The sequence below is a fragment of the Pempheris klunzingeri genome, chromosome 11 (genome assembly GCF_042242105.1).
Source record: "Pempheris klunzingeri isolate RE-2024b chromosome 11, fPemKlu1.hap1, whole genome shotgun sequence".
Classification (NCBI taxonomy): Eukaryota; Metazoa; Chordata; class Actinopteri; order Acropomatiformes; family Pempheridae; genus Pempheris; species Pempheris klunzingeri.
Window position 1 is genome coordinate 6628678 of NC_092022.1, and position 72089 is coordinate 6700766.

General features: G+C 41.9%; 3 protein-coding genes across 4 annotated transcripts in view; all 3 read left to right on the top strand.

Annotated features, from left to right (window-relative positions):
* Positions 1-13022: 13022 nt before the first annotated feature.
* LOC139209499 (helicase ARIP4-like) lies at positions 13023-49160 on the top strand. 2 transcript variants are annotated; one of them, XM_070839232.1, is made up of 22 exons: positions 13023-13096; positions 30538-30781; positions 32288-32421; positions 32598-32762; positions 36022-36242; positions 36428-36610; positions 37022-37155; positions 38059-38255; positions 38443-38646; positions 38788-38926; positions 39088-39265; positions 39515-39733; positions 40259-40377; positions 40570-40694; positions 41518-41617; positions 41744-41949; positions 42510-42685; positions 43555-43751; positions 43965-44164; positions 44349-44438; positions 44791-44886; positions 45056-49160. In XM_070839232.1, the coding sequence occupies exons 1-22, from the start codon at positions 13093-13095 to the stop codon at positions 46144-46146; spliced, it is 4422 nt and encodes a 1473-aa protein (XP_070695333.1). In that variant the 5' UTR covers positions 13023-13092; the 3' UTR covers positions 46147-49160. The 2 variants fall into 2 exon arrangements, with proteins under 2 accessions (XP_070695333.1, XP_070695332.1); XM_070839231.1 differs by lacking the exon at positions 13023-13096 and adding an exon at positions 14645-14928.
* A 2370-nt stretch (positions 49161-51530) lies between these two features.
* Positions 51531-57204, top strand: tmem115 (transmembrane protein 115). Its single transcript, XM_070839378.1, has 3 exons — positions 51531-52913; positions 54195-54559; positions 56446-57204. Exons 1-3 carry the CDS (start codon positions 52422-52424, stop codon positions 56750-56752), a joined length of 1164 nt encoding a protein of 387 aa, XP_070695479.1. The 5' UTR covers positions 51531-52421; the 3' UTR covers positions 56753-57204.
* Positions 57205-63355: 6151 nt separating this feature from the next.
* Positions 63356-72089, top strand: part of rhoab (ras homolog gene family, member Ab) — a 12279-nt gene continuing 3545 nt past the window's right edge. The window contains exons 1-2 of the mRNA XM_070839078.1: positions 63356-63448; positions 71626-71783. Of these exons, the coding sequence (XP_070695179.1) occupies positions 71628-71783 (156 nt within the window). The 5' untranslated portion in view covers positions 63356-63448; positions 71626-71627. The remainder of the gene's footprint in view (positions 63449-71625; positions 71784-72089) is intronic.

Here is a 72089-nt window from a genome sequence, read left to right on the forward strand (position 1 = left end):
TTACCATAATTACTTAACAGTTTGCTCTATCTGGAAAAATTCCAACGGTTTCTGAAAGCTGCGACATTGCACTTTACAGTCAATATGGTGTCATTACGGTAATTCCACTCGGAAGCCCGCAAAAAGCCCCTTTGTTTCTGGGGAAGACAGACAGAGCGGTGGAGAAATACAGAGAGCAGGGCGGTGAAAGACAACATTTACAAGAGCAAGAAAAGAAGAAAAATGTCAGCAAGACGACCCTCCCGTGTGATAAAACCTCCATGGAGGTTTTAAGCAAAAAAGTCCAGGCGGACATTTTGAGGCTTAGGTGTTAAAGGGTTAACCAATGTACAAGAAATAGAGCCAGAAAGCAGTAAGACTGATGGCCACTGAGTTATGATCATTCTAAATAAATTCTGCTGCTGTAACGCAACATGCAAAATGCCGCCAGGTTTTGCTGGATCAAGTTCAGCTTTAACTTTATGGTCCCCAAATGGAGAGTTGTCTTGGAGCCAACAGAGCAGAATATAAACACACATAAAACACATAGTATACATGTAAAACATACACTCAAAGCCACTGTATAAACTACAGTGTACATCAGACTTAATGTAAAACCTGCCGTGCATTCAGCCATCACAGGCTAGTCCACTCATCATGAGGTAAAAACATTATCATCATCACCCTCATCATCAACACGCATCACCTGGAAGGCGATCGAGCATATAACAGGATATTTTGAAATAGAGTAAAGTCATAGGGAATTATATTACAATAGCAAAGTATAGAAAAACGGTTGGTCAGATCAGACTGATCAAACCTAATTTTTCAGAGCTCATGTAAATATTTTCCCAGTATGGTGAGAAGAAAGGAAAAAACCTGTTTTTACACAAAAATCGACGAATAAGTGAAAATGGGTTTGACCCAGAATAACCTTGAACCAAGGAATTCATTGGGAGCAAAAAAGAATTGAACTTCTTTGCCTCACAGTTCAAGATGTACAAGTTAAGAGTGAATTCATAAACATCCTGCAAATCAACAAAATGGACAATTTCTTAATATATGTGCATTTGTTATGCGTTTACTGCTTCGGTTTGAATTAATTGGGGACAGTCCCATTATTGATCCCAGTATTGATCAGGAGAGAGGACATAATGCAAACACAAAGGTTTATGGGTAAGGAAACCGGTGTTGAGCATGATTAAAAGATAAAGCGAGGACTCTAGCCATAGCTTGGCTACAACTTTCCTTTTTCATTGTTTAAATCTACTTCAAACTGAAGCTTCTAATTTCTCATCTGCCTGACAAATGAAATTGCGTTAACAGACTATTTATTTCAAAAAAAAAAAAAAAAAAGAGTTGTTAGAACAAAGTGAACTAGTGGCTCTACTGTCCACATGTGTGACTAGACGAGCTCTCCACATCAGCCTTTGGCCCTCTGTTCCCCCAAAGGAAAGAAACTCCTCTAAACTCTCGTCTCCTCCTCTCCTCTCCTTTCATTTCTTCTGTTGCCAGTATGTGTTACATAACCCAATGAATCATCTATTAGTGCTATTAGATGCTGAGTTTAGTGTGTGTGTGTGTGTGTGTGTGTGTGTGTGTGTGTGTGTCTCTAGCAGTGAGTTTTCGTGTGTAGGAGGTAAGATTTAAACTTTGGTTGGATAACTTAAATGGCGTCAGTCTCTGGAAGACTTTGACCTCATTACAGAGAGAGAACAGGCTGCGGTTTGTAGGATTTACAGTTTTTAAGATTTGAATTGAAAGATGGAAAAAGGAGGGTCACTGGGATCAGAAGGCGTCTTGTTAACTTGTCATCTTACATGTCAGAAATGTAATGTACCTCCCACGGGCTTTTTCAGTTTATTTGCAATAATGTAAAGGTATTTTAACTGTCAACAAAATGACAGAGACAGTGAAAGATCAACTGCAGGAAAAACAATTGTCCTTGAATTTTGAATCTGCCTCCTCCCTTTGTTAAGACTGTTTGAAGGTTTAGGTTAGATTTAGGTTATGTCATATGATTATCATGTAAATTAGGGTGTTCACAACTATTGAAGTTCAAATGTGTGTCATTTACTCTGTTCCAGACTGTTTTTCTGTTTTCTGCCCTTTTAGTCTGAAGTCCTAACATACAGTGCTGTAACTAACTAACCTGTTTAAAAACAGCAATCGTGTCCCTTTTTTCGGACTTCTTTTTTCCTTTTTGTTTTAAAAAGGTGCACCAGTATTTTGGAAAATCCACTTATCTGTTCTGGGTGTGGGCAACATTGACAGAATCTTCTATCACAGTGTATGTAGTCTTATGTCATGGCACCAGTGTGTGTGTTTTTTATATACATATTTTATATATGTACACAGTAATTCTGCTGTAAATTCAATTAAGAAACGGTGTAAAATAGCTATACCATACTTCATAGCATTTGATTATATTCTTTTTTTAGTTGAACTTCCACACAAATCAAAACAACTGCCTCACGCAAGACAACACAGTTAAAAACAAAAGACTCCATACAATCAAACTAAAATGTTCAAACTTATCTTAAAATTGGTAGGACATTAGATAAAATACTTAAATACTTGGGTGGAATTTGCACCCAAGACTTGTTTGTTACATCCTAGAAAAATGAAGCTGGTGCTGTGACCTTGGCCATTACGCTGCGATCACTCTGAATGCCTTGAAGAAATAAGTTTATTCATTTTCTTTATGAGAAGAAGGAGGAGGAGGAGAGGCAGGGGAAGACCAGGAGGCGTTAGCCCAGCGTAGCATGAAGACTGGAAGCAGGGTAAACGTCTAATTAAGTTAAAAATAAGCCCATCAACACCTCTAAAGCTCATTAATTGATGCAGTGCCAATCACATGTGTGTTGTTAAAATAAACATAACTGTCAACAGCTGCTACTTTCAGCTGGTCAAAAGCACAGTGATAACAAAAAAGGCTAGGCTCAAGGTGGCCCAGTAATGCTTTTCCAAGCGTGGTGTGTTTTGTTTATTAATGAGTTGCCCGAAGTATAACATGCATGATTTAATGTAGCCTATAGAGACCTGTAGGCTCTCCATCACTGTGAGTCAGTGTTATAACCCTTTAATGTGGCAGATTGCATGTTATGTTGGTGCCTGGGCAGCAGAAACCTGTGAACCCGTGAAGAACTCATAACACACACATACTCATGCGCGCACTTGCCGTCTATCTCCTCCGTTAAGCAAGAAGCAAGTAAGAACACCACCACCTCCTCCTCTTCCTCGCTCTCCTCTCTCACACACACAGACTGTGCATGTTGTCCTAATTACAGCAGTGCGACGCAGTTTGATGTCACGTAGCTTTAATGCTAACTTTTATGTAGGCTCTCAAAGTGAGAGAGAGGAAGGGGGAGAGGGATGACGCTGACGATGAACCATTAATCATCCTACAAAAGTGGGTTCAGATCCTGGTGCCTTCCTGCTTACTGCGCAGGCTTATAAAACCTTTTTACCACAACAGTTGTGCAACACTTTGTATAACTGACCCAGCGTTGCAGCAGAGGAGGCAGAAGCCTAAACGCTTCATACAGATCTGGCTCTGGGGCTGTGAGGTTGCTGGTGCGATTCCCTTAATTGGGAAATAGATGATACATAGTCTGTATAGTTGGTTAAAGATATGTTATTGTGTCATGGTATTGCAGCTGTGAGCAGATATTGCTCAAACACTGTGGATTCCAACAAGACCCAAAGATCTGTTGTTGAGCCCAGAGGATAAACAACGTGTAAGCAGTGAAAAAATAACACTAGTTTGGCAGTTTGTTTGATAAGTTTGCTGTCTGGCAGCCAAATTTTAAACCTTGAATGCACCAATTAAAATGCAGTAGTAGGGAGGGAATTTTAAAGTGGCTCTTTTTTGCTTGGATATTATATTTTTATTTATTTATATTTTGACAAAAACTGAATATTCACTGTTCTGCCATGTGGTACAGAAGAGATGCAAAGCAATTTAAAGTAGGAAATATTAAGACTCCTGGCGTGCTTTTGAAAATTACTGGCAATGTTGTTTTGTTCTTACTTTAGAGTACATTATCAGCCTTATTTAGTATCATTAACCTTAAGCAGCATTGTCCTGTAATTGAATGTAGTTGTATTTTTAAGCAGAGGTTTGTTCTGTTTAGGGCCTCAGAGCCCAAACTGTCTCCGCACATACACTCCCCTCCAAAAGTATTGGAACAGTGAGGCCAGTTCCTTTATTTTTGCTGTAGACTGAAAACATTTGGGTTTGACATCAAAAGATGAATATGAGACAAGAGATCAACATTTCAGCTTTTATTTCCAGGTATTTACATCTGGATCTGATACACAACTTAGAAGTTAGCACCTTTTGTTTGAACCCACCCTTTTTTCATGTGAGCAAAAGTATTGGAACATGTGACTGACAGGTGTGTTTTGTTGCCCTTCTGTGTCCTGTTACATTGATTATTCAAACAATAAATAGCGCTGAATGTCTAACTATAAATGCAGTCGGCACAGGCAAAACCTAAATCTGAAACTGAACGTAGAGGCGTAACCAACAAGAAAACCAGAGAGCTGTCCATGGGTGAAAAACAAAGCAATTGTGAAGCTGAGAGAAGATGGAACATCAATCAGAGTCATTGCACAAACATTGGCCATAGCCAGTACAACCATTTGGAATGTCCTGGAGAAGAAAGAAACCACTGGTGTACTAAGTAACAGACGTCGAACGGGTAGACCAAGGAAAACAGCAGCAGTTGATGACAGAAACTTTGTGAGAGCTGTAAAGAAAGACCCTAAAACAACTGTTGACATCAGCATCAACCTCCAGAGAGCAGGAGAGAAGGTGTCACAGTCTACTGTTCGCAGAAGACTTCATGAACAAAAGTACAGAGGCCACACCAGAAGATGCAAACCACTCATTAGCAAGAAGAATAGGAAGGCCAGGCTGGAATTTGCCAAAAAGTCCAGAGACAAGCCTAAAAATTCTGGGACAAAGTTTTATGGACTGATGAGACAAAGATGAACCTTTACCAAAGTGATGGAAAGGCTAAAGTTTGGAGAAAGAGAGGATCTGCTCATGATCCCAAACATACAAGCTCATCTGTGAAACACAGTGGAGGTCATGTCATGGCTTGGGCTTGCATGGCTTCTTCTGGGATGGGCTCATTCATCTTCATTGATGATGTAACACATGATGGCAGCAGCAAAATGAACTCAGAAGTCTACAGAAACATTTTGTCTGCCAATTTAAAGAAAGATGCAACCAAACTGATTGGGAGATCCTTCATGGTGCAGCAAGATAATGATTCAAAACACACTGCCAAAACAACAAAGGAGTTCATCAGGGGCAAGAAGTGGGAGGTTTTAGACTGGCCAAGTCAATCTCCAGACTTCAACCCTATAGAGCATGCATTTTACCTGCTAAAGAGCAGACTGAAGGGAGAAACCCCCCAAAACAAACCACAACTGAAAGAGGCTGCGGTGAAAGCCTGGAAAAGCATCACAAAAGCAGAATGCAAAAGTTTGGTGATGTCAATGGGTCACAGGCTTGATGCAGTTATTGCAAGCAAAGGATTTGCAACTAAATATTAAGTCTTTTCACGTTAATCTATTTTAAGTCTATCTGTTCCAATACTTTTGCTCGCCTAAAAATTTGGTGTTCCGTTACAAATAATGCTATCTTCTAAGTTGTGTATCAGATCCAGATGTAAATACCTGGAAATAAAAGCTGAAATCTCTTGTCTCATATTGATCTTTTGATGTCAAACCCAAATGTTTTCAGTCTACAGCAAAAATAAAGGAACTGGCCTCACTGTTCCAATACTTTTGGAGGGGAGTGTACTGCAGTAAATAGGCTTAAACAATATATTTTGAGCCACAGAGTCAGCTTTTGAGTGACATGTTGTACATTGGGTTGGTTTACAGCAGAGCTCAGGAGGAAGAAGTCGTACTTTTGAGATCACAAAGAGTCGAATCTCTCAGCGTCTTGGCAGGTGGTGAAAGGTGTGATGGAGGAGAAACACATTTGCATGTTTATCTTACTCACGTAGCTTGTCTATTTTGCTCTTGTGACATCATCACCCCCTGTCGTCTCCTGCGTCTGTCCCACGGTTGCCATAACAACAGGCAGCAGGACGCCTCTCTGAGATGTGATAGGTTCCTGCTTCAGGATAGTCATCCCCTTTTCTTTCACTTTCTCCCCATTTTCTTTTCTCCCATTCTTTTTCTTCTTCTCTGTACGCCTCTCTCCTCCTCAGACCTCCGTTAGTTTACTTTCATCTCTCTCAAATCATTACTTTCTTTCTGTGCCAACATTTTTACCAGTTCTTCTTCAAACTACTTAATCTTCTTATGTCATTTTATGTCTTTGCATATGTCAGTATTCTTGATTTTAATTATTTCCTCAAAGATACTTCAGTGGGCATGCTTTTGACAGACTACTGTAAAGGTACCTAACAGCTGTCTTCCTCTACTCTGTTTTATTTGTCTTTTTAAAGCATTTACAAATTATCTCCCCCATGTTCTCTTCCTCCTCTTTAAACAACAAAGTCTGGTATTACCAACTCATAAATACATTTTAAGTCAGCATATAGAATAAAGGAGAACATGTAAAGTAATAATAAAGTTAGTAGGAGTTTAATGTGATCTTGTCACATGAATAAACAGAAAATGAATAAATGGAAATGCGTAGAAGTATGGATTGAAGGTTTATCAGAATTTACAAAAATATCAATAGCTGTCAAATTTACTGTCACATAAGAAAATGTTTGATCTTTTGTTATGTTTGGTTTGCTTCTCCTAAATTCCAGTAAGTCAGGTTAGTTCCTAAAAAGTTTAATATCTGGTTCACTTGACTGTGTTAGTTTTCTCTCTGGTGGGAGTTTGGGGTTGTCATGGTGATCATTGGCATCACACCCTTGCGTACATAACACACACATACATGTGGGCAATGAATCTGTGGGGGAAAAAAAACTCACGAGTATTTCCAAGCATGTATAAAATGCTGGTTTCTGATTAGGGTTGTATTTATGTGCTGATGTTGGGAGCCCTGTGTGGTTTTATGTTACTGTTTCCCTTCTGCCGTTTCTCGTTTTTCCCTCATTTAGAGGGGAAAAATTGCACAAGTAAGATGATGCAATGGAAATGTACTACTCGACTGAGATGGAAGGTCAATTGTAGAAGGACCTCTTCCATAATAAACTCAAGAGAGACAGATGGGCAGGGTGAGACAGGGAGACAAGCTGGTAAACAGACAGGTATAGAGGGATTTTTGTCTCCTTGTAAGTGGAAGACTCAAAGTCAGAAACACTGCATTAAAGCTTTGTTGGCTGTGTCCTTCATGTGACAAAAAAGATTACTATATACAGGGTTTGTACATAATCTTAAATTTGAAAACATAAAATTAAGCATTTTCTTTAAAAAAATATAATGAATATATTTGTTATCTCCTGGTGTTTCACACCAGATAAGAATTCTGATCAAAACGTACAATCAAACCAAATATGAGCAGCTGGTAAAATGAAGAATGCGTCGATGTACATCGACTGCTGTGGGTGTAAATGAAATGTAGGTGGATGCACCATGTTTGCATCTGATGTAACTGAAATAAAAAAAAAAAAAAAGAATTGAGCCCCGGGCACGCCACATGTCAATGGGGTTAAAGAAGAGACACTGTCACTGATTGAAACAACAAAGCTACAGTCCCACAAATGGGATGACAACCACTGTAAGGCTGTATTAGATATCAACCCAGTGACAAAATCTAGATATACCATTAATTATTATTAATGGGTGGATATAAAATTAAGTGTATTTTGATAGATTTATCCATATCATCTACCCCTATTCTGAGTTGTTCTTGTCACTAGAAGATGCTGCGTTTACATCAGTGAGCAGTTTTTAGAGAACACATAAAATCTTTAATGCAGGAGCCATAAAATCTTTAAAAATATCGTAGGGAATTTACAGTAAAAAAGTGGTTCAACAAGGATGAGCTGTAAGCGCTTGGAAAGCACCTTTTAATGGAAAACACAAATAGACCCAGAAAAATACAGCGAATGTGCACACGCTCAACCTAGAAAAACCAGGAAGTGTGTATGTGGGGTATGTATGTATGTATGTGTGCATGGAAGCAAGTGCATTTGTCAAAAAGTGACATTGAGAAATGGACTTGGGGAGGTGGGACCAGTCTCCTAAAATAAAATCATCCTTCTCAGCAACACGGTGCTGCTGGGATGTCTGTTCTGGGTCAGGTGTGTGTGTGCGCGTGTGTGTGTGTGTGTGTGTGTGTGTGACAGATTGAGGGGTGTGTGCACTGAATGTTATTGGCTCTCTGCAGCTCAAATGAGGCTGTCATGAGGTTTAGTCACATCTTTCATAAGATGCACACACACTCACACACACATATTAATACAGTGTGCATACACTCACACACACACTGACTCCAGAGAGTAGGAGAGTAATAGTCTGTTAATTAGCCTGTTGCTCCCCTGCCTGTGTGTAGGCGTTGGTAAGCAGAGTACACTCAAACTGAAGAAAAACAACCAAACATGTTTCCTCCCACGAATGTTACAAACACCTGGTGGTTTCATCAGCGACAAGATGCATCACCTTGTCAACTTGTGACAAAACTAGATTGGTGGAGCACCATGTTGTCCCTTTTTGAAAGGGAGATGTTAGAAGTCGGGCGTGAAAATTACAACATCAATAAAGGCAGTGAAGAATAAACAGCGTAAGAACAAAGTGGAGGAGCATCATGGTCCTCTCAGTTCATGATGTGTTATTTGAGGAAGACAGGATGTCGGCTTTGATTAAAAACTTGAATCAAACACATAACGTGAAAAGGGGGTTGCTGGTAGTGAGGAAGGGGGAGAATTGAACACCCAATCTGCACCACTTTTTTTTAAGCACGTTTTATCTCATGGTTTTGTTTTTATGGCACTTTTTTTTTTTTGTGATATGTGCACAGCTAATCTCATCAACTTTCCAGCAGCAGCAGGAAGTTGTTTTCAGCACACGAGCTCTAGTAAACCCACTGTACGCTGCGTGCTCAGCACCAAACTGCAGACAGGCAAAGCTACAGTAGCAACCAGCTGTGAAACATCAGGGAACATTCAGCAGCTTAAATGCACAGAAATGTTTTTGACTAAACCAGAGCTGAAGGCACATTCATCAAGTAAAAGACAAAGCAAAAAGCACAAAATAAATTGGCACCATTTTGCTAACAAGTAACTTTTACAAGGCACTAAAAAAATGGGGTGCTGTGTAAATAGTTTAAATGCTCTTGATGGATTGTTGAAATGAACACGCCATCCACATGATCATATATCTCCATTGTCTTTCTCAACTGTTCGTCGTGTGCGTGTGCGAGTGCGTTGGCGACTTGATTGAGGGCTGCACAGAGTGAAGTGTAGGAGGTGATACAGTAACACCAGCTGGTCCACATACTGACACACCAGGCTGTGTGTGTGTGTGTGAGAGAGAGAGAGCAGACTTCAGATCAGGTAACGCTCTGGCTCGATGTCAAACTGATTATGATCTAGAATAATAATAACTCATCAGCAAAACCCACCTGCCCTCTTTGTTTTGAATCGTGTGTGTGAGCTGCGAACTCTTCATTTTCACATTGCTCATACTGTGGAGTCCTACTGCTGGAATTGATTTATTTATAATCAGATGGTGATGGGCCATTTTTAGCAACAGTCAGAAGATAAGAACCCTTGATTGAAGGTCTAGTGGTCTGAAAGGCTCTGATGAACCCTCAGACTCAACACATTTGACGTTTGTTCTATTAAACAGCTTAAATCCAACAGTGATCACGAGTGAATGATAGATGGACGTTTACATTGATCTACAATTTTATAATTCTCAAAACACCCGATCATTTTGATAATTAGTTCAGTGAAACAACTGAACTAGTCATGTAGTTTCACCAGTTGGTGATCATCAAAATCCAGAATATTAGTATAATAAACACAACTGGCTGGCTCTGGTCATTCAAGGTTCACTCTTGACCTTGAAAACAGCAGTGGAGAAAGAAATCTCAGCACAAGGTCCATTTAGTCTGTGTTCTGGAGCTTTTGATCATATCACATGATCTTTTTCAGGAGGCGGACTTTGAACCTGGCACTGTTTTTACGCCAACGTGTGTGAGAAGTCCTCGAGGTGCTTGGAAGAAAAACCTATAATTTAATTTATTAGCCACAGAACAGCTGCTAAACTAATGTTTGCTCAACGATATGAGTCTAATAATTCATTAACACTGTGATATTTCTGTTATCTTGGTGTTAAGGACATCACTGGTAAATGTGAAGCAGAGCTCCAGTGTGTCCTCTCACTGCTCTAAACTAGGCCAGAGATCTTGTCATGGTTAAACTAGTTAAACAACTTGAGCTAAAAATGAAAACTGAGCACACTGGTGTTGCACTAGAGCACCATTTGTGCTGTATGTATGGCATACTGGTCTTTGTGAGTTGTTACTGGTGTGGCTCGTTACGAATAGAGGGGCAACATAATAGTTGTTCACCTAGAGCGACAGAAGTGGATGTGCCGGTCCTGGTGGTGTTTCATGCCTTTATTGACACAGGTTTTTGGCTGAGCATTGTGCTTTGTGTCTGTAGCCTGTTTTTGACTTAAACTACTACTGCAGGAGCTCTGTAGATTTAAGATTGTTGTGGTTACTGTGGCTGGTGGGCTGTTATTGAGCCCTCATCTCATCTCATCTGTAAAACTTTCTGACTTTTGATACAAAACGTTTGGTGACCAACCCCAGATAACCAACCCTGCTGAGCCTGCTTTTGTTTTAATAGATTATTACTAAAACTAATGTAAAGCATATGAATTCTTCTTCCACCCCTTGGCAAAGTGCTGCTCTCTGTCTCTCTCCCTCTCTCTCTCTATTGGTCAATCTGGGTTATGTAAACAGTGAAATGTGAGCTTTCCTTCCTCACAGGAGGAGGCGTGGCTGGATACCAGAACTGTGGTAGTGTGGCAAAGGTGAATGTGTGTTTGTGTGTGTGTGTGTGTGTGTGTGTGTGTGTGTGAGTGTGTGTTCATATGTTGCCAGGCAGTCCTCCGGCTTCACATTGCTGCTGTCACTGCCTCCTATTCCCCGTATCTCCTCCCCCACTTCACTATTCCTCACTCTTGTTGCCCCACCCCCAGTCTCCATATGTGGGTTAGTGTGTGTAGCCATATGAGACTTACCTTCCACACTGTGTGTGTGTGTGTGTGTGTGTGTATGTAAAGTGATCTGTGAAGGATAATCCCACACCATCGATGTTGGTTTAAAAGGGTCCTGGGGTTCACAGGATTGTTTTGAAGAAAAAAAAAAACCCTCCCCTTGTTGCCACAGATTTCTCTCTCTCTCTCTCCTGCTTCTTTTTTACTCATATTCTTCTTCTCTTATTCTTCTCTTATTATTTTTTACCTTGGTCTACTTTTTTTCTCTCATCAGTCTTCCATTTCGTGTTCTCCAAGCTTATTGCTCCTCTTTTTCTGTGCCCTCCTCTCATCTTTAATGTATTTCTTCCTTCCTTACGGGTTCTCTGTGCCTCCCAACTGTCATCTCAATTCTCTTTTCCTTAATGTTATTATCTCCTCCTACAGTTTCTCACCTTGGTCGGCTCCATTATTCTCCATAATTCCTCCTGCCGTCCTCACCATTGATGGTTTTTCTGCATTTGCATGTTGGTGAAATTTACTGTCTGTGGTAGCTGTAGTGTTAATGGCGTGTTTAATGGTGTTTACGATGTGCGATACCGTCCCATGAAGCCAAACGAGAATTTACCAACGAGTGCGCTGACCAGAAAGTAGTAGCACATGACGTTATTCATCTGTGCTCCATTTTCCCCTCTTTTTTTTTTTATCTCCCTCTGCCTCTATTTTTCTTTTTATTGATTTTCTCCTCCCTTCCTTTGTGCAGGTGCAGTTTTCCGCCCTCTCCTCCCTTTCTGTCCATTTGATCACCTGACTCCTCTATAAGCACAATCCTAGAAAGGCCTAAATGGTAATCGCATGGTTTGTAATCACATATTACCATTTTAGTTTCTCAGATCTACAATCGCAAGGAAACAGTCGCATAATTACAGCAAAGACGTATCAGTCAGTGTGTATGTCGAATGGAAAGTGTCCCCTTTTTTCTCCCCAAATGGTGACAAAGTTGATTTTAATCGATTTGATTTCGCTCTGTGTGCTCAGGAACAAGAAGAAACAAGAAAATGTTATCTTATAGAAGACCTTTACACATCACAGTAGCACAAACTAAGACTTAACAGTTGAGTTGAATCTGTTCTCTGACTTAGACTCAACAGTAATGATTTAACATTAAAAGCTTCCCATGAATGTAGTTTAATTGGCTTTTACTGAAGATCTCCGTCAACATAACTTTTTGTATTTAAAATTGCCAAGACTTTATGAGAGATGTATGCTTCAGTAAGTTTTCTCTTTGCCTTCTTCTCATTCCCTCACAGTTTCATCTTCATATGCTCATATTTCTAACTGTCTCAAAGGATTTAAATTAATTTTGAGTTATTTTTCAATAGAGTCACAATCCCCATAAGAGTCCAGTGAAACGACCTCTAACGAACAAAAACACAAGTTACAGTAAACACTCGGGACTGTCATTATACATCCCTGCACTCCTCCCCGTCCTCGTCTCCCTTCTCTCATCGTCTTTTCCTGGTTGAACCCCATTACCCCTGTTACCTAAGGCAGCCTCTGTGGAGGGGGCGTGGCCTGCTGACATCACACTCACTCCTCTGTCAGTTGGCTGGGGGAGGGGAGAGAGAGAGAGAGGGAGAGAGGGAGGGAGGAGGAGGAGGAGGAGGAGGAGGAAGACAGGAAAAGCAGCACACATGGGGGGGTTCCCTACACACGGCAGGCCGGGGCAGCTTTTAAGCGACTCATTGTTTTGTAATTGTCCCAATGGCCTTCTGTCCCCACTGGAGCGCCGGTAATGCTGCGCGACGACGCTGGGGCTTGGACACACTCGGTTTAGAGAGGGCACTGAGGAAGTGTGTTAGCAGTATGAAGGAGGAGCACATAACAGCTGCAGAAAGTTTGCAAGAGTGAAGGTGTAGAGGAGGCATGGATCTTTCACCAGAGTAGGAGACAAAAAAACACTTCCAACCACATGACATGGGTGAGTAACTGAACATTTTTTGACTAACTGGTTCACTGTATATCTGCTTTTCTGATGAGTTGGCACACAACCGTGTCTGTTTCTTCACATCTCTCTGTTAGTCCTCATGTCTCCTCTGCTGTATGTCACCTCGCCACTGTATGTATGGCACAGGGGAGGTTTCTACCATGCTGACCTACATGTGGTGCAGTGCCAAGTCTGTGGCCGGGCCAGCCGGGCAGAGCAGAGCTCAGAGGTTTCATAAGGCATGTTATGAAATAGATCCAGGAGTTGTCCTTGTTCCAAAAAAACCTATCCTTGTCCCGATTCAGAAGGACTTAAATGTCAGTTAATTTGGGTAAAACTACAGGTTTTATGCAAATTTCTGGTTTAAAAGTGGACAACTTGCCCACAGAACTAAGTTTCTGTCTCTAGAAGAAGCCTGAATTTAGTTCTCTATCTCTCTTCTCTCATAGAGAATCAGTCTCTGTAAATAAAAGTAGCTTCCAGTGTTGATGAGTAATTAGCCATCTAATCCAATGGGAAGTCTGTCCTCTAAATCCTCATAAGTTTTCCCTACAGGTCTGTAAGAACATGTAACACATTGGATTAACTGTAAAAATCAGACAAAAGTTTGTACACATCATACTCTTTTTATTAACAAGACATAAAACACATGTTTATGTGGGACTTTTACAAACAAGGATTTCAGAACATTAGAACTTTCAGATGTAGATTTACATATTTTTGAATGTAGTCCTGATGTAGCTGTGAATGTGGTTGAGATTGAGAGTTATTCCCAAATTGTACATATTGGTTGTATATGTACGGAGGCTGTTCAATTCAAATTCAAAGATTTGTTGTTTTTTTTGTGAAATTTCACACAAAGTAAGATTAATGGTTTAGTGAGGTTGAACTCGTAGCCGTAGTTTTCAGTGTCACAAAGGATACGCTCTTTTATGGTTACTTAGTCCTCATAGCTCACACGATCGTGTGATTTTGTGCTTAAGTTGACTCAAATGAGGTGACAAACATCACCTTATTAGTGGAACACCCAGAGAGCCTTGTGAAGAAAACCTGGGTTAACACAGACGGTTGATAACCTCCATCGTTTTATCTGTTATATCCGATTGGAGTCTTTAGTTTTGAACAGCCAGCTCACGCAAAGAAAGCTGGGCTGTGTCGAGGATGAATCACATATACTTTCAAATGTAGTTTTGTGCGTGTGTGCATGCATGCATGTGCTTTTTATATATGTCTATGTCCCTTGGCTTTTATCAAACAGTTTTCAGTCAAACATTGTTGAGATGTTTTGATCATTTTGGTGACCGATAAACACACATACAAGCAGTATGAGTGTGTGGGCGGCTGCTTCCGTGCATGCTCTGTAGTCCTGAGCGTGTTATGGAGGACTTTTTTGGAAAGAGGAGGGGCAATGAGGGATGATCAGCCGTAGGAGTCCCCCCTCAGCGGGCCCCAGCTCCAGCATGAAGGGTTATGTAAGTTTTTCAGCTGCCAGCCCTCCTGCCTGCCCCTGCCTCGCATTCACATTGCAATTGACCATAGAGTGGTACACAGAGCGGTCGGCCAGTAGTCAGTGAGTCAGTCAGTCACTGAGGCAGTAGATTAAAGGCCAGCTGAGTGTAAAACAAGGTTAAGAGGAGAAATACACCTCACGTTTGCAACTTTTTAAAGTATTTTTTACCCCTGAAAGAGGAGGCGGTTTTTAGAGTTTGTCAGGGAGTTGGAGGGCAAGAGATAAGAGAGGAGAGGAGCACGGAAAGCAGAGAAGACCAGCTCTTCTCTTTACTCGATAACCATGCTGCTGCTGGACGAATCCGAGTCATTCACAGGTAGGTGACATCATCACCCCGACCCTTGAGGCAGGGTGGGCGAAGGGATGAATCCCTGACCTCGTGGAAAGGGGTAGAACTCTAGCAGGAAATGGAGAGATGGGGGAAAAATTAAGAAGTAGCTAGGAGAGGAAATACAGGGGGGTTTGAGCAGGTCTTAGATGGAGCGATGCTTTGAAAACAGGAGGCAATGCTGCACAGGTTATGATTACTGCTCCTGGGCTGCAGCATAAATGAAATAACGGAGATAAAAAGGGTAAAAAGAGGGCTTGCTAAAGCATAAATAGCAGAAACCATCTCTGAAGAGTCTGGGATGTGCAGCAGCAGTTGATTGACGCTTGTGAAGTTACTTAACATTGTTGTGTAACACCAGATCCATACCCAATTATACATGCACAGTCTGTCTGTCTTCTCTCCTCACTGTTTTGTCTCTCTGCACTTCTATCCCTTCATATTTTCCCTCCTTCCAGTGTCACTCGTCCATTCCCCCTCCCTCTGTCCGATTCATCCTATTTTTTCCCCTTTTCGGTCAATCCTGCCTCCATCTTTCAGCCGGTCTCTCCCACGCGTGCCCGGCTGCCTCTCTCTTGTGTTGTTGACTCCCATTGGCTGTTTCTACGGTTACCTAAACCAATGCCAGTGTGTGATTGGTGGATCCGGCTAGGATTGGGCCATGCTGGAAGTGTGAGCATGTAGTGGCAGGAAAGCATATGGTTCATCAGACCAGTGGGTTAGGGGGGTAAACGCGTGATGTGACAGGCAGGGGCAGAGCGCCGCCGCAGTTTGATTCAAATGGTTTTTTGTTTGCTTTTTTTTGTTTGTTTTTTTAACCTCATCTTTTAATTAAATAGACCATATTAAATGTCTTTGTACAGAAAGTTAATTTCCTGAGATCACTCTTTAGATGTCTTCAAAATGAAGACCATGCAGCCAATAAACAAAGAATTTTGACTTACTTTTAAAGAGTCCCATATGTTCTACGCATCTTTTTGTGCGTCACTGCAGGTTTCATCTACTGAGCTTTCCTCATTGCCAAGGACAGTCTGTCAGTGGCAGGACAGAGATATATTTTGTAATGTCTCTGTACATAAGTGTTAAGATTAAACAGATTCTGATGTTTCAGACCACTGCGTCTGCCTCTCACTGTGTTTCCATGCATTTAGAAAAGCATTCACAGGGATCTTTTATAGACAAACAAACGTCTACATGCTCATAATTCTTTGGATTGCCCTGGGTGTTTAGCTCGCTGTGTGAAGACACTAGATGCCTTGTCACTGATGCAAACTTGGCATGTGGAATTGTGATAAAGGCTAAAAGAACACACTGTTCTCCCTCAAATCCATGTCCGTGTGCGTGTGTGTGTTTTTTTGCACATCTTCCTGTGAGTATTGTCTGTTCGTCAGTGACAAACTGCTTATTGTGAAAAGAATTAAAGTGAGTCATTTATGGGCAGCAGGAAAGAGCTCGTACGGATTCTTTTTTTCCTCCCTGTGCTGTACTGCACGCTCTGTTCGGTTGTAACTGGCCTCAGCACACCGGACAGGAACAGCCTGTCCAGTACAGACCAGCGCCAGGGTCAAAGCCAAATGCTAGGAGCACGTGTAGGGTGGGCGAAATGATCTCAATCAATATCATGGTATTTTGGTGGTGATGATGGTATCATATCATATAGTTTTTGGAGGAGTTGTCTGTCCCGTTTCTCTTTTTTATGTAACTGAAGTTGATACTTTGATAATAAAATATGTAAATAGTATGTATCCTTATCAAACAGAGACATGGGAGAGCACGTCAGAAAACCCTTAATCTATAAACAAATGAGTCAAATGAAATTGAGATGATCAGCTGAGGAGAAACTGAACAATGAACCCCTTACCTCCCTTCGGAGGAGAGAGGACAGTTGGGTAGCTGGAGACGCACAGAGGACGAGCAGGGCGAGGCTGTGTTACACTTACGTTTAATGTTTCGAATGGCAGACCAGGCCTGGTGGCACTCAGCAGACCCTCCAATCCATCAGACCCTCTGTGCAGGCTGAGGGGCACGAAGCTCAGGTGGAAGACAGAGGCGCCCGGTTGGGACGATGCCTGGAGTCGGTTTAAGAGAAGCAAGTAGGAAGAGAGAGAGAGGCCCTGATGAGGCAGCAGTAAGATGTACACTGTAACGACAAGTATTCAGACCAAAAGTGAACTTTTGTACAATTATTCATCTATCACAGTCATGTGTAACGTGACTAATGCAAAATCCATGTCGTGGCACAACATCACACAGGTGATGACCATACCGCCTGTGCACCGCTCACCCACACATGTAGTCTGGCTGCTTTCATAACACCACAGCACAGAGGACGTAGGCTTGGCCCGGTCGGCCACATGGCTCTCACTTCCTTAATGTCGTCTTTGTTAAGCGTCAAGGTTTTTTGATCTCTCCACTTCCCCCTGTCAGATCATAAGGCCAGTTTCTTTGTTCTCCTTCAATGTAAATTTCCTCCATTTAAGTTCTCTTTGGGGGTTTTTCAACTCGCAGCTGCACTAATCCATTCACCTTGTTCCCCCCTCCCTTGTCTGCTTCTCCTTTTTGTCACTCTGCCTGCCTTTCAGTCTCATAGATAATAGGTTTATCACACAGAAGTGCAGATTTCATCCCTGACTCTGTTGTCTCTGCCACGCTGGTCTCGAATAAACTCCTGTCAGAGGGAGCCTATCAAGCTCTCTTTCTCTCTCGTTAAATGGCTGCAGTGCAGTATTGTGTTACATTACAGCAGTCTTATGATCACAGAGTGAACATCTTGAGGGCAGCGTCTGTCCTCCACTGGAACCAGTCACATAATTTCACATCCCTACCTGATAACAGCCAGTACCTTTCGTTCTCTCTTCCTGTTCAACAAAAACACACAAAAAGCTGTGTGTTTGTTCTGGTTTGAACAGTCTTGATCTGCATTGTCACTAAAAGACAGCAAGTACAGGTGAAAAACTAACAACTAACTGCATACTGGTGATGGGCCGACAGACCCACATGGTAAAATGCCTGTTTTCAGTATGATGTAATATTTATATTTAGTGGAGGTTGACCAGCACAGTAATAATGTGTGACAGCATCCAGACGTCTACGTGTGCGTGTCTCCTCTCCTCCTCCTCCTCCTCTTCCTCCCTCCTCTTCCTCCTCCCCCTCAGCAGCAGTGACACACTGGCCTACAAACGTTCCACCTCGCTTCACCCCTCTGCTGTTCTCTCTCTATCATCACAGTCATTGTATCTCTGCAATCTCTTTCTTTCTGTCTCTTCAGTCTTTGTCGTGTTTCTCACCCACTTTTCGTTGCTCTGACACACACACACACACACACACAGAGCCTGTGGGAGGGTTTCATAACTCACCTGCTTCGCTCTAATAAAGCAGCCTTAATAACTCATTCAGGGCAGACTGTTATATAAGAGAGGTGTGTGTGTGTGTGTGTGTCTGCTGCCATGTTCAGAGCTGCACTAGTCTTTTAATTTATATATATATTTTTGTATTTCTCAAGGCAAGTTGTGTAACCCACTTAAGTCTTTGTCTGTCTCGGGAGCCACAACTATTTTTCCACGTGTTTTTTCTTTGGTTTTGGCTTTTTTTTATCTGATGTGTTGTAATATTTGTTTTCTCAGTCCACCTCCGCAGATGACCCTGTGATGAGTTCAAATTTAAAAAGTAGCAGGAGTGTAATTAGCAGTCTGTTTTCTTTTTCTTTTTGTGCATCTCTTCAATTTCTCCAAGTTGTAATCCTCAGGTTTGTCATTGTGAACTCTGCCAAGGCCATGTTTTTTTTTTTAGTCTCGTATGTAAAGGGCTGTGCTTTTTGATTATGATCTCAACTAAAAGCTTCTAAAATATCGGTTTTATATCAGCAACGAGATACAATTTGGCCTACTTAGTTCTCACTGCTCTGTCCTGTTTGTTTGTCTGTTAGCTGGCTGGATATCTCCGATATCTTTATACAGATTTCATGAAATTAGGTGGAAAGTACGGCCACAAATTCATTAGATTTTGGTGTGAATCCAGAATTTAAAAAAACGATTTCTATGAGGACACCTTTCGAGCATTTTTCTGTTATCTCATGAACTGCCCTACTTACTGATTAATGCTGATGCTACTGATTCCAAGCACTGCTGAAATGGTTACTGAATCAATGGCTAAGTTGATTATCAGGATACCGAGAACAATCTTGGTCATTGATTAATCTAAAATGTTAGAATATGCTGCTTTTCTCTGTTAAATGACATTGTCTATTGAATTTCAGTTTAAAGTGACAAAAAGTGACATTCATTAAGAAGTTCTATTGCTATCGGCTGCTTAGACTAATGCTTATTCAAATATTAGATATTAGAAGTATCATGGCTTCTCAGCTGAGTTATAGATCTTTTATCTGCCGCTTTGTGTTCTTTTTCATCTCATGATCAGCCCGACGATCCTGTCCAACTCGTCCTCCTCAAATCATCTCAAATTGGAAGTCGTTAAAGTAAGAGAACAGTGTGAACTCTGTTAAACAGCACTCACACACTGCTGCACACCCATGCTCGTACGCTATCGTGGCACATACAGTATGCCATGATGTCTGAGCACGAGTGTCTAGAAGATGTTCTTTAAATGTCACCGTGGTCGTTCGGGTCTGCCAGCTTCTGCGAGCGCGTTCTGTGTGTGTTACAGTACATCTTTGTGTGTGTGTGTGTGTGTGTGTGTGTGTGTGTGTGTGCGCGTACAGGACATGAGGTTCTTGTGAACATGCTGGTTGTGTAACAGCCAGAGGCAGCGGTTACATAAGCGTCCCCCCTCCTCCGACCAGCCTCAGCGTCGGTGGCCTGTCTGTCTATTAGAGAGCAACTTTCTGTCTGAGTAAGACTGAGACTGTGTGTGTGTGTGTGTGTGTGTGTGTGTGTGTGGACACACACACCAGACCAGACCAGTCGACTGGGGGATGGCATGTACAATATGGGACAAAAGTGTCCCCAAGTGGTAAAAGGCTGAGTTTGGGGTCAGTGGTTAAGAGCTTAGGTTTTGGCAGGAACTGGTTATGGTTAATGTAAATCTCCAGGAAATGTATGTAAATACCCGAAAAGTGACTGAAGTAAATTGGATTCTTAAGCAGGTCATCTTGTTGTGTGGAGGCGCCTCTAGGCGGAAATAAAAGAGAGAAGTTTTGCGTGTTGCATCTTGACCGTGAGCGTTAACACAACCCACTGACCTTGTTAACACCTTCCTGTTCATCCGTGACCCATCTACATTTTTGTCATGTTGACATTTTGACCCCCATCTGACATTTGAACTCAAACACCTTGTTAGATTGGATCCAGCTGTTTACTGTCAGATAAAATCAGGCTACCTGTTTCGTGTTTTTCCATAATTTCTCAGTTTCCAGGGAAATGTTGCCTTCTTGCCTTTATGCCCAACAAACTCAAGTTGTTTTCGCTTGTTTGCTTGTTTGTCTGTTATTCTGTTGGGTTTCTCAAGAAGGAGGAAGGAAGGAGGAAGTCCAGACTTGATTAGATTTTACTGGGATGTTTGCAGGGAGCTACAGAAATCAGTGAATCTTGAAGTTAAAGGGAACGATGTGTCTTCTTGTTACAGCAAGTTGGAAAATGTATTATCTTTTGCCGTGAGTGCCTTGTTGTTCTGGTAGGTTACATCTAATATGAATAAAGTGAAACTCTCACAACAGAAATGGGGTTTATTGGGATTTTTCTCACATTTGAAAAGGAGAGGGAGTGTGGCAGTATGATGCACCTTCATCTATAGAAGTTACATTATTTTAGAAGTCCACTAAAGTGTGACTCATTGCCTCCTATGTGGCTTTTCTCCTGTCTGTTTGTCTGTACTGTAATTAGCTGGATATCTTAAAATCATATCAATTTTCTCAACGAAATTTGGTGGAAAATGAGGTCATGGATGGGGAAACGAGAGAAAAGACTAATTTATTAGTCGTGCTGTGTTTTGTCTTAATGAAACAGAGAATTATCTTGTAATATTAATCTCATTAGAATTCAGATGCATATTCATATATTTCTATGCATTTTCTACTAAGAGGCAAAGTGCATTCCCAATAGATGACATTTTTCAGCCCATCTTTCCATTATTTTCAATTCCTTAAACGCAGCCTTTGCAGTATGGACGTATGATAATCCAAATGTAATTACACCTTGTAATGACGGCAGCACACCGAATGTCTCAAGGTCTTCCTGCCTGTGAGGCATTATTCTGTGTTTTATAACCGAACGTCAGTGGGAGGAGATTATGTAACAATGAGGACACGAGGGCCCAATGAGCACGCTCGAACATGTACCTGGACAAGAGGAATGGGTAAAAAGAGGTAAAGAGGTAGACGAGAGGGAGAGAAAAATGAGGAGAAAGGAGTAATATGACACGAGGAGAAGAGTGAGAAGACGGGCAGAAGTTAAAAGAGAAGAACAGAGAAGAGAGGTGTGAAGGAGAAATGAAGGTGGAGGAGGAGGGAGTTCATATTCGGAAATGTTGGTAGGTATGATGAGAGACAGATGAAGGAATAAAGGAAGTGATGGATAAGTAAGAGACGAGAAAATGAGAAACGGAGAGGAGAGGACAGGTCCGTCAAAAACTGCCACATTTGATTGACTGGTATAATTGGAGCAGAGTTACACAACTATGATTGGCAGACATACAGTATGCACCCGAATACGCTCATATACAATAGAGAGGCAATGGATTCCTAAAACTTGAGAAACAAATGAAGAAACAATTGCTTAAAGGTGCAATATGTATATATTGGCTATTGCATAGCAGTGGTTTATTATTTTTTACCAACTTTCACCCATAGCAAGCAAAACCTGTCATTTTGCCTCAGACGCAGCAAAAGCTGTCCTCGCTGGCATTTCATAAGTCAGCCCTTACACAATTCACGTCTAAGTTCTCCAGAACATGTTGAATAACTATGGAAAAAATTGATTTATTTACAATTCCTAGTAAAAAAGGGACAGAATTGATTCATTTTTCCTCAGAAACATCATGCTATAATTTTGGAGCTCAGTTGCAATAAATTTTGTGTCCCTCCTTTCCCAGTCTACTTCGTGGTATTCCTTGTGTGTGTGTGTGTGTGTGAGAGATGTGTAGGATTTTCTGCCACGTTATAGTAAATGTCTGCCGTCTTCTGTAATCTGCTTACGTAGACGGCAAACGGAGGACCGGAGGGCGAGACACAGACAGATTGTCTACCTCTGTCATTCCACTTATTTATTGATTTCCAGCGTGTGGGCCAGTGACTCACAGGGAAGAGGCGGCGAGGCAGGAGAGCGTAGACACTGAGAGATGGGCTAGTTTGTGAAGTAAGCCACCGTGCTCACACACAGACGCACAGCTGAAAACAGTGGATCCTTAGTCCAGTCCTTTGGCATGTCTCATCACCGCTGTGTGTTTGTCAGCCTGGGTAAATGGACCCTGCTATGTAGGTCAAGCAGTCACGCACAACCCAATCTGACAAGTCACTGATATAAATCTACGTCACAAGCAACCCCTGGTTTCCCAGATTCTAGCTCACTGATTGGCTAGCCCGATGAGCCCAACTCTGGCTCATTTGTGATTCAAGTATACCAACTGGCTGCTTGACATGTCACTCAAACAGTTGTCTATAAGCAGAACACCAGACCGATGAAATTTTGGTGCACCTCAGTTTTTTCCATATTGAATGTGTGATGTTAACACATCAGTCAAAATTGTATTTAAAGTTTGGACGAAAGTCTTAAATCACGCTGCAGTCGGACAAAAATTGCTTTATTCAGAGTTTTTTAAGAAACCAGATTGCAGATGGGAGGTCACAGCCTGCTCTGTCGCAGCCTGTAGTAATTATTAATGAAGCAGCGCAGGAAAATGTTTTTCTAATCTTTACTTGTGTTTTGAGCTCGAGGGCAGACGTTTACCCATCTGTTTCAGAGAAGTTTTTTTTCTCTGAAAAGCACGACTTGCTGAAAACCTTATTCAGTGCAGTCTGAAGCTGTTTTCATCACTGTTGGCTGGGTGAAAACTTTATATCACTAATTTGTCACTTTTTTCAAAGCCAAGAAAACAGCCTTTGCAGTGTTTATTTCATCCTGTGAGGGTGAATGGGTTTCACAAATAAAAGTAACAAGTTTGTCAGACCAAAGAGGAGTTGATGGGAAAACACACTTTTCATACATGTTACATTGGCGCCTTTTATATGCTTTATACACAGAGATCTGATTTCCTGTAATTGGCATTATGTAATCAGATTACACAAAATAGACCACTATAATCAAACCAGATTGCATTTGAAATGGTTTACAAATAGAATAAGCATTTAATTATGTCTTTAAAATATGCCAATTTTAAATATTGTAATAACCAGTGATATTAACTTGTGAAAAAGTGCAGAAGATATGAGGTTGTAGAATACACACAGTACACCTGTGGTTTGTGCCAGTTTGTGACCACCTGTAAATGCTGAATGTGTAAGTGCTTTTCATTTGAAGAGTTTGAAGAGAAAAAGAATATTTTTGGAACTCAAATTTATATGACTGTCCGCTCTCTTTCAGAATAAAGTGCAATTTCAGTATTTGATTTTGAAGTAATACGAAAGTATTCAGACAGAATCCCTTTTGTTGTAATCAAGTTGATTATGTTACCAATTACAAAAAGGTTAATTTGTATTCAGTAACTGTCGACATGAGTGATCTGACCCAACCCTGTGTGTCATTCTGGGGATGCAGTTTTTTACAGGGGGGTTCAATGTTTGATTCATCTTTCTCTTCCGGCAGTTTGTGTCTTTAATCCTTCGTATGGTCTCTTTCTTCTCTTTCCTTAGACACACTTGAGGGAGTGTCACTCACTTGAAGCACACAAATACATAAACACACACACACACACACACACACACGCGTGCTTAGTGCTGATGAACACAACACCGCAACCATGCAACAGCACTGTGAGTGAGCAGTTATATAAACACTTAACATATACGTAGATGTGGTTACATAACCTTGTGGTTGCAGAAGACATTTCTCCACTGCAACCCCCCTCTGAGACACACACACACACACACACACACACACACAAATACACACTAACCATGAGTTTGTTGCCGATGGCCTCACATTCTTTGGGGCCACATTTCTCTCAAGTACACGTTGTGTTGTTTTTTGTGAGGAGCAGCAAGTCTTCAACCCACAGGGAGTGTCCAACAGAACAAATTAATGGCTTAGAAAATTTGCTGTGGATGCTATTTACTCTGACACTCGCTGACTGCTGGTGATTCAGCATTTCATCAAGACACATTCTCACTTTCTCTGCCCAGTGTGTGTCTGTCGTGATGGATGCCGAGGCTTTAACTACATTCGCACCTCGTGCCACCCCATGCTGCCCACGTACCGTCACGATTGTTTTTGCTTTCGCTTTTCGCTTGCACCTTCTCCTCACCCCTCGCAGCCTATTATTTGAGCTTAGCTCGGTCACCTAGCAACAATCAGCTCTTCAACCCTAATTTTCACCTTAAGATAACACCTCCATTTGACTCGAGGAGTGTTTTTTTTTAATGAAGTGTACTCAGAAACTGAATTTAGACCAGAAATTAAACCGTGCTGTTCTGCAGCAGCTCATCCTGATCCGATCCGTGAGTTTTGAAGCTCTTACAAAGCAAAGTTTTGTTGAACCAACTAAGTTTCTGTCACAGAAAGTGACAGGAGTCTGATACTGTATTGTGGCTGCAGATTAGCAGCCAAATGTCTCGCAAAAGGCTTCATTTTAAGTCTGTGTGTTTGCAGAGAACACATGAAGTCACCATAGCTAACCTAACCTAACTATCTATCTCTGGACTATTCAACACTCGACAATTATGGTGAGCGGAAAGTGTCAAAACATCAACTAAAACTTCTCAAACCACTCCAGCAGTGTAATAAACTTCTTTTCTTCTTGTATGTGATTTTAACACTTTTCAAATTATCCTGTTTTTGTTTGTAGAAATCCCATTGATAAGTGGATCATGGTACCACTGGGATTTGCTTAAGTCTGAATTCCTTAAAACCAACACCTTGTGGATTTTACCCCGTTTGTACCTCCAACTTTGCCTTCCCGATAGATATGTAAATGCCACCAGCCTCACTCCTTCCTTGTAAGAGGTTGTGATGACTAGTAATATGCGTTTGTTTGTGTGTGTCTAAAAGTCAATGACTGGCCTTTTATCTGAGTGGCTATTTTGTTTGGAGGGTTGCCATTCTTGTGTCGCAGTCTCATTTCCACAGCACCCAAAATATGTGTGTGTGTATTTGTTGAGCACAATTCAAGAGAGACTTTCAGTTCCCCTGCTCCGCAGTTGGAGGTATGGAATGATTCATTGGTTATGTAATGCATTTTGTTTGTTGTATAACCTGTCCCCACTGTCTGGTCATGATGCCGTAAGACTCTCCCCAAGGTGTGTGTTTGCAAGTGTGCGTGTGCGTGTTTGTGTGGCACTTCACCTCGACAGCCTCCAAACGCGTCTATGAAAACGAAGTCACAGCTGCTCGGTTATGAATGTGACGTCTCCTCCAATTTTTCGTAATTGAGTTCAGTCCCGTGAGCACCTGGGACGACGACACTTAACCATAACAGAGGCAGGATGAGAGGTTAGATAGCCGACGGCACACATGTATCCTGGATGTTATGACACTTGTTTTTCTGCATGAACCCCTGCACGATTTCTCTTGAAATGTAGTTCTTTTAAAAGTTTTTTTTTTTTTTTTTTTTAATGCCATAGAACAATACAAGCTTGGCGTTCAGCCAAAGTGACAAATGTTACATAAGTGGCTGAGACTGACGCCAGAGTGTCCACGCTTTGATAGAAAAATCCAACCTCAAAAGAAAGGACACTGCTTTAGTTTCCAGCCTAATCAGCTTAGCGGTCACACACATAACAATTATTTTCATTATCAATTAATCCCTTTATTCCTTTCTTGATTAATTGGCTTGTCTTGTAATGCCAGAAAATACTGAAAAATGCTCCACTGCAATTCTCCCAGCTCAGGGTGGTGTCTTCATTTTCGTTTTTTTTTTGCTTAATTTCTTTTTCTATGGTCTGTGACTATGATGCTGCCACAGTTTGATAGATCGCTCCATGACAATTTACAGATATATCAGGTTCTTCAGTTGACCTTGCTTTACACAATAAACAGGGCAGTGAAGGAGGGAATTTTCACTTAATTAACTATTAATGTTTGTAATTAATCCTCGTACCACCATAGGCACATATATGATTACAGCTAACAACATATTGATACTGAGTCCTTATCTTTTTCTAAAATACATGAATTTCTTTGGTAAAACCATGAAAGTGGTTGTTATGTTGGACAGTGTGTCAGTAACTTCTGTCTGCTAATGGCCTGTTACACAGCATCCCACTCTCATTTCCCATTAATCTTCACTGGAAACTGAAATCCTGTACAGAATTATTACTTGATGTAACAGGAAACTGCTTTTTCTCGGTGCAATATTATCTTTACAATTTTTTCTCTCATTTCTTTCAGTTTGTTAATCTCTTATTCCATGATGCGTCCTTAGAAACGTAACTATTTTTCATATCTGCTCAGATTAAACCATCGGGCTAAAACAGAAGTCTGCAGATTTGTCTGCACCAAAAATGATGGAGACATTAGGTGATTCTTTTCCTTTTTCCTCTGCTGTAGGGAAAACAAACTATATTTGAAATACTTAAAACATCTTGGATATACTAAATCTGCTTGAAAGCAAGTGTTGCATGTGTGGACAAGGTGTGTTTAACAACCTATAAAATCACATTTCGTAACATATTTCATAGTCCAGTGTCAGTCAGTGTATATACCCCCTCCACCACCCCCCATGGTGAATAATTCCTGGACTTGTTGTCCTTTTGACCCAAGTAGGAAACAGATCGGTTTCCCAGAATCTACGTCTGTGTGTGTGTGTGTGTGTGTGTGTGTGTGTGTGTGTGTGTGTGTGTGTGTGTGTGTGTGTGTGTGTGTGTGTCCACCTCCATCTCACTCTGAAGTACATTTCTCTTTCTCTTTGAATGATGACCTCGCTTTCATCTCTCCCCTCTCTTCTCTCCCTTCCTTTCTGCCCCCTCAGTGTCTCTTTTAAGTGCTCATCGTGTGCGTGTGCGTGTGTGTGTGTGTGTGTGTGATGTTGAGGCTCTGTGCATTTCAGGAATCGTTATATAACTGTTCTGTAAGGTAGAGTTGGAGGGAGGCAGGGGTAAAACAGGGAGAGGATGGGGTGATTAAGTGAATGAGTAATTTTAAATCTGGGACATCTTCATGTTAAAAACTTCTTGTTGTGCTTCTCTACTCCCTAATTGATATAATAAGCATTAAACCTCTGTCCAGCCTCATGAAAGCTTTTTACCTTTACTGTTCCAGACAAACAATGTCTGGTAACTAGTTCCTGGAAAAAATATATCATGTGGTCATGTGCACAGAAAATTGTGTTTTATGTTTCCTGTTTTTTTTTTAATTGAAATAAATGGAAGGAGGACAGGGGTATTAGCATGAGCAATAAACTCTGAACCGAGGAAATACGTCACAGCACTGCACACACTTGACAAGAAATCATGGTCTATTTTTGTTTTCTTATCATTTGGAATTAATTTCATATTTAAACCCTTTAAATCAACAAACTTACCTTATTAGCCACAGAGAACCTTTGCTCTTAAGAAACATAGGCTACAGATAAAATTGAACCAGATATATATAGATTCTTATCTCAGCACAGATTGAAGAGGTCTAACCGATTCTTTAAGATCATTAACATAACAAAATATGAGGCTTTTGCAGCCTGGGTGGATTCTAAATGTTTTCTCGTACAGTTGTGATTTAAGTCGCTTTTAAGTCGTTTACTCCTTTATCTGCTTGGGCAGCAACTCATTTAATATCACAATGATTGCAATTACTTTGAAATCCTTCTAGATAAATAAACATAGCACACACACACACATGTGCCCATACACAAACACATATTTACTTAAGTCACTTTTGGGGTATTTACATAGACATGCATTCATTTCCTGCAGACTTATCTGAACCCAAACCACTAGCGGCCTAAAACATAACCTAACCCTAATCTTAACCACTGACCCAAAAATCAATGTTTTACCAACAGGGTACAGGGCTTTTGTGCCCAGTAGCACAAGCTGTGCCCAATTAGCTGGCCTTTAGTCTGGTGTGTGCGCGTGTGTCCCTGAAAGTGATTCAAGTCACACACACACACACACACACTAACAGCTGAGACAGGCTGGTGTCATTAGCAGCCACATCAAGAAGTTTGTTATCACATAGATAGACTGAAGGGGCGTTTTATGTAAGTTGTTTTTCAACTCGCTGTGAGCTCATCACCAGCCTCCATGCTCAATTATGTTAAGGGGTGTGTGTGTGTGTGTGTGTGTGTGTATTCTCATAATACAAGGGTTTGCCAGACGTCATGCTGTGAACATGTATGTCTTTTATGTATTGCTTTCGTTGTGCAAGTATGTTTGTATGTGTGTGTGTGTGTGCTGAAACTGAAAATCATGTGTGTTTTGGCAGCGAATCCTTGTTTGTCCAGTCATCCCAGGCTGATTCTTGGCCGGACTGGCCTACACATTTTTATGCATGCGTGCGCGTGCCTGTGTGTTGATTTACATTCTTATGTGAACACTTGTCCTCTGGAATGTGTGTGTGTGTGTGTGTTTGTGTGGTTTTTGCGTGTGTATGTGTGTCAGTGTTTGTGTCCTGTCTTGTGTTTCATAAGCCGTCCATATTTATGATCCAGCTCTTACATAAGCCTCAGATCTGGTTCAGTGTGTCTCTGCCAGAACAAATGAGAGAGGAGGAGGAGGAGGAGAGAAGACGAAGAAAGGTGAAAGTGAAATGCGGGCAGATTGAGGGTAGAAGACACAGAGAGAACTAAAAACGAAGACAAGTTCAGAAAAAGATAGAGGGATAGAAATAAAACAAACAGGACAGAGTTAAAGGTGCCATATGGTGCACTTTTCATGTTTTTGTATTGAAGTATGCTTTGGCTCAGGATGAGAGGAATGTTCTTTATGGCGTTTTCCAAATGTGATGTAGTTAAATGCTTATTTGAAGAAGTTTATAATCCTCACAGGCTCTGTCTGGCTCGACAATAGCAGCTCGAATGAGTCAAACCAGTTTGATGGAAGTTTCCATTTCAAAGACAGTAAACAGGCATGATTGGAAAGATGTCATCAGCCTGGAAAAACAAGTTGTAATAAACATAGGAAACACTGAGAAGATTTATGAATAAAATGAAATTTAGCCATCTGATTTAGTATTTGTCAAATCTGTGATCTAATATACACCGCTTGCCCATCCGGTAATAATTGCTCTGATAATTACTAGATACCGGATGGGAATGAAGTGTGTTTGTGCCTCAATATTGGACCAAAATATAATATGTAATTTTTTAATAGTGGTGGCCAGAGGTTGTTTCATTTGGTGTCTTAAGCCCTCTTTTTACAAAGGAGGTCAGTAGACCTTCATTAATAGAAGAATAAAAATCTAAATATTTGGTTGCACATTGCTACTGTTGGTCCAGCTGTTGAACTACACATGCTTTCATTGCCCCGTGTTGCCTTCATGGCCTCCCAACATGGACAGATGAACATTTAACACACCATAGCGGAAAAGTAATGCCTACAGCGCTGATGTAATAAATCTGTCTGTGTACTTAATGGGAGGATCTACGCATTTGACCTGGGATGGTTCAGGTCACATAATGATTTGTCTTCCTGTTTACTGACAGTTGTAATAAATTGACGTGATTTTCAGTGTTATCAGTGCTGAGAGCAGTTATAGGAGGTGAGCTGAGGTTGTTCTTATGACACAACCAGACACCCGCTGAGCCTTGGAGAGAGGGCTGGCCTAGATGTGGCAGTTGGGTATATTTTTAAGTTGTGAAGCTGTATCAGTATCAAGCTGTTTCATGCTATTTCCCCTGAGTCACCAACTATTATAAAACACTCTGTTATACAAGCCATTCAGCCTTTGTGACTCTGCTGACAGAATTTTTCCAAAATCAACTCTGACTCTGTCCTCCATGAGCAGACATGCTGCTCATTTGTAAAGCCTAGAGACTTTTCACTTGAGGAAGGGGAAGCAGAGGGAAATTAATTGCAAAATGGTGGATTTTCAGCGAAAAACCTCAACATACTTCACAGACATCAGTTGATAATACAACATACGTACACATACTGTACCTACATACAGTAGGATAATGAAAGGACTAGAGGGGGCATCTTTGAGAATTCAATTCAGAATTCATTCTTGAATCTAGGTTGTTTTGTTTTGTTTTTGAAATTTGACTGTTTTTCTCAGGGCAGCGTTGTGCTTTTCTCAACGCTTTTAGCAATATGTTTCAAATGTTTCCTCAAACTACACAAACCCACACAACCACCACACACGTTTTTCATTACAATCCGCTAGCTTCCACTGATGGTTGGGCTGTGCAATTGCGTAACGGTTATATCTTTTCAATTCTGTTTGAATAGCATATTAAGTGAACAGAACTCATGAAGTTTAATGGGACAAGTATGAGTCATGGGGGGTTGTAAAAAAGGAAAAAAATGACCTTTATTCTCTTCCTGTCTTCCTCATACAGACCAGTCCCACAGCGCCCCCTTCAGCTCCGAGAATGAGGCGCAGGGAGGTGATTCAGCCGCATGGCAGTGCAACCCTCCCCCATCTACCTCACCTTCAGGGGGGACGCCGGACCACCCTCCACCCTCCCAGCCTGCCTCTAGACCCCGGTCCAGGCCGGCCAGCCAAAGCCCCTCCCCTCCCTCCGCCCTGTCAGGAACCAAGAAGAGGAGCTCCAAACCGGCACACATGAGACGAAACATCAGGTGCTGAACCCTCACCTCAACCTCAACCATTGTCTCAGTGGAAAAGTTCAGACAGATGCTCTCTTGTTTGTCCTGTAGGGATCCGTTAGGAACTGCGGTATAAACCACAACAATTAACCTGCCATCATTTCTTCTTAAAGCTTTAGATGAACTTACTATATGAGAGAAACTGATTCCCATACTTAGAAAATGATTGTTGCTGTGACATTATTACAAAGCAAAGAAAATCAAAGTGCACTACAAGCTTCTCTCAGCCATTTTTTTTTTTTAAACTAAATTGTGCTTGGCAAGCGGTAACCAGCGAACCTTGAGATGAAAGGGATTACTACACCTTCCCCGGAGTATTTTTCTGCTGAGGTCCAGAGTAAACTAACACTCACTAAGCTTTTTCAACACTTACTGTATTACTAATAACACTCATTGTTGGCTAGATAGTAGGATTTATCATCCCTCTGCTGTATCTCGTTTTGCCCTCCTCTTCCCTCTCCTCATTATGAGATTTCACTTTCTTATGGAAGAACTAAAGCACGAGCCAGTTTACAGTATGCTCTTGCGTTTACATCGCGGCGTCTTTACAATGACAGCAAACATGTGGGACTTCAAGTATAAATAAGGAGTGGAGTAATGTAGAAGATGCTTGTCTGTTACATTACAAGCACTGATTAGTCACCTTCTCATCTAAATGTGTAGCACTAATTTGTGTGATTTCCCCAGAATTTCAACAATGGATAGTTTGTCTAATTCTTTTGCCATCAAATAATGAAATTATGCAACTGTCAAAACTGTGGCAATTTTCTTTTGCTGCAAAAACTTCTTAAGGGAGTTTAATCGTAATGATAATAATGATCCAGTGCTTGTGCCACTGTTGACACATGAACTAGAGACTACAAACACGCAATGTATCGTCCACCATCTTTGCCTTTTATTGAAGTAGACTAAATACTCAATAGGCTACATTTTATTTCTCAAATGTAAACCTTGACCATTAAGGAGCCGAAGAACTCAAAGTCAAGCTAATAGACACAGAACCTGACATGGCCCTTATGGCTTAACGCATTAGCGAACACATCCAGCATACACTTAATGACATTAGCATTCATTTGGTTGTCATGTTTCTCATTCATTAGCTAATTGCTTATTTTTTCCATCTGTTGTTTGCTGTGCATGTAGAGTTAAGTGGGTTTATTCATGTATTAAAGAGCTGATAATGCCACTGGCACCAGCTTGTCATCCTGGGGTCCAAAAGCCATTTCATCATATTCATCATCTCCATATACAACATCACATTTGTGTTGCGTTACTTCTTTCACATGAACACCTCTAATTGCGTTAGATTATGAAAGTGGTTGTTCAGATTTTCTCAAGCATGCTAAACTTTTGCACTGAGACTGAGCCAAGCAGTAAATGTGCCTTTAAACCAAAACAATTATCTAAAAGAGGCTCAAAAGCTCCTCAGAGCTGCAGAATGGGGTGATAATGGACTTATTTTTCTCTCTGTCTGTGTAGGAAGTTACTGAGGGAGCATCAGTTGGAGTCAGTGACCAAAGCCGCCCAGCAGGATGAGTTGGAGAGGAGGCGCCGTCTGGAGCAGCAGAGAAAACAGGATTTCCCCGTACCGCTGCTGCCTGAATACACAACTGGTGAGAGCACGTACCCCCCCCCCCCCAAAAATGACGGTCCCCTTTCCTTGAAATCGCCCCTCTGTCCCTCCATTTCTTCCCAGTCTCCTGCCTACTTTTGTCTTTCCCCTCCTTCCCTCTCCTCTTTCTTTCCTCTCTTGATCTGCGGCATCATTCCCATTCCTCCCTCTCTCCAGGCGACGTGACAAAGCACGTGTCGGCATCAACGGCGTCACAGCAGCAAGCGAAGTCGGTCAGACAGGAAGTGATCTGCCTGGACTCCGGCAGCACCGGCATCAGCGAGGACGACAGGAAGACAGACGTACCCTCCTCCACTACTAGAGAGCGCACACACAAAACAGGTGAGACACACAATCACACACACACACCTACTGTTAATCAAATATTAGCTAAAGCACTCTGCATTTAATCATAATTTTCTGAAAGGTGTACTTGAAATTGGATTTTGAAGATCTAAAAACAAGTACAAAAAAAAGCAAATTAGAAGGATGTTTTCCACAGGTTTTATGGCTCGAGTGTCATTAGCTTACAATGAATGAAGTGTTTTATTTTGTGTTGCTGCTTCATGTTTTAAGTGAGTCCTTGACCATGTTACTGTCAGTGCTTTATTTCCAGTGCTGTTTTTAAGATAGGTGAAAACAATGATCTCATTAAAGTTTGTTGAGGTAGCTCGTTCAAAAAATAGAAAAGGTAGAAATAATGGAAAAGTTTCCATCCTGTCCCTTGTGTTTAAAACTTTCTGGTGAATATCAGGATCAGGATGAGCTTCTGGACAAACATTATTGTGCTTGTTTAGCCCATTTTAGACAGAAGAATCCTGAATCTGAAGGTCAGGTTTATAAGGAAAGATTTATAAGGAAAATAAGGATGTGGAAAGAAAACAGCAGATCATAATAAGAGACCCTGAAGACTGTAGATTTCAAATAAAGCACAGATGGATCAGACTGTGGTTACATCGGAGTGAAATACTGAAGGTCTCTGGCCCAGATTGCCCCTTTGACCTCAGATTGTGTAAGTGGGCCAGTAGGTCAGTTCCTGAAAGCAGATAGGGACACAGCTCTGCGTCCCCATCTTTATATAACTTTCCTGACGGATGGATGATATATTAACAGTGAGATAATTCAATACCCATCATTGCAGTTGCACATTCTGAGCTAAGGCTTAAATAAGCCATAACAGCACTGTCTGAGCTTTGGTAAGATGTGTTAAGATTCAATTCAAATCAAAAAACAATTTCTTCATGGTCCAGTTTTAGAAATTTTTCAGCCCAGGCACAATTATAATCTAGTTTCTTACTGTTTTTATATTATAGATACTGTTATAGATTTTAGTTAGGGGACTGAGCTGCAAATGTGATACACAAAAGGTGAAATTTAAACTGTAAACAGATGGCATGAATGACATTAAAAATGTTCATCATTTAAAGTGGAGAATTTTCTCAGCAGCTTCAATGGAAAAATTGTTGAATTAAATCAATTTATTACAAAACTGCATTAACGATAGTAGTCCTAGCCGGGTTGCTGTCATGACTTGTAAGGAAAAGTCAGCGGTTTATTCAGAGATGAAACAGTCAAACGTCACATTTATGAAGAGAAGTGTTTGAAAGGCTCTTAATCCTGGTCTTTGAAGGTGAGCTCAGTTGTTGGCACTGTGCTTTGTCCCAGTGAGAGCTGCAGCTGATTATCAAAGATCTCAGTACTGAAGCTGTTAAAGTAGTTACTACAGTTTGAGAAATAGAGTGCAACTCTTAATTTTTCTGTCACAACAAAGTCTTTAAGTTAAACTCCCCCGGAGTGAATCTGTCTGTCACTTTTTAAGACATGTTTTATCTCTGAATGGTTTTCAGGATACAGCTGCTTTTCACCTCAGTTAACATTCATTATAGCTCCATACATTCAGACCTGTCAGCTGAAAACCGATCCATTGGTGTAATTTGACATTCACAGCTCCGGTAGTTTGTCGGTGTGCAGTGGAAACCTCACATCTCTAAAGCATCAGTCTCTCTGAGATTAAGCAAAGCAGCCTTAATAGCCTTATGACAGCCATGCGTTTATTAAATTACACACTCTGTTTCAAATTGCTTTCTGGGCCCAGGGGTCTGGAAAGTTGGCGCATTAAAAGGCCACATCATCTTGAATTTCCAGGAAAAAAATAGGAGGATTTAAAAACAACCCAAATTTGTTTTTACTCAAAAGCCACAACACGGTAGATATCTGAGCCGACATTCATCTGAATTCTTCTCAGAACCGTAGACACAAGGAACGCAGGAACAACGCAGCGATCACATGTTCAATTAGCATAGAATTCTGTCAAGGGTGAACAGACTGCCTTTTTAGAAACAACCCAATTAATGAAAATCTCCCTGCAATTTAAACAACTGCAGTCAAAAATCCCCTCAGTTCCTGTGTGTGTGTGTGTGTGTGTGTGTGTGTGTGTGTGTGTGTGTGTGTGTGTGTGTGTGTGTGTGTGTGTGTGTGTGTGTGTGTGTGTGTGTGTGTGTGTGTGTGTGTGTGTGTGTGTGTGTGTGTGTGTGTGTGTGTGTAAAAGTGGAGGGACATTTTGTAGATTAGCTCCCATGTGCATCAGAATATTTAAAACCTCCACAGGGTACATCATGTACCGTTCCCTTATTGCCCGAGTGCACACACACACAGGATCCAAGGATAAACACACACTTCAACACACACTCAGTTGGGGATAAACACGCGTATGTTCTGCACTGAAAGAGAAGACCGAGTCAAACTGCAGGCACACACACCTGTAACACACACACAGACACACACAAATGAGGGAGAGAGAAGGTGGTAGGCCGACGGGACGAACAAATAGAGGCAGACGATATGAAGATTGATATGTAGATTTGGGCGATAAGAAAGACAAAAGCGAAGGAGAGAACAAAACGAATGGAGGGATGAGAGGGGAGGAAGAGAGATGAAAGGGAGAGAGTGTCTGTGGGGCAGATCAGAGCGGGGCTGTAGAGCAATAAAGCTGGCTAATCCTAGTTATGAGCCAGAACACACACATAACAAACACACACACACACACACACTCACAGTGGCACAGTGACATTTCTAGTTGGGGTTGTGTAACCAGTCTCCCCCTCCACTCTAATCCTACTTGTATAACCAGCCATTCACTGCAGTTATATAAGCTCTCTCCCTCTCTCTCCCTCTCTCTTTTTCTCACATACTAACATACTGACACACACACACACCCCCCCCCTTCCTGTCGTGCCCTCACAGACTGCCAGCTTGTGTAACTTGCACCACTTGATGCCATTGACATTGAAGGCCTTTTTATCAGATATGGATTTGTGTCTTTCTGCTCACACACACACACTCACACACGCATTTGTGACGTCCATGTTTGATGTAACATTACACAAGTTGTGCTAATGACAGAGCCTCCGTCCACCACATTACTTGTGATAAATCTATCAAGGCCAATAAAAATGTTGCAGTAACTGTTTCCCTGGGTAAAAGTGCAACCCAGCTGCTGTTCACTGGCTTCCTTGTTCACTTTTTGTTATCCACTGATAAGATTTACAAGATTCTTCATCTCTTTTGAAAACAACTGACTGAGATAAAAATGTCCTCGCAGATGTGATCGATCTGAGCTCAAGCGAGGACGACGCCATCATCCACGTCAGCAGCGAGTCCACCAACGAGGAAGAAGAGAGCGAGTCGAGCGGGGTGCACGCCAACGACACCCTCAACCAACCAGACGCCCAGGGCCGGGTGCTGGTCAACGTGAACCATCCAGCTGCAGAGGAGGACATTTTCCTGTCGTCTCAGCTGGCGCGGGCAGTCAAACCTCACCAGGTAATTCTTACTGCTGCACTCAAAGCCAACAAGTTTGGTCCATCTGTCTGCTGTTCCTGCACCGTTAAAGGTGCATACAAGGAAAAAAATCAGAATCTTATCAAAGCACGAAAATAATTGAGAGGTTAAATCAAAAAATAAATAAATATTCCCCCCCGTCCCTCCGCTCTCCATCACTTCCTCAGATCGGCGGAATTCGCTTCCTGTACGACAACCTGGTGGAGTCAGTGGAGCGATTCGGCAGCAGCAGCGGATTCGGCTGCATCCTCGCTCACAGCATGGGCCTGGGCAAAACGCTGCAGGTCATCTCCTTCATCGACGTCCTGTTCAGAAACACCAAGGCCCACACTGTGCTCGCCATCGTACCTGTAAGCAGCAGATTTAATGTTGAACTACACAGAAATGTGAGGGATTGAATCAGTAATATGTAAACACACGTGACCTTTTCTCTGCAAAGTGAATCAAATGAATGATGTATCAAGAATGCAATCAAAAATGTGAATGAATGTACAAAAGTGCTTGGACACAACAGGTTTTCCATCTTGCCTACAATCTTCAGCAAAAGAGAAAAGCAACTGATTTCATATTGTGAAGCTGTAAGGAGCACATTTTGGACATTTGTACTTCTAAAATGAGTGGTCTAAGTGGGAACTATCAAGTATTCTGTCAGGCAGCTGGGCTGTGGATCATTTCAGAAGGAGATTAGACATGAACACAAAGAACATGTGAACTTGAAGATGATGATGATGACTGAAGATTGACTCTTAATTTCGTCCCAGGTGAACACGCTGCAGAACTGGTTGTCCGAGTTCAACATGTGGGTCCCCCCGCCAGAGGCATTACCTCCAGACATCGACCCGAGACTGGTGACGCCACGTGCCTTCAAGGTTCACATCCTCAACGACGAACACAAGTGAGAGACAGTAACACAAGCCTGAATCCTCTCACCCAACCGCTTGCTTTGTTTATATTAAAATAAAAACACCTTGAGAGAAACGTGCATTACAATATTGTTCATAACAGTAGATAAATAGGAAAGTAAGATTTTTATATCCTGCAGGACATAAAATGTGTGTGTGCGTCTTCCTCAGACACACACACATGCAGCAGATTCATTGATGAGTTTAAAAGCCACCTCATTTGATTGGATGCAGTTCTGTTGATCCAACACTGGGAAGAGACTGTCCATCTTTTTAAAAAAAAAAAAAGGCAGCGCCGACCTTTCAGTTGATCCCCATCTGGCTCGTCCTCTCTTCCATCCCTCCTTCATCCCCTGTCTCAACAGCTGTTTCTGCTGAAAAGATTGCACAAGTGTGTGTGTCTGTGTGTGTGTGTTGGGTCGGGGGGGATTTGAAAGGAAGGACGTAATGCTGCATGAGTGTGCAGTTCCATGATATGGCCATGACACAGTAACCTCATTCTGTTTCAGTTAAAAAATATCTAATCAGCGTTAACACTTACAAATTAATAAAATTAACAAGCATTTGTTCCTACTGTTTAAGCACCACTCTGAAGTGATTACTCATTTTGTAATTACTTGGTAATTTATTATAATTAAAATGATTGGTTACAATGCCATTAATTCTAGTTTACTCTCTTTTATACTCAATAACCTGCTGAGCTGTTATTACATTTTCTTCTTCATCTCCTTCTCTTTTCTTCTCTCATTGCTTTGCTGTAATTCAGATATTTTCTATTTTTCCACTTAGAGATGCCAAATTCACCAAGTCACAATGCCTTTGTAAGAGAGAAGTTAAGTAACTGTGGCCTAAGTTTTGAGTAAAGTCGTAACTTAACCTCTTTTTATGTTTCCCAGGAACACGACGAGCAGGGCCAAGGTGGTGGAGGACTGGGCGCGGGATGGAGGGGTGCTGCTGATGGGTTACGAGATGTACCGCCTCCTGTCGCTGAAGAAGAGCTTTGTGGCAGGGAGGAAGAAGAAGAGCAAGAAAACAACTGGACCTGTCGTCATCGACCTGGATGAAGAGGACAGGCAGCAGGAGCTGCTCAAAGGTGGGAGAGATAAAATGGGAGAGGCGGGAGAAACAAAATAAGAGGTCGAGGGTGGAGGGAAGGTATAGGGAAGGATGAACAGAGGGGACAAGGAGGAGGAGGAAAAAGGAGCAAAAATGTTGCTATATGTGACTTTTTAAAGCACTAATGTAGAAAATCACATATTTTTTTGCCCGTCATCCTCCAGGTATCGAGAGAGCTCTGGCCAGGCCTGGTCCAGACGTGGTGATCTGTGACGAAGGCCATCGCATCAAGAACTGCCACGCCAGCACGTCTCAGGCGCTGAAGAACATCCGAACCCGGCGCCGTGTCGTCCTGACCGGCTATCCGCTCCAGAACAACCTGATTGAGTACTGGTGCATGGTCGACTTTGTGCGACCCGACTTCCTAGGTATGGGACAAGATCAGGGAACGGGTGTCACAATCCCTCGCTGACATTAGCATGCAGCTGGTGTTTTTAAAGACAGGTGATGTTTGGCTGTTTCTCTGTTAAACTTCTAACTACAGCCTTTACGTCCTGTACGTATTTCAGGTACGCGGCAGGAGTTCAGTAACATGTTTGAGCGTCCCATTCTGAATGGGCAGTGTTTGGACAGCACGCCTCACGACATCCAGCTAATGAGGTACAGGAGCCACGTCCTGCACAGCCTTCTGGAGGGCTTCGTGCAGAGGTGAGACAACAGCTTTTATAAACCCACAACTACTGCAAACGAAACAGAACTTGAACTCCCTTAGAGAGGGAGAGCACAAACGTTCTGGTTTCGACCTTTTTTCTTTTCTTCATGTTTAATAAGACTTGACAAGTACTGACCGCAACTCGTCTTCATTCCAGGCGAGGCCACGACGTCCTGATGGACCAGCTGCCCACCAAAGAGGAACATGTGATCCTGGTGCGTCTGTCTCCCCTGCAGAGGGCACTCTACACAGAGTTCATGAGCCGCTTCAGAGAGGCGGGAAACACCGGCTGGCTCAGCCTCAACCCACTGAAGGCTTTCTGCGTCTGCTGCAAGGTGCGGAGTTGCACACTAAAGGGCCTCTTTTTCACATATATCCATCTATTTTATCTGCAATTAGAGGATAAGCATGATTCTACAAATGTCCTCTTACTCTGTATGAGGTCCTGCTGTCATTGCAGCACTGTTACAGCTATTATCCAAGTCAACATGTTTCTGGACCATGTTAAGTTCCTGTATATTTTAACAAACTTGGCAAATCCAGTGATAGTGTTTTCATACTGCTGATCTCCTGTTATTCTTCAGATTTGGAACCATCCAGACGTGCTGTACGAGGCCTTGCAGAAGGAAAACCTGGCAAGCGACCAGGACTTGGACCTTGATGACATCACTTCAACAGGCCCCACCCGTTGCCCAACGGCACCTAATCAGAAGTCCAAGCCCCTGGAGAATCCTAACCCCATTGGTGGACTGAGTCTCAACCAGCTTCAGGAGAAAGCCAATCAGGTCATCACTTATGAATGGGTACGTTGATCAAGTTGCAATATAAACTAATTTAGTTAAGTTACTGAGCTGCAGGTTTTTGCAAATGTAATTCTGATGTCAGTTCAGTGCGGCCACACGCAGTGTAACGAATGAGTTTGAACTATCCATTAATTCAAACAAAGCTGGTCTCACCAACTTATAGTATGTAGATTTTTATCATTTGTCTTTTCTCGACTTTCAGGGCCACACAGAGCCCCTAATTTCAGTTATGGTGTTCTTCCTTAAGACATAGTGATTTAACTAATGCACACTTTTCTTTTGTATAAGAACATTTTTAAGTTAAGTTCCACGATGTATGTTGTACTGAAGAGTGTGAGGTTACGCATTTAAATAAAGTTAACAGCTTTATCTCTGCTTGTAAGGTTTGCAAACCAGCAATGTAACCTCACTTCTTTTCAATCAAAATGGTCTAAATTGCTTGAAGAAGGACATCATCTAATCTGTGACTGTAAAGGTAAAGGGGAGCACAGTAAATACTAACAGTCCGTCTCTCCACACGGCCAGGCAAAGGACATCATGTGTGACTACAAGCCCGGCATCCTCGAGAACTCTGCAAAAATGGCGCTGCTGTTCCAACTGATTGAGGAGAGCGTCAGGAAGGGCGACAAACTCCTCGTCTTCAGGTATAACATCAGAGACACAAGCACTTCAGCTGGATACTACAGACTATTTTCTTGTCGGTTAACATCAGTTATTGTCACACTTACTTGATAAATCAGAAACAACATGTAGCTAAGTATATTACTTTGCATTACATTTACATTACGAAAGCTTTTTTGGCTTGTGATCCTAATTTTGCCCTTTGCCTCCTGCAGTCAGAGTTTGTCCACTCTGACAGTGATCGAGGACTTCCTGGCCAAGAGACCAGTGCCTCCTTCGCCCAACACGTCCACCAGAGACAAACCCAACCAGCACTGGGTCCGCAACCTCAACTACTACAGTAAGCAATCACTACTTATGGTTTAAACATGCTTTTTCCTCATTCTGTGTTTCAGAAAATATGCAGAATATCCAAAAGTCCAGAAACCTGCAATTATGGTCACTGAATATGTGTCAAGGAAGCTTGAGCAGGAGGAAAAGTTATTTCAAGCGAAGTGAGAAGTGACATTTACGGTGCATAAACAGTTTTTTGTGTCCACCATGCTTAACCCATGGTTCACATTGATAAATCTAAAGGTTTTTTTTCTTTCTGGTTTCCTTTCCCATTGACTCACAATGAGTGCTGCCATCTGCTGGTTGGTTTATGGTTCTCAGGCACAGACAGGAGTTCACAGCTTTTGTAGAGTTGGTGTTTCAGGAATTTTCCTTTAAAATATGAGCTGCATCCATTACATTAGTCACGTCAGCCATTAAATCTTAGGGATGAAGTCCCTAGATGAAGTTAAAAGATGGGCCACCTTGTCAATCAAGTCAAAATCCTTTGAGTTTAACTATGTCCATGGTCATCTTATTTTGCACAAATGCAATATCTTTATCTTTATTTTTGTCCTCCACATTTGTTGTTTTATTTTACCTTTAGCTCACATATAATAGCAGGTGGAGAATCAAACACACAGGGTTAAAGTTGCATTATTTACTGAAGTCAGGATGGTTTCAAGAATAAATAACACTATCCTCGAGTTTGTACATACTGATAAGTTAGCAAGTGAATAATTGAAAGGGGAGAAAAGCTGTAAGCTGAGAGAAAAGGGAAGTACTTAGAATTTGCAAACTGAGTGAAAACCCTGTTTTTGACCTGTCATTGGTTGTGTGTTATGCTGAAGGACTGGATGGAAGTACAACGGCCTCAGAGAGAGAGAGGCTGATAAACCAGTTCAACGATCCATCCAACACATCAGCATGGGTCTTCCTGCTGTCAACCAGGTAACACACACAGAGACACAACAACAGTTATGTTGATGGAAGAAAATAGATGTGAAATATTTACTTCAATACTTTAATTGTACCGATAACAAACATAACCCGGTTGCTGACCTCTCTGGGTCTCAGGGCTGGCTGTCTTGGGGTAAACCTGATCGGGGCGAACCGTGTGGTGGTGTTCGACGCCTCCTGGAACCCGTGCCATGACGCCCAGGCAGTGTGCCGCGTTTACCGCTACGGTCAGAGGAAGCCGTGTCACATCTACCGGCTGGTGTGCGACTTCACACTGGAGAGGAAGATCTACGACCGCCAGATCTCCAAACAGGGAATGTCAAGTGAGTTCCGAAAACGCATTCATCAGTTATGTTTGAATATCCCACAAGGAGGGAATTACTCTAATGCATAGGTTTGGTCGAGCTCATGGAATTGTGTAAAGTAGTTTTGTTCCTTTGTTCCATGTAGATTTCTTAAATATACAAATATTGCGCACTCTGTATTTCCTCTCATGAATATACTGAACAGTGAACACCACTCCGTCAGCTGAACACTTCTGTCGCACATCTGTCAGTAATCATACGTAGTGAAATTCCCTGTCCGGGCTCCCTCTGCGTGAACCTCCAGCAGTCAGACCTCCCAAAACTAAATAATCAGCTTTGTGTTGAGACCAGAGTTCTTCAGCCAAGAGGCTCTTGTCTGACAGAGTAAACTGTCTCAAGTGTTTGCTGTAAGCTTTGACTGGCGAGACAGACATATGGAGGCCGCTTATGCTTCGGAGAGCTGTTGGAAAAATCTGGCTTTTTAGTCAACAGTTGTTTTTTTTTTTGTTTTTTTTCCAATAAGTCATTTTCTTCCTCTTTCCCTCTCCTCTGTCGGCTTTTCTGCTTCCGTCCCTTAGACCGGGTCGTGGACGACCTGAACCCCGTGCTGACCTTCACCAGGAGAGAAGTGGAATCTCTTCTTCACTTCGTAGAGGAGGAGCCGGACCCCTCTCACGTCCAGCTGAATCCTCAGGACAGCATGGAGGGTGTCCTCAGCCAGGTGCTGCACCTCTATCCTCACCTGATTACTAAGGTAGATGAATGGAGGTGACTGAGGAAAAAACACTGTCCCCCCCAAGGGTGTTTTTAAAGTTGCGCATGTTTTGTTGGCTTTGCTGTTACATTTTTTTGCATTGTTTATTGTGGAATTGTGAGGCTTAATATTTGCTAGAGACGTTTAATTTTAAGTAGGCTGTACAAGAGATGATTGACAGTTCTCTGCTAATTCAGTAAGTCACTGGCTGTTATGGTGGCTGCTTGAATGAAATTGACAAACCTCTCCTTAATTATCCCTTTAAATCTGTTTGCGGAATAAATTTGAGGTGAGAGCCAAGCAGCTACAATTACTCTTTGCTTCATGTTAATAACACTCATGACGTCTGGGAGTTTGAGAGGTGGTGAGTCGCCTCATAATTAAACCTGCTGGAGATTCTCAGTGGATGCTTTCCTGATCAAACTCTCACAGCACAAAAGGAGCTCACAGGGTTTTAAGCTGGTTTGTGAAGCAAGCAGCAAATTCACTTCTATCAATCAATCAATCTTTATTTATATAGCGCCAGTTCATTACAAGTGTTACCTCAAGATGTTTCCATAAAGAGCAGGTCTAGACCAAACTTTTTAATGAAGAGAGACCCAACGATTTAAGAATCCCCACATGAGCAAGCATCAGGTATTAGGCAACAGTGGCAGGAAAACCTCCCCTTTAATGGGGAGAAGCATTTTATGACCATATCATTTTATGAGCTAGTGAGATTATGAATTATCACTTGTATTCACTGAGATGTTCTAAGTTACTTAATCAAGTGAAAGCTTTCACACTGGCACTGTGCTTTTCTGCTTCTCTGAAAATGGTGAAAAAATTAATCTGGCATAATTTGTCATCCACACTTTTCCCCCTTCCAGCAACCATTCCCCCATGAGTCCCTGCTGATAGACTGCAGGGAGATGAAGCTGAGCAACACTGAGAAGAAAGCGGCAAAAAAAGGTTATGAAGACGAGAAGAGGGCGTCTGTGCCGTACACTCGCCCTTCCTACGCTCACTACTACCCTGCCAGTGACCAGAGCCTCACCAACATCCCCGCCTTCAGTCAGAGAAACTGGTCAGTGGCTCACAGCAACAATGACTGCTAACATAGAAATTAACAAACTAATTGAAAAAAAAAGTTTTTGAAAGTTTAGTTTAATTCAAACGGTTCTTGAGTAGCTGTTACAAGGTTGTGTTAAAAGATTTAGCTTCTAGTTAAGGATAACTTCAGTTTCAGGGAGCGTGAAGCTTCTGCCATGAACTCATAAGAAATAAACTTTGTGCTCAGGCGTCCACCACCTCGTACTGAAGAGAAGCCAGTGGCCAATGTCCGGCCAGTCCAGTCAACTCCAGTTCCCATGATGCCCCGACAGGCGTCTGCAGGATCTGCCCCGGACGACACTTCATCAGGATCCAGCCTCGGAGGTTTCCCTGTTAACTGCCTGCAAAAAGCCGGGGTGTTTGTGCAGAGAATCGTCACCACTACTGGTAGGCAGACTGTACATCTTACCTTCTGTTTTTATTTGACCAGTTTTTTAGTTTCTTTCTCCATTCCCACACTATTTTTAGTTCATTTTCATTCTGTTAATCCTGTTTTCCCTTCAAATATTTACTTGTGATGATATATTGGCTGAAGAGTAATGATGAATTTGTCTTTCTTGGTCTGTATCAGACATTGTGATCCCAGGCACCAACAGTTCAACAGATGTCCAGGCCAGGATCACTGCTGGAGAGAGCATCCACGTCATCAGAGGCACCAAAGGTACAAAACCTCTTCAGTGTACTTTTGAAAAGTTCTGTGCATGTTGGGGTTAAGCCGTGATAATCAATTAATCGTTGAAACATTTGCTTGTTCCAGAGCCTCAAATATGAGAATTAGTATTTTGTCATTTTTAAATGAATATCTTTGGGTTCAAGGCTTTTGGTCAGACAAAACAGTTCATAGATTAATAGAGATAACAGTAGACATATTAGTAATGAAGATAATCATCTGTAGAAGCCCTATAAACAATCACAGTGCTCCTGAAAACCATCTAAGCTTCGCCTAATGGAGCAGGTTAGAGTAAACTTTCTGTGTGCTGATCATCTCTTTCTCTACCACCTGTGTGTTTTAGGGACGTACATCAGGACGTCTGATGGTCGAATCTTTGCCATCAGAGCAGCTAATAAGCCCAAGACTGCAGAGGAGAGTACAACAGCTCCACCCAAAGGTAGGACAAGTTAGTACAGTATTGAACTCCGCTTTAAGGAGCCTTAGTCAGACATGCAGAGATGTGAAAATAGAGCGCAGTATGATGCGATTGAAGCAAACGCAGTCCATGTAAAGGGTTGAGTTCTTTTCCAAAAGCTCATGTCTAACCCTTTATTTCCTTTTCCCAGACTTCCAGGCTCCACCAGAGGAAGCGTCAACCAACGGCAGTAATGGCTGCCCGTCACTTGACAGGAAGCAGCAGACACCCTCCAAGCCTTTGCCCCGCCCTATTTCACCCGACAGCCCAGAGATCATCAGTGAGTTGCAGCGCTACACGAGCGGCTCAGGAGTCAGCGCCACCGCCAGCTCCAGAGCTCAGCCAGAGAGCAACACGAACAACCTGCCTGTCACCAAACCGGTCCAGACCAATGGCAGCAGTGGGAGCAGCTATACTAGTGGAAACATGAGCCACCATGATGCCTCCGTGACTAATGTAATCCAACCCAACATGGACGCCACCGCTGCCCAAGACCTGAGAACAGGCTCCAAGCGCAAAGCCTCCACCCCATCCCTGGACGAGCGGCCCAGTAAGCAGCCCTCTGCAGGCAAACACTCCTCAGCCCCAATGGCCTCACAAGGCTTCCCCTTCACCGGGGGCTACGGCCTCCCTCCTCTGGGCCTCAACCCCGCCATGCTGGGTGGGTCAATGGGCCACCCACTCTTCATGGGGACTGGCTCGCCTTACTTTCAGCCTCCCCACACTCAACTAGGGGACCCCAGTTACATGTACCCAGATCTGTTTGGCTTCGGCGGAGGCAGCGCAGTCCCCACCTCCTCCTCTTCCTCCTTGCTGACTACAACCACTGCTACTGCCGTCTCATCTTCCTCATCATCTTCTGCATCAGTCAAAGCCGCCAGTTCAGTTCCAGGAGCCCTGCCACCATTCATGCTGAGCCCCAGCATGGCGGGCATGGCTGGGATGCTCCCTCCAGGCTTCCCTCTGTCTTACAGTCAGTCTCTGGCTAGCCTCTACACAGGGTCCATGCTTCCGGGCGGGCTGCCGGGTCCAGCTGCCACTCCTGGTCCAGCCGGAGCCAGCTTCCTCTCCCAGTACCCTCCCACCGCCGCCTCCAGCTCCTCGTCATCTTCTCCCTCCTCCTTCTCCCCCTCAGCACGATCTGAGGGCCACCGGGGCCCGGTGCTGGTGAACGGCGGGAATGTCAGCAGCGCCAGCAGCTCGGATGATGACGATGACGTAATCGAGGTGAGGGGACATTGACAGATGAAGGATGTGGCTGTTTGAATCAATAATAATCAAAATAGGACGACGTCCTATTTGCCGGGATGCAGGCTTTGAAGGGCCAAGGTCGTGAGGGTGATGGACAAAAAAATAAGTGACGACAACTGAGCCCCTGCTGAAGTGTTTCCTCTGTCTGTCTCTGCCGCCTTGGAGAAACAGCCCGAATGGGGACTGAACACAGAGTGGACACAGAGCGACAAATCTTTATGCTGAAAACCAGAAGATGGAGAATGAAAATCAGAGGACTTTGGGCTTCCAAGTTTTTGTCCAATACTGGCATTGAAATACTAATCACTGGACTTAGTACTGCTGAGTGTGGGCCTGCAGTGACCACAAACGGCCACGAGTTGTACTGTTGACTTAAGAGATTCTAGCTCTGCAGCTTTGCTAAATGTCAAGACTCTTTTGCTTTTTTTCAGCTAATTAAAAGGATGACGGTAGGGTGGAGTTGCTTATATTAAAATAAAAGTGTGATAAATGAGTTAGCTGGTAGTAACGTTTGTTAGATATCAGTAACTGATGAGTTGTTTGTCATTTGTCAAATATTGCTACTGAATTCGTCTAAAATAGTAAAAGAAAAGGTAAAAGATCACACAGAACTACGAGGAAGCATTTTTGATTCTACTCAATGATTCACTGCCAGGACAGGGGTATTGTATGTTTTTGCTCTTGGAGAAAAAGAAACAGGATCATCTTGAATTATTGAAGAAGCGGTTGAGGCTCGATGAGATTAAAGACAATTACTGCTCTCTCAAGAATGTATGCTTAATCAAATGCCTTTAAACCAGGCCTTTTTGAAAAGACAATTTAGGCATCAGATGTGGGAAGATCTGATTTTTCTTTTCTTTTTTTTTTTCTTTTTTTTTTTTGTGTGTGTGTATTTTATATTTATGTAATCTCTTTTACTTTTTAAAGAAAATCATTGCCTAAAAACAGCCAGGTGAAAATGAGAAAAAACTGTGTTCTTGTGAGGTGTCCTCCTTGTAGCGGAGAAACAACCAACAGAAAATGCCTTTTTGCCTCCATCTTTCTGAATGTTAACTGTGAGAGAGGAGCGTTAAAGAGAGACAGGCGGTCACTACGGCTCTCTGAATCTCACCCACAGTCTTACTGTAGCCTAGAGAAAAACGATGCAAAACACTCACTCAAGCCTATATATGTATTCGTACAGACCCCAGAGGAATTAAGCTCGCAACCCCGAGTTCTGGTTACGCTTGTGTCGTTACTGTGTTCGTATCTGTGTGTTGTGTTTTAAAGGGTTACAAAAGGAATTGTTGAAAAAAAATATATATATATAGAAACTTGTGTTACTCGGTTTGGTAACTCGTTCCTGACGACGACACAGATTCCACCTCTGCTCTGCTGTGTTTATTTTTCTTTCTCTGTCTCATCTCATTTTGTGAACAGAGGTCATTGTGAAACCAAACTGTTTTTGGAGAGACGGTGTAGCTTTGCCAAAAAAAAAAAAACCCGAGAATGCACAAGCACATCAGAAACCTCCAGCGAAGAGGATTGTGTCCTAAGAGACCAAATAATGTTGTCAACGATTTAGAGCAGAAATGAAATCCGCCACAGCAGCACACTTATTCTTCAGCATCCTCACGGGCCACAGTCCAGAAATACATATCCATCTGTCTGTGTGACCCTGCAGGTTCCACTCTACACTGTACTGCACTGTAATAGAGACACAGATCTGTATACGTCTATGACTGGTTCAAAGCTTCGTCACGTGACCAAGGTTCCTTTAGATTACCCATAAACCATCATTCTGCTGTCTCAGTTGATCCCGTCTGATCACACGAACTGATGGTCGGCTCTGTCCTCGAGTGGGGAATCTTCTCCTCCAAAATGGCTGCAGTGAGAGCTTTAAAAACCACCAGATGTTTAGTCGAAAAATGAAGCTCTTAACATCATCAAGTAAAGACTAGGCATTTCCTGTTCTCTCTCTTCCATGTATCTGTTCTTCATACTGAAATTGTTAGTTTACACATGTTTCATTTTTGTTCTCTACTTTTTACAATGTTTGAATTCACCAAATTAATTTATTTATGACTGTGCATATTTATTCATTTGTATTTTTATTTTTGTACAATTTATTTCTTTTTTCCTTTTGTTGCTTTTGTCTTGTTTGCAAGTTATTATCATTACTATTACTATTGGTGTTACCACAGATGGAAAACACTTCTGCCAGTGTGACCCAGCACATGTGAACTTGGACCAACCAGTTAGCGCTTTACTGTGCACGTTATTAGTCGGTATAGCATCTTTAAGAAAGATCGAGTAAATATCATATCCCATTTATGGAAACTCTGGTCAGTTCCTGATCATGAGAAACCCCCTAAAAAAAGGACTTCAGGGATATAATGATATTAACTGTGATACTGAGCTGTTCTAAATCCCCTTTCTTGTCCATATGAGCTCAGATTTGTATCCAGATCGTGAACACGCAGGATATTCTCATGACTGAATCTACGTATCTGAATCATAAGTAATAACTTCATTCACAAGTAATGGGTCAGAAACTGAGGCAGTTCAACCACACATCCGCAGAAAAAGAAAATAATGATATCAAGTGCTTCTCTTTTCTTTTCCTATTTTTTTGGTTGCTCATTACCATATCATCACAAATGTCCATCTGTGTCATCCCTGTGACAGCAAACAAGCGAGTTTCCTCAGCGTTGAACTGTTAGGTTGTCAGTTTGGCGCTTGCTCCGCTGACTCGACCGCTCTTTTATTTCACAGCTTTCTACTTGAATTTACATATTTATTTATACTAATCGATTCGGTGGGACAAGCCGAGGCGACTGTCTGAATTCCATTTTAGCTGAGGAGAGGATTAAAGCTGCTGTCTTGGCTCTGAGGATTGGCTCTAGTCGAAGCCTGTTGTGTAGTTTATCGATGGATGATGTGTATGACCTTGGATTATTTTTAGATCCTTGTTTTGTTTTTGTTTTTTTGAAGTTTGTAAATAAAAAGAAACATGTTCTAAATAATATTTTTCCTAATTTCTTCAACTTAGTATAGTAGTAGCGGATGTAGTGCCTACCCTACCTGTCTCTCCCTCACACAGGCACCCCAGCACATCTAAAGCTGATAATATTCACAACCTTACAAAATATAAATAATTGCATATGTATGCAATTTTAACTTAATATACAGAAAATTATGTCCGTCTGAAAGTGACAAAATTTTACATGCCTATTGTTAATTAGTACAGGCGACAGTAATTTGGTTAAACTCCGTTAAAAAGAGAAACTTTACCCAAAAGCCCTAAAATACAAACAGAAAACAGCAACTGTACCGTTTATCAGATGTACTTCACCAGTTCACGGCCCATTTTAGTGTTAGTGGTGTTTGTTTCTCTCACTCAAATTTAAAAATTCAGAATCTGGAATCGGATTCAAACAATACTTTATTCTGTTCAGCAGATGATAATACATGCAGATGTTTTACATGAAAGCCCAGTATTTGGTATATTTAATACCCAATATTAATTTGTTTTCAGAAAAAGATATCTATGGACACTAAATGACAAAAATGCGATGCAGGCTAATTCGCTGTTTGAAACCCATGATGCCTACTCCTACGATGTGATGGAGAAAAAGTTGAATATGTGTCACTTTTTAAGAAAAAGCTGGTAATCTCAGAATTTACAAAATGAATCACCAACATTTTCGAGAGAAATTTCTTTTCTTCAAATGAATACACGATTCACAGCAGGAACTGGGCTAACTGAAAATAGCTGAGATGATTTTAGTTGTTGTCTTCTGTTGATTTATTTGCACTCGTACAGATGTCATGATGCTCAGTGCTCCCCTGCTTTAGGCTCTATATCTGATTATCCTGTTCTTGGATTGTAATATTGAGGTTGAAATCTCACTTTGGTTTGTACTGGCCCACTTTCCGCATCTTTCTTTAATAAATGGTGACTTTTTGGCTTCTTGGTGGTGTCACACAGTTTATTCCACCCACCAAAAGAGGATAAATATTAAGAATGCATTGATTTTTATTTTCTAGTGAGGGGTCTTAAATGTCTGGATGATAACAGTATCTTGTCTCATTTGATTAATATCCTCCACACTGAGGGCGATAGCCTTGCAAAGACTGAATCAACCCAGCTCACTGGCTGACTTGCATGTTAATTAAATTGCAGCGCCTGACTACCTGTTTTAGTTTTGTATGTACACCTCATCTTTCATTACATGTCATTCCAATATATCATAAATGTCTGTAAATTGAGAAATTCACATCCACTATCACCGTAGAACTAGGATTTTAGACCTAAATTGTGCCTCCAACTCAAATTTATAAGCTAGAGTAGTTTAGTTTATTAGCCATAGCCAGAGATGAGTCAGTTGTTGGCTGACAGAAAAGCAGAGCTGGTTGTGTAACTTCATTGTTAGACTGCATGAAGCACAATATATATCATTACATATGTCTCCTGGATTCTTTTCTTTTTATATTCAGTGATGTCTGTGATCTTAATCCTTCTGTAAACTCGGAGTGAAGGTTGCTGCTTTAGTCTGCTCCATGTTTCCTTGTTCAACCTCTTTGTATGTGGTTTGTCCCTTATTTTTTGTAAATGTGATGTTGAGTTCTGGTTGTTCCGAATAAAATGAATGCATCTGTATTAATTTTGGGTTTCTGTTGCTAAATTATATCATTTCAATAAGAAAGCATGAAAGGAACAGCTTGGTTAGAGATTTAAAAATGAGAATTATCCATTTTAAAGTTAATAATTATGTTACTACACTAAATATCATGATGATAATCAATTATCAAAACAAAACTAAAGAAAATGAGTGGCCTAATTTATCATTGAAAAAGTATTTTGACAGAAGAAATAAGTATTACTGCCAAAGTGTTGAACATGGTCATTACAAATTCACTAGCCACCAACTGGAGGAATTATATCCAATTTAGGAATTAGCAGCACAGCAAACAGATCCATTACTATCCTTTCAGATAACTTAAGTACACCACTGTGTAAAAAATACTGTAAATGAAAGTCTTGCATTAACTTTTTATCAGCGAAATGCATTTTAAGTATCAACAGTAAAATTTGGTGCAGTTGATTATGTGTTTTTATACTATATATATTTATTTGCCAAATTAATAAAATGTAAATACTCAGGTGAAAGATGTATTCAGCTGCTTTCCACCACAGGCAGCTAGAAGATTCATTTTTGACCCACCTAAACTGATTTTTTATTGTCAACGTGGATGACTGGGGTTTTTTTTAAAGTCATTCGTTGGGAACTCGCTTTCCCGTCATGCTCTAGTGTGACAAAGTTACGTGACTTGACGTTTTTTTGGTGATGACGGTGGCAGACGGCGCAGGTCAGTAGCTGAGTGGTGTTCATGGGAGGAGGAGTGCCTGTGAAGATAATATTATTTCCTCCGATGACCTGCTCTCAAAAGACGGAAGAAGAATAAAACAAACGAATGAGGCTCAGGTAGTACGAACAACCTGTGAAGTACTGGCGAATTGACGCTGGTTGAGAAGCGGCTCTTACATTGTTTTGAAGGCCTGTTGCTAGCGACGGGAAATCCTCGGGCTAGCCCGGTAGACACCGGGCCGAGAGAGCGCAGAGGACCAGGACGGGAGCTCCGTGTGCTGATTGATCAGGTTTTACGGACGCTAGCTTCCCTATCTCGTAAGCAAACGAAGACGTAACCTCTCCTGCTGCCCAGTGGCGCACATAAACCAGCGTAATTCAAGAGACTGTTTGTTTGACAGCTAGCTAACATTAGCTCTCCTGTGTTTACAAGCTAACTCAGGCGAGATCCTCTGGAAAAGTTGGCACCTGGGTTTATTTGTTTCAGTTAGGATTTACATATTTGGCTCCTACCACCTGCCTGCTAGCTGGTGGTGATTTGTAAGCTTGTACTTATGCCTACGCTGACTGAAGGTCGCAGCTAGATCAGAGGGTCTCCTAGTGAGGTTATCACACCTTCAGGCTTATCTGCTCCAGCTCAAACTTTTTGTGATCTTGTCTAAACAGAAGGAGTAAACCTTACTGAGTTGATTACTAAAGCTGTCTTCAACCAGTTTAAACACAGTGTCCCGGATGAAGACCCACAGAGAAGTGTGGATTTTCGTGCTGTCAAGACATACAGGTGTCACCTGCTCGTCTTGGCATTGTTAATCCCACACCAGCATCCAGCATCTGCTGCACCAGACGCAACTGATCTGCTGTTTTGCTCCCTTGAGCTGATTTGCTCAAGAAGGATCCTCTTCAAAACAGACCACAATGAATCGTTACCTGCCGGTGGCACGACAGCACTTCCTGGCTGCCCTTGCCAGCACCAGTGTTGTGGTTAAAACTATAAGCGCCGTGGTGGTTCTCCTCTACCTGCTGTCATGGGCCGTCCACACTCCATACGCACTGGGGGTGACTCCAGGTTACCTCTTTCCACCCAACTTCTGGGTGTGGACACTGGTGACCCATGGGGTCGTGGAGCAGCACGTCTGGGGTGTGGCAGCCAATGTGGGGACAGTTATGGCCTGTGGGCGCCTGCTGGAGCCTCTGTGGGGCGCTCTGGAGCTCCTGATCTTTTTCGCAGTGGTCAACATCTCTGCAGGCCTCCTGGCCGGACTCTCCTACCTCCTCACTTACGTTGCCACCTTTGACCTGGACTTCTTGTTTGCTGTGCGCATCCACGGAGCAGCCGGGTTCCTGGGAGGTGTCCTGGTGGCGCTGAAGCAGACGATGGGGGACACTACAGTGCTCAGAGTGCCACAGGTGAGGCTAACGAATAACAGAAGTCATTTCTGCTTATTGGCACGGCCTATGCTCCACTATTGACTTGTGAGGAGTGGGTCCGCACAGTTTACGTAAGGAATGTAGCCCAATAAGAATGTTAACCACTAGTCCTTGAGATGTGTACACAAACAAGCTTGTGTCAGATTATGGCCAGCACACATCAAGGATGCCCCCAGTCATGTTCTCTTTTCGCTTTGTTTTTTGTTTAATTTAACATTGAGTTTCACAGTAGATACACTCAGATTCGGGGCAAGAAGATTTCTCAGTGTCCCAGCCAGAACAACAACAACAACAAACAAATGTATTTGTACTACAGGACTTCATATAAGATGTAAAAGTGTCACTTTTTGTCTATGTGTTGTCTTCAATGGGCTGACTTTCCAATTCTTGAGTTGTGTTTTAAGCTTAGTAAGCTTGATAAGCAGAAATGGAAAAAGAAATTGCATTTCTGTCAGATATTAGTCAAATAACATAGTAGAACAAGTAAACAAGCGAAACTTATGTTACATACTTAAACAGTGTGACTTGGTTTCTTGGGTTTTTATCGTCATTGTTTGTTATTTGTGTGTTAAAACCAGGCGGTATGGTAATGAATTTATTATTCGTTTTGTGAGCACATACGTATTGGACAGTCAAATTAGACTCATACAGATCTATACAAATGCATGATTAGGTCATGCTATTGTATTAAAGCTATATAAGCCAGTGGTTTCCAGGCCAATGGCTGAGTTGTTGAATATTTGCTCTACTTGGCCGGTGCTCTCTGGTCTAGGCATGTGATTCTCTTCCAAATTTGGACTACAGTGTGATCTCTTAATTTACATTTGAAGATTAGATCTCATGCTCTTCTGCAGAGCAGCTTACACTAGTGTCCAGATTAGAGTTTAGTTTTTTCGCTGAAACACACATTAGCTACACATTCCTAATGTGTCTCTTATACTACAAGCCCACTCTGCTTAAGCCACCATTATTTTAGCTTTTTGTGCTTGTTATTAATATAAAACTGGGTTACTTCACTCTAATCTCCCTCATTTCAGCTGAGCAGGTTAGGAAATGTATTCTATCAAAATGCTGGTACATTTTGACTATGACTCCCGCCTGCCACCCTGGCGTGTAACCAGCTATTGTTCGGTGTTCCAATTACAGCATCTTGCTGACTTGAGTGAACTGTGGGAACTGGCAGCCACGGTGGCCTGTAGACAAAATGGTAGTTGTCCCTATGCCTAATGAACTCGAATCTGTCTCCCTCTCCCATCTCAGGTGAGACTCAAAGCAGCACCGGCTTTGGTCCTCCTCCTCCTGGCCTTACTGCGCCTGTCTGGGCTGCTTGACAGCTCAGCACCCCTGGCTGCCTACAGCTACGGCGCCCTGTCTGGCTGGATCTACCTGCGTTTTTACCAGCGGCACAGCCGGGGCCGCGGGGACATGTCGGACCACTTTGCCTTTGCTAGTTTCTTCCCTGAGGTGCTGCAGCCGGCCGTGGGGCTGCTGGCGGGGCTCGTCCACGCTGCCCTGGTGAAGATTAAGGTGTGCAGGAAGATGGTGAAGAGATACGACGTGGGGGCGCCCTCCTCCATCACAATCAGCCTTCCAGGGACAGATCCACAAGACGCAGAGAGGAGGAGGTGAGTGAGAGCAGAGTTAAACATTTACATCTACACACACATGCTTCTACACTAATCTCACGCAAAGGTCGGTCTGGTATATTGATGTGTGATTAAACGTGTGATACTGGCCAAGTAGAGTCTAGTGTGATGGAAGTTCATCTTTGACCTAAGAAGGCATTCGTCACCTTATCAGGAATATTCAGAAAAAATGATGAATACTTGCTAAGTATAAGCATTGAAAATTAATAATAAATGCTGTTTAGGTTCAAAGTTATATTCTTGGCCAGGGAAACAGCAGCAGAGAAAACAGTCTCACCCTAATGTCCATTTAAAAGCTGTCGTGAAGCTTTCTGTCATATCGCACAATGTTCAACAGAAAAATATTATTAAATAATATGAAACAGTTGCCAATAGAAGTGCATATTTGTCAGTCCAGACAACGTGCTAGTATCAGAAGGGTGAAATCAAATATACACTCACACCTATATAGTCAGAGACGAGGCACAGAAACAGTGTTGTTTTTTGTTTTATTTGCTCAGGGAAAGTTTGCTGAACGTCGCTGCGCTCTTTTTCAGTCACGCTCTTTAAACGGTTCATACATGTTCATGCCTCAGCGCTACAGCACACAAACTCTTACACACACTCGCTAACACCTACTCTCAAGCTGTCAGAGGTTATTTTTCACACTGTCAAATTGTCTTCCACATGCAAGTCCAAGCTGTCATACATATTCAGTTAAAAATAGACTCCCGCCCACAGGTCAATGCTGCTTTAACTGTCTTGGGGTGATTTTACTTTTATAAGCTATTAAAAACAATTAATTTCTTGTCCAGCTTCCATCCAGGGTGGGTGAGCTGAACACTCACACAGCTGTACATATGCTCAAAGCTTTCCTGTTGAAAAATGTTGTGACATTAAACAAGTATCATTCATTCATTCATTCATTCATTCATTCATTCATTATATTGTAGTCAACACTTTCTGGTTAGTGTTTCTGTCCTCCAGTGTGACACACACACATGAAACATGGCTGCCTTGTGAATGGAGCTAAAGCCACTGTAAACATTTGACTTTGACTAGTCATCTGTGGAAAGGGAAATTAACCGTATTGTGATGATGTAAAAGTAATGAGTACTTCTCCAGGAGAAGTGGGAAGATTCAGTCAAGTTTGATTCCAAAAATACATAATTCATTTGATAAATGATATGCTCTTCTTCCTGATTGTTAGTATTAAAGGACAGTATCAGCGGGAAGTGTCTTATTTCTACGGATTTTCTACTATCAATTAACTAGTTTGACACCTTCATTGCGAATTCACACATTTACCAGTCTCTTCTCATCATAAACTCAGTATAGATGTAAGACCTCAGGGACATTTGCTGCTGACACACAAAACTAAAATAGTCTAATATCATTCCAGTAAAGATGGTACTCTAACATAATGTAGCTCATAGTTGGAGTAAATGTAATCAAATCAGAGTGTGGTCGAGTAAGATTTACAATGCTGTTACTTTTAATAGTGTTACAGAGCATTTAAAACTTGTATTCAAACTATGACCTCTTCTGTCTCATCGTCTGAATATTTGATGACTGCATGAGGATGGCATTTGTTCCACAAGGATTTTGCACAGTACATGACAAAAGATTGAATTGAGGTTTACTACTTGAATTAAACTGATGTTTTATGTAAACTGTGTTTTTTTTATTTTTTAGTCATTGTTAGGGTTGTGTTCCACAACTCCTGTTTAAGCTGCGTCTTGTAGTTTCTACGAGAAAGCCGTAGAAGCAGCTTACTCACCTCGGTCAGTAGATCAGACTATCACAAAAGCAGACCTCCCATCCTGCAGAGCTCTACTTTCCTCTGGGATTAATGAAGAACATTTCTCTGTCCCTCTTCCTTTCAGACAACTGGCCCTCAAGGCCCTGAATGAGCGCCTAAAGCGTGTGGAGGACCAGTCTGCCTGGCCCAGCATGGACGACGAGGAAGACGACGATGACGACGAGGTCAGAACCGACACGCAGCCGCTCCTCTCAGGCGGACGGGACCTCTCCACCTCTACGCCGAGACCAGCGGGGGGACCCGTCGGTGCATCCCTGTCCTCCACCTCCTCATCCTCAATGTCACAGAGCGGCGGAGCGTCATCCACAGGCGGAGCGCCACACCCAGAGTCCAGCATCATCAGCTTCGAGGACGCACCTTCTAGATCGTAACAAATAGAACACACGTGTACAGATACGCACGCTCTGTTCGGTGTCACTGGCAGGTATACTAGTGTATTCAGCGTCTCTGACTGGTATACAAATATATTCAGTGGCGGTGATTAGGCACACACTCGATATCACACACGCCAACACACACAACATATTTGATCAGTTCATACACACGTACACCGTGCCCTCACAAACACTCTGTCGATGTCATCGTGAAGCCCAAAGGGGCGGTAACTGTACAGTGCTTTCAGTTCAGACATGTTGGTTGTAAATGCTCGGTGTAGTTGGGCAAACTGGACACTTAATACTTCTCTTCTTTCCTTCGTACGACCGAAAGTCAACCAGAACTTCTGTCTTGTCCGGACTTCATCCCAACTTGCAGAGCTCTGTCCACTGCGTCATGTGTCTCTTTCTCTTGCTTTCTAAATAAATAACAAAATGGGTGTACAATATTCTTTTTCTAAGTCTTTTTCGGAGCAGCCATAGTTCTGTTTGCCTGCCACGAGAAAGCCGCCAATGACAGAGACCCGCGCCCGATTCTTGATTCTTTATTCTTGAAAGGCCGACTCTTTGGGCACAGATGTGCTATGCGCTGAAGAATGACTGCGAGTGACATTAGTCCATGATTCACTGGTTCTAAAGGTGTAACCAGGTGTGTTACGGGGGAAGTATGAAAAGCACGTACTCAGCACTAACCGCTGGACCAGAAGAAAGAAGCTGCTGCAGGTCTGTCCTGCTGATAAACTATGATGCAAACCTTCAAGATTTGAAGAGGTGCCAGGCGAAAAGAATTTTCCGGACCAGGTTCATCTGCCACCTGGCGTCTCTCTGGAATAACAGGCAGAGAAATGGACTTTTTTTTTTATCCCCCATTTGTCGTTTCATGGAGAACAAGTCTGTACTTTTTTTTTTTTTTCCTTCTGGGTGTCTTCACTAAACAAAATCAGAAAAACAAACACTTTGTTTCAGTGCACTAACAAGACGTGTTAATGGCGTTACACATCTGTGGAAGATGATTATGATTCTTTGTGTTTTATGAGTTATGAGTTGATTATATTTTTTAGATTGATTTCAGGCCTGTTTTTGGAACATCCCCCATTATACATGTCCATCTTCTAGGATCTGAAATGATACAAGACGTGGTAACAGCTTTTCAGCTGTCTGGCTGCGTATGATACAGAAGTGGTCACTATCTGCCATGGCTGTATTGGTCTATTGGCACCACTACAAGCGATCAAGTGAAGGGTAGAGCATCGGTGTGTTGGGTGTGTGCAGGCTGGGCTTTATTTTTAGGATATAAAATCGCAATGAGTCATGAATTGCAGATGCAGAGTTTATATATGTGCTGTTTCACACTTCGCTCTGATTTGTCAGGTTTCCCAGTCACATCCTTTGCACTTGTAACATCTTTCATTTCTAAAATCCAAGTGCCAAGCAGGGGCCAGCGGTGAATCATTTTCTTGGGAGGTTGATGGGCAGCTAAATTGTTTCATAAAAATGCTTCATAAATTCTATGCAGACCAAAAGGTCATTCAGTGATTCATTCAGTTGGCTCTGTAGATGTCGCAGTCTGTTATGGTAATGATCAAATCATTGAATTCCCAATTTCCCACCTGTCCTTGTTCATTAAAGTCAGTTGCAACGAGTAAATTGTTCAGCCATTGCAGTCTGAGTGATGGCAATCTGCTAAATTGTTTTTAAGCTTGTGAACTTGTGGTCAGAAGGTTGAAATTTTCCACACGGTTAAGAAAGTGAATCACCGCTCTTCTGCTGCACATATTTAACAAGGAGGATAAAGTACAAACAGTTTGCTATGCTCACTTCATCCCTCACTCCTCACTTCAGTCTGTGAAAGTCTGCCTGAGAAAACGGACCCTGTAGATTAATTTGCAGATTGTTCCTGGTTTGTCTGCTGTTGTGTCTTTGTGGGAAGCCAGTGCCTTTATTTCACAAAGCATCTTGGAAACACAAAAAAGGCTGAATGATGGTCACTGCAGCTAGGTTTTGATTTGACTCATTAAGAAGGTTCAGCAGAATTTGAGATCTGGAATCTACACAATATATTTGGATTGGGTATATCTGGTTTTCATATTTAATAATCTGATGTCTGTTTTGCAAAAGAATAATTTTAGCAGTCGCCTTACTGGTTGTTTTATTTGCCACCGACTGAGTGAACATATATCATCAAATTGAAAACAAATTTAATGTAACAAAAGACACAGCTCATTATTTATGACCTGTATCACCCTCTGTCATTAAGTGGTAGGAACAATCTCCTCTTGTGTCTGCCCAGTGGAAGTGGCCTGAGATTTTAATTTGGGATTGGATATATTCCAAATCTGAGCACCCAGCAAAGCATATTCGTGTTTATCAACAACCTTATTTAATACCCCAGACATGCTGCGTTAAAATGCAATTCATTTGTGTGGGAAATGGAAAGAAAAGTAAAAATGCCAGTTTAAACAAGTCTGATTCCTGATCAGCTGGCGGTTTTCTAAGAGCGGTGCGGTGGGAGCCTTGAGCCCACAGGCTCAGGCTCAATGTCAGGACTTGAACTTGGCAGACACACTTTACAGTGTAGATTTGAGGAAGAACGTCACAAGATTAGCTTTTTGCCAAATGCAGAAATGGTGGTGTGTGAGATGATGTGTAAAGCTGTAAGCAAAAAAAAAAAGAAATGCGTAGGGACCTTGAAATGATGTCCAGCCTTCTATAATGTCACCAGTTCAGGAACAGAAAAGCATGACTCCACCTGATAAATGGACAAAAAGATCATATTTCTGGCTTTTATTTTGTTCCCCCTAGATTTCCAACAAATGTGGCAAATTCAGATTAAGTAGTTTGAGATTGGACTCTGAAGTCCAAGCAATGAGACAGTTGCTCTTTCACCTGATGGAAACGTGTTATGTATGGGAAGTGATAAGCCATATTAGAGTGATGAAGTTCTGTGTGTTCTATCCCGTGTTTCTCTTCTGTTCTGTCTGCTCATTTCACTTTGCTCTTATTTTGTTGAAGATGTTTACGTTGAATGAGTGGGACCGTTCTTGAATTAATCGTGAATGAGTGATGGTATTTACATGAATGAATGGACACAGGAATGAGAGACTAGAGCTGAGCCGAGTCCAGCTCTAGAGTGGAGAAATGAAAGACAAACATCTGAAATCTCAAACTGCATTCAGCCATTTAAAGTATCCACAGTAGCAATGGAGGAGAGGCGTCAAAACCAACCTGTAAATACAGTAATTACAGAAGGTAGCGGTACATTGGTTTCACTTTCATATCATTTTACTTGCAGGTTACTCTGGAAATAGCATGATAAATTAGCTGCTGGCACAATTCAGCTTGCGTCACGCAATAGAAATCGGCAGTGCAGCAAAACACATCCTCGCATGGGCGCCGGAAGATAACTGAAGTTGTGTAATCTGGTGAGGTTGTGTCATTTGATCAGTGAAAAGGCGCAGGAATGTTGTAGTTGGCAGTCTGAGGTTTCAGATTGAGCCCGGGCAGTCTGACTTTCAGCCAAACCTCCACTCCCCATCCCCTTTTGTTTTGTTGTTTTTCTTTCTGTGTCGCTATTTGTTCTGGCTGCAAACATCGTCAGAGGGAAGAAAGGAATGCAATCACACACTGTCTGTATGAATAATGTGTTGGCAAACTAGAGAAGCTGCAGGTGAGGATAATGAATGATGTCAGTGCTGTCGCTGGGTTTGTCAGTGGCCAAACCCTTTTAGTCAGTGAACAGGAGCCACACTGCTGTCATTGCAATATGGCTGCATATGTGGTTTTCTGTGTGCCAGTATTTTATCATTATTTAAGACGCACCGCAGGCAGGAAGATGTTTTTTAAACTTCGCCGAGTGTGTTCACAGTTTTACCCAAACACGTTTGATTTTCTCTGGTAGGTTGCTTGTAAAAGTGGTCAATAGAGAGGACAGATAATCCAAATTTATGTGCATCTATCTGGTGATCACGTCCAACTTGTACGTTCAGTTTTTCTGTTTTCTGAGTTACCAGTCTGTGTGTACACTGGGATTAACGCTCTTTTAATCCAACCAGGAAGTAAAAAGTCTCTTCAACAATTTAAAATACTTACTGTAGAGTTGTTTACCACCCTTAATTTGTACTAATTGATTACCAGCAATTAATGGAGTGCTTCAAATGTTGCTACACTGAAGCGTCGCAGCAGTGGCGCCTCTGTACTTTTATTTGAGCAATATTTCTCTACTGGTATTCAGCCTCCTTTTCTACAGTTTATGTATAGATAAAGTCAAGAATTAATTAATGTAACTACATCAGTATGACAGTATTTTTGGATTATGAGTTGTAAATATTCTGATATCTTGTCCTGTCTTTTAGCCACTTTGTCAAGCAACAAATTATGTTAAAATCTGTTTGTTTGGTAAAAAAAAGAAAAAGTGACACGAGGCTCCATGGCGTGTGGATGAAAGCTGCCCTAAAGCAAAACGACTAATTACACATGAGACTGCTCTGTTTTTGTACCCTGTCAGTCAATGACAGCAAATAGTTTTCACTCCTTTATTTTTCCTGTCTGTCCCTTCGTTTGCACCAACGGTTCTCGTTCATACTAATGACAGTTTCTTTGCCTCTCTGTACTCTGGCTGTTGCACAGACTTCTCTTTTAGTTTTCAGATATATTTCTTTATCTCTATATGAAATAAAAGACGATTGTATGAAATTAAGACGAGTGTTTTAGTCAGTGATGAGTGACTGTTGTTATATTTGCTGTTGTGCTCTGGCTGTACATGTGATTTTACTCTAGTTCTACACTTTAGCTCATACTATACTATAGGCTCACTGATTTGACCTGTTACATCCCACAACAACCTCCTGAAGAGAAAGTCTGAGTGCTCTACCAAATCCTGAATATTTGTAAAAATTAGCATACTGATGTAATTTGAGACACTTTTTGCTATATGTGTGGAGGTTGGTGAATTGATTTTACAAATATTTTCCTGGTATTTACAGGTGGGATTACCAGGTATGGCATGGTGAGCCAGTTGATACAGGTAGAGCCCTCTTAACCATGCAAACTTTCAAACATACAGGATGTTGCACCAGAGTAATGCCACAGTGTTATGGTGTGACGCAAAATAATAATGAGGGCTGGAAAGAGAACCTCCTCAAGTCAAAACTTGTGTTATTAGCAGCAGAGCAGTTGGTTGTTGGTTGAATTGATCTTACTAATCACAGATTGTAAGACTACATAAAAAGCTACTCAGTTTCATAGGAGTCTGTCAACTTCTGTTTCCAAAGTCAAGACTGAACTTTATATCTCAGTTTTAAGCCAAAGTGAATAACAAGTCCTTCCATGACAACTGGGCAAACTCTACCTGCTGAGGAAGATCATGTGATGCGACTGAAAGCTCCTTCAGGGACGGTCAACTACTGTTTCCAGGTCAATTACAAGTCAAAATGCTTTACAGGGACATAAAAATTAGACATAGAAAATAAAAGACATTTAAAAGACAAGAAAAAAACACAAGTATTTCTATTTTTTGAATGTTACTATATCAAATACCTTTCACCCTTACAAAGTTTCCTTTTACAACCGGGCGACATGTTTCTTTTCTTTTTATCCTCAACCCCCACTTTCTATCTAATATTTTACATGATGTGCCCTTTAATTCGGCTTATTATTATGACTTGTTTAATAACCCAAACTGGCCGCCAGGTGGGGCAGCAGCCTCAGACTTGTACTTGGGCAGCTGTCTCCTGGTTCACAGGCAATTACAATGGAACAAAGTTTATACAGCTCCGGTGTTGGCAGCCCTGCAGTGGCCTCAATTAGCCCTGATTAAGGGAATAATATAATTGGCTCAAATCTACCCGTATCACGCTGGGGACGAAAACCTCCTATTCATTTCATACTGGACCACTACAGTGACCCACTAAATGTTAGTCATCGTTCATTCAGATATAGGTTAAATTAGCAGATGTTTATACTGAGACCCTGACTCATTAAAAACACAAATAGTACATGAGATATAAGGTTCTGCCAGTACTTTTGGGGGGGTCAATATAGCCCTATAGTTATTTTATATATATTTATTTTTATTTTATTTATAAAGAATGCAAAATGCATATTCCTATTGTAAATTGTAATGTACTGATGTGGTCTAAATAAAGGTAAAAAAAAAAAATTAGTTTAAGAAGCACTCGTTCAGATCGCCTGTAATTATAAATCCAGCTCTCTGGCAGGTTTAGATAGATAGATAGATAGATAGATAGACAGACAGACAGATAGATAGATAGATAGATAGATAGATAGATAGATAGATAGATAGATAGATAGATAGATAGATAGATAGATAGATAGACAAAAGAATAAATAAATATAATCATCTACTGTTGAATTTAGTTGCACATTAACCCTGTGAAAGTTGTGAAAATGTCAACTCTGAGAATAGACAGTGTTTATGGCCACACGTAATGTTACCGTTACAGATTTCCATACAGTTCACGCGCCTATAACTCTGCTCGCACCCCTCGTGCCCGCGCAGGTGTGGCTCTCGTGCTCGTGCCCGTCACCCCTCCCCCCCGGCGGCGCGCTCCCGTGAACTAATTCATTGTATCAGATTGAGACGAGAGGAAGCAGCGAGCGAGTCGACTGGTCGGCGAAGCAACTCTGCCCCGGGAAACAACAAAAAAATCCGACTGCTAGCCACATAAACAGCAGGTAAACTACTTTCTGGATTTTAATATCATTACGCAGAGCTACTCCTGTCGTGTCGGACGGTTTGAAAGCGGGCAGGGTTATTTTAAAAGTTGTCTGGAGCTTTGGGAGGCCGTGGTAGAGGAGCTAGCGCGGCGAAGCTAACGGTGGCTAAGTTAGCTCTCCCCCTAACCGACCTCAATTTCAACGCCGCTTCCGCAGTTTTGCCTCACAGTTGAGCCGAGCAGAAAACTGCTGTTTTCTGAGTGTATGAAGTCCTGTGGCCAACACACCTCGGTCAGACTCTACCGAGGGCTGCTAGTAAACTGTGGAAACTTGAGGGATGCGATTAAACTGATCCGTAAAGTCTGGCCTAGATTGTCGATCCAGCCGTAGACAAACAATGAGGCTCTTTTTTTTCTCCCCCTGACTTGCCTCGGCTGACCAGGCAGCTCCACAGCGGCTCAGCGTTACTTCTCCAATGGCTGCTGGTGGTAGTCAAAAGGGTTTAAGTCACATTTCTGCTAACACGCTAAACACAATGAATAAAGCACATATGTACTTTCTATCACCACCACAACCGTATTTAGTCGTTTTGAAGGTTTCAGGACACGTCAGTAACACACAGAGCACTACTTATGGGAGACCTCTCTATAAGTTTTAAGCCTCTTTAATATGAGGTTTTGTCGCCTGTGAGAAGTGTGAAAATGTGTGGGTCTGGCTCGGTGTTTAGTTTGGATCGGGGCCACCCACCCATTCTTCCACTGCGGACACACTAGCCATCTGTTGCCTCTGTGATGACGCCATCTTTCTGGTGACCCACCCAGTGTCGAGCTGCTTTAAAAACACTGTTTGACTAAACACTGGGAGCTCTCACAGCCAACACCACAACTTTTTTCCTGTGCCTTGGCTAAGGTGCTCCGTGTGGTCCACCAGCCAGTAGTCTAACCAGCCATTTGACCACTTAAGGCTGGGTGACACCGGCAAAATTATCTATCCACGGTTATTGATGGCGTAATAATATTCAGACTGTGAGTGGGCGTTTTCATTATATGGTACAGCAAAGGCTAGAGTGTTCTTTGGGGAGGAAGCAACAGTGATGTACATGGTTTTCAAGCAGCCAGATGCATTTTTTTCTTTAGGAAATAATTACATTTATGCAACTGTGTAATAAAAGAAAGGACTTTTTTCCCAAGCCATACAGCTATTAGTCAAATTTCAGACGAGATGCACAACAGTTAAGCGTGGGTATGAATAAGGGCTTTTTGCAAGCAGACTTGTGACTACAGATGCATATTATTTCAAATTTAGTATTGTTGGATGGAGGCTCAGTGCAATGATTTTTTAAAAATGACTTTTTACTTATTTTAATTTTGCCAAATCAGCATTTGGAATAGCATTTACTCCATCACAGGATTGTATAGCTTAAGCCTCATTTTTGTTTTTGCAGTACCTAAGGCAAAAGAAGGGAATGAGGTAGCTTTTATTGCAGGTTTAACACGCTGTCACCCGTGAAGCTGTAAACTAAATCATATCCTCTCCCCCCGTTGCAGTAGAGGGAAATGATGATGATTAACTTATATTCAATTTCATTAAATGGCCAATTGATAAATGTGGCCAAAAGAGTCTCCTAATGGCCGTGTTTGTGAGCATCTTCCACTTGAAAATGTAATTTCATTGCATCCCAGCAGTACGTTGTCTCCTTCCACCAAATGGGTAATTTTACATGTTTTGTCAGTAATTTGTATTCGCAGTGTTTTCCTCCGCAGCACTTGCCCACTGTGGTCTAAATGGGCCACCTATTTAAGCTATTACAGTTTTTTTTTAATTTCATTATGAGGATTGGTGTCTCAAAACACACGTGTGTCATGAAATGATCAGGCTTATTAACAAGGGTCTGTTCATTGAGGCTTTAAAGTTGGTTGTGATGATAACACTGGTGGTTTGAATGGATCCTAGTGGCAATTTGTCGTGGCAATAAATTCATGATAAGCACACGTGTGTTGTAGCTGTCATCTTCAACATGCAGGTCTGATTGTTATATTAAAACCAACAGTCCTGTCTCCAAATGGGACACATTTTCCATTGTGTATTTTTTTGCATAATGTGTGTACCACACACAGTGGTAAAAATAATTATTTTCCGTTCACAGTATCTGATTAATTCAAAATTTCACTGCCCACAGAAATGCATGTCAGGTGGCAGAATACACATGCCAGCTTTCTGTCAAACTGAAATATTCATCAGCCAGCAATCAGTCAACCGTCATTTAGCTGGGGCTAATTTTCCACACTGAAGACTGTGTGGGGTATTTCCTTGTTTAAACACACACAGGCTTTTAGATGCAACTGTTGCCTGTGTTGTTTTCTAAAGGACAGGCAGATGAATCTTCAAGCGCATAGAGAGCAACCATTTTAATAAAACATTTAAAGCAGTGCCACACGAGGAAACGATGCAGAACGAAAGGTGTTTCATTTACCACTTTATTGATCAAGAAAACAACCACAGAATAGTTTCGTTTTTGCTGAAAACTGTTAGTGTGGACACATGAGTGGGTTTGATTGGCAGGCTCGCTGTCAAAAATGTCAGCTGTGCAAGTTTGACAGGATGACAGTTTACAGGGTGCTAAAGGATCCCAGAGGTGGACACCAGGCAGGAAGACAAGATCTATCAAACATGGTCTTTATTTATAAAACGGTGTGGCTTGTTCAGTCAAGTAGCTATGGAGAGTTAGAAGGAGCTGCTTTGTAAAACCAAGAGCATCAGTTGTCAAAACTAGCACAGTCAATACAGTGTGCTGGTGTGTGTGAAGCTTGGATCAAACATTCCTCTTGGTCTCTTGTTAGCTAACGTAGGTGGGCGCAGGTTTGCACATGTAGCCATGTCCATATTACCTACCGGGATTATAATTAATCAGTGACGCACATCTGACGTACTCTTCATTTGTTGTTACTGTGGCTGTCAATAGACATAGCTTGTCTTTCCTTGGTGTACATAAACATTTTGAGTCTTTGTATCAAAAGAAGACCGTTTTCACATCAGCCATAATATGGTTGCAGGCTGTAGTTGGTGTTGCTTCGCCTTATGAGGTGTCATCTTTTCAATTTGAAATCAAAAACAATCACGTGAAGATTGGTGGATTCTCCAAGTAAATTTTTTGTCCACCCCTACCTACTTGTGCATATCCAAAGGAAAAAACCCTTCAAAGGCAACCCAGCATAGCGCATCCAGAGCTGCACTCTTTGCCTCTGAGATGACAGAAAAACACCAGAATTTGAAAATCCTCTTACGTTGCTGAAGGCGCTGGTGTGGCAATGTGTTGCCTTCCATGTGAGTCATGTAAACAAATGTGGCGTTGACAGAAAAACTCAAGTTTGTATGCTGTGCTACCTGTGGGCACCATACCCCTCCGGCAACACGACAAATATGAATAGACATATCAGCCACCACCAAGATCTGGTGTCTTTTTGCATATGAGGAAACTCAAGCTATTATTGCAAAGTACCCCTGTGCCATCTAGTGGCTCTTTGAGAATTAGTTTTTGATTACATGTTACCATATGGCTATGGATGGGTGCCAAACCTTGGTATTAAACAGGCCCGGGGCTAAATTACATATACACCATAGTATTGACCATTTTTACCATTACCGTTTTTTTATAGGTACCTTGTTAACCTTTTGGTGCGCTGCATCATCTCCATGCTTTTCAATGAGCTCCATGACATATACACAGGAACACACACAGACTGAGCGAAGCCAGCAAACGCAGCAGATTAAAGTGGCCGTGGTGGAAACAACTTCAAGATTAATCTTACTCACCTTAACAACAACCACGCTTGCTGTAAGTGGGTGCAACAAAATCTTCATGAGGAAAAAGCAAATGCTGTACTAATTGGGAATGAGTCACGATTTTCTGGTATTCAAATAGTTAATTTGTGAAATAAATCAAATAGTTTATCTGACTATTATCATGTTTTAAAAATACATTTTCCCTTGTTTTTACGAGCACCAGGTAGTATGCCTGTCGGAAACAGTAGCCTGATTTGAGGCTTTTGGGTGAAGCCAGGTCTGTGTAAAGAGGTGGGAGAAAACGGGCATTTTCTGTGTTCCTTCCCATGACCAGACATTAGCTAGGAGCTGAGTTAGCCTAGCTCTCATCCCAGCTCTCTCTCCTGTCCTCCCGGGATGATCGGCCCTCCCTCTGCATCAGCAGCAATTGACTCAAAGTCCTCTTGAAACATTTAGTTCTGCCATAAGAATTTTTTGTTTCAGCAATGAACTTATAAAAAAAACAGTTGGCAGATAACCTCAAAACAATGTACCTTTTGAACAAGTTTGACCAAACTGCTCGCTGCTTCACAGTGACTGTTGAATAGTATATTTGCTTGAAACGCACATCCCTCTTTTCTGTTTAGACTGTTTAACATGTAGAAAACAACATTTTAACCGGCTCTGTTCGCCAACTGTCATCCACCATCATTATATTTTAGCAAACACTGAGCATGTTTGTCACGATTCACTATTAGTCAAACAAGCGCACTAACGAACGCTGTCTGTATGTACTCTTGTTGTTTAGCTTAGTTTGCTTTGCCGTTTTTGTGAAATTTAGCAAATTGGGAAACTTATTTGCTGACTGAGACCAACCAGTGTATACCAATATAGTGTCGATTAAGATCCATCCCTACACATGGCCTTTGTGTGGTATATTCCAACATAGTAGAATTTCACACTTGATACTATCTAGCCTGTCCAAAGTCGCGTCCAGTTGAGGATTTAGAGAATTGTGACACATCACCTCACACATGCACCATTTCCAATCCTTGACAAATCTGTTATGTCTGACAGATATGACCCAAAATGGTGAAGATGTGTATAGTTGGTGGTAATTTCACATCCAATTTCTCAGTTTCAATATAGACGCGGCCTATAGTTCCAGTTTCTTGTTTGTTTTTTACTGGAAAATCTCGGATGTCTGTATCGTCTCCTGTTGATGCATTGTTCCAAAATGGCAGGTTCTCCTTGGCCTCTGGCAAGCCTAAAGCTTGCGGAAGTGTTCAGTGTTGAGTTGGTAGAAAATGTGTACATGCATGCATGTTCAGATCATGTCGGGCAGGTGTGAGACTCGATGGTCTGGCCAAAAAAGACAATCTGTGGTTATCTAGCTTGCGGACAAAATGTAATTCAATCATGTTTTACCATGGCTTGTCTGAAAGCCCATTCAGAGCAATAAGAGTGAAGACATGAAAGCAATGTGAGGGATTTGTGGCATGAAAGCAAGAGTATGTTTTGACAGTTGAGCAAGAATAATAACAGACCTGCACTACCTGCAAGGCCATTTTAAATAAATACATGTTCAAAAGATGTAGGTTAGACCTACTTAAAGTGGCCTTTGGTTTTCCCAATCATTTTAAGCAAAACAAAAGGAATATAGCCTTTTATTATTGCAGCAATGCTGCATCAGGTCGAAGGTACTCGTGGACTGTGCGTTCTCATCAAGATAATTGTTGTGTTGTTTTTTTGTAATACTCAAAATTCCCAGACACGAGTCAAATACCTTAGTCAGTTAGCTACTTAAGAGCAACGAATCGGTGTGAAATTGTCCCGGCTCAGTTTGCTCTGTCCAGCATTATAGACCTGCTGCTGCTTGACCACTGCGCTAATCATCATTTTGCTACGTTTGCACCAGAGTGTGTGCTGTGTTTCCACTATTGTATGTTACCCCACTCTTTTCAAACAAAAGTTCATGCAGTTCACAGTTCAGACACAACAGTCTCCACTGCTAATGGAGGCTTTCCTGTTGTGTTGCGTTTTTTATCCACATTGTTGTGTGTTGTGTTTTGTCTTGATTCCGCCCCTGTTAAGTGTTTTCCTGCATTTTTCCTGGCGAGGGCATACATGTCCCAAACTAACTTGGAAATGTATTGTCTGGTTCTACAGTCTAGCAGCTGCTTTGTATTATTACTGGTCTCAGGGCTGCTGTTGCCTTTAATGCTACTCTATAGGAACAATTAGTGGCTTTAATAACTTGCTTATAGGCACCGAGGCGGCATTTGTTGAAAGGAGGGCACATTGTTATTTACCCATTTTTACCCTCAGGTCAAGTGCTTCAAACATTGACCATACAGCCACCTCCAGGCTACAGCCGCCCCCATTTTTGTCTTTTACTTTTTCCTCAAGTCATGGGGGGAATGGGCTAATCTTTTTTGACAGTGCTGTCCTACTTAGAGTATTCATCTACCATTTATAGGAGGCTCGCAGCACCTCACAGTGCTTTGGTGCATTTCAGGGTTGGAAACTCATGGGACTGAGGGCAAAAAAACGACTGTGAAATTGAAAGTCAATTTTGTTCGGGAGCAATAAGAACCATTAGAGTACTTCTGTCTGTATTTTAATGAACCCATTGTGTTGTCAACATGTAAATGTAATTAGTGTGTCCAGTAGGTCACAGCGGGTGTCATGTGTGGAACATGTTTAAGGGGAAATGCACTGGTTTTTTTTTTTAAAAAAAAAGGGTTAGCTGTTCAAAATATCAGGCATGTTCAAACTGCTGTATGGACAAACAATAAAACCTCAAGGGGTAGGAACACAGACTTTTAAGGACTAGAGACCATGTTGTTATGCGAGAAACCAACCTTACTACCCTGGTACCCCAGATCTCTGTTCAAAGGGGTGTAAGTGACACAGGGTATTGAGCCTCCAACAGGGGTTGTGGTAGCGCCATGTTACAGCTCCAGAAATGCGGCAGATATAAACTGCTTGGCTGATGGATTGAGAGGGAACGACAGAGGTGTCAGGGAGGTTGCACTCTTCCACGCCTCCAGCCGACTCACTGTGATGGAGATAGCAGGGTAGAGAAACGTGATTGACATTGCATAGTGCTGCACCTTCTCGGATCAAGGAGGAAATAACCCGTCAGCGATATGATTTATTACCTTCTCAATGTGAGGTCCTCTTGTCCTTGTGCAGTAAGTAAGTACAGTACATAGTATATGGACTGTGTTAGTGTGAAAGGTATGTATGTGCAGCAGTGCCACCGTGACAAACGAGGTGCGTTTGATGTGTACTTTGTGAATAAAATGATTGTTCCTCTGTTTCCACATACGACAACTGGAGGCTTTTTGGACCCAGTTCCTGTTCATGTATGGAGGGAAATTGCAGTTTCCTGTTTCACGTTTTGATCACACTGTCGTTGGTAAATATGTGACCATGATCCTGGTTATTTTCAATAGTTTATACACTGTTGGTATTTGAATGAATGAATATGAAGCTTGCGGGTTCAATTCAATAGACAATCCACAATGTTTAAACCTAGTTCTTGTGTTTTTGACTTTCTGTAGTATATTATTTCCCAATATGGAGTGATCCAAGCTGCTCTGAGCCAATGACACAGGACTACATGACACTCCTTTGGCCCAACTTCCCCTAAGACAGTTGGGCAAGCTTGTTCTCTCACACCCACGCTGGTACATCTGTTTGGTCTTCTGCTGTCATGACTTACTGGAATCTCAGCAAAATTGTACTTCCTGGTAGCGTATGTCTTGTTGCACTGTGCTGACATCTTTATGTTGACATCTGTATGTTGTTGTGTTGCTTAGGAGCGGGACAGGAACCTGCACCATCTTAACCTAGTACCCTCTCCCCATCGCCCTCTACCCACTTCCTTTCCTGATGTTGTCATATTTAATCATCATAAATCAGCCTAATATTTAGCTAACCTGCAGGATGTTTGTGTGATTTCACATTTCAATTTACACATACTGTCCTCAGCCATTTTGACAAATGTGAAGTGATTTCTTGTCTGTCCACCAAGGTTTGCATGACTTCCTTAGTTCAAGGAAAATGCATAAAGGTCATTACATTTCTGTCATGGCATTTATTTTTCAGATTGCATTTATCGTCTTACAGCCGCCTGAGAGTCTCTGAACCTCAGTTTGGTAGCTGCTGTTTCAAGCTATGTGGTTAAATGTGTGAAGTATAGCCTTGCATGGTGCACCTGCACTATGCAGCACTGCTTAACACATACTCTTGCTTTCATACCACAAATGCCACATTAGTGTCAGAATTATGTGTTAGATGTTTCCTTTTGTCTTGTTGCTTAAAATGGTCAGAGCCCACAGGATAGTTTGTGAATGCCCTACAATGATTACAAATATGGACTCTGTTTTAATCTCTACCGCCTCCTCCTCTGTGTCTTCCTGCAGGGATGGCAGCCATCCGTAAGAAGCTGGTGATAGTGGGGGATGGAGCTTGTGGGAAGACCTGCCTTCTGATTGTCTTCAGCAAGGACCAGTTCCCTGAGGTCTACGTCCCCACCGTGTTCGAGAACTACGTTGCTGACATAGAGGTTGATGGCAAACAGGTGAGACAATTACAATGATTCCATGTCCCCACTATCTGTCTTTCCCATTTAATGTTGTGTCAGAGCGGTGCCTCCAGGTACGTGCCTTATGTCAAAGCTGTTTTACCACCTTATTAACTGACTGCTTTGCTCGGTGAACAAATACCATTCAATGACTCTTGACTGCTTTTAAATAAACACAAATCCACAGAGGATTTGCACCTTTTTCTGACACCACTGCGTAATCTACCTGGGTTTCCTAACTGTCGCTACACATTCCTGCCTCTTTTTGTCTCAGCAATCATTTTTGTGCTGGTATCAGGGCTA

Coding starts and splice junctions, on each gene's coding strand:
- LOC139209499 (XM_070839231.1), top strand. CDS start 14,895: ATGCTGCTGCTGGACGAATCCGAGTCATTCACAG. Junction 37,156..38,058: donor ATCCTCAACGACGAACACAA/GTGAGAGACAGT, acceptor TATGTTTCCCAG/GAACACGACGAGCAGGGCCA. Junction 44,439..44,790: donor CGTCATCAGAGGCACCAAAG/GTACAAAACCTC, acceptor TGTGTGTTTTAG/GGACGTACATCAGGACGTCT.
- tmem115 (XM_070839378.1), top strand. CDS start 52,422: ATGAATCGTTACCTGCCGGTGGCACGACAGCACTTCCTGGCTGCCCTT. Junction 52,914..54,194: donor CAGTGCTCAGAGTGCCACAG/GTGAGGCTAACG, acceptor CTCCCATCTCAG/GTGAGACTCAAAGCAGCACC. Junction 54,560..56,445: donor CAAGACGCAGAGAGGAGGAG/GTGAGTGAGAGC, acceptor TCTTCCTTTCAG/ACAACTGGCCCTCAAGGCCC.